Here is a 72,089-nt window from a genome sequence, read left to right as displayed (position 1 = left end):
CACACCGCCCCCATCTCTCCTTTATCAACCCCTCCAGATTCTCCCCTCCCCTCATCCTACACACACACACACACACACACACACCTTCACCCGAGGTACGACAGATGAGATAAGGAGATGAAGTGTACTCTGATTAAAACAGAAGAATCTCTATCAGGACTGGAATTAGAGAGACAGACAGAAAGGTAGAGTCGGGAGGGAATGAAAAGGGGGGGGGGGTGAAAAATAGGATGGAGAGACAGAGCGCCTGTAACCCGGGATGGAGATGAATAATGCATTCTGATCCATCTTTTATGGATGACTCTGTATTTGTGTTCTCCTATGGTGCTGCTCTGAAAAGAGGGAGGGTAAGTGGTGGAGGGGGGGGGGCTGGGACACTGACAGCAACTAGCCTGCGAATTTCACTGTCTCTCTCAATAGATGTGACAATCAATGGACAAGCTAAACAATTGCCTCATGCAAGTTTGAAAGAAACACAAGAACCATAAGATGCAATAATTTCCACAATCATACCGTGTAATTCATTCTTCTAGTCGACTAGCATACTAATTGTGTGCAAACACTGTATGGTCGGATGAAAGGTTTTGTGCCTACATTTTTACCGGTATTGTGACATTTTTGTATTGTATTTTTAGATGGCAATAATGCTTAGTATTCACTGTTTTAGTATACGGGCTAAAACAGACAACAAACAAATACAGTATCTCTGTTTCCTCTTAGTCACTAAATAAATGTTAACGTGCAATCAACCTTGTGCTCACAGCAGTGCACAAACACCGTATCTATGGACAATCCATTAATAACAGTCTATGAGGCCAGTCCAGGTCCAGACTAATTCCACATTGTCAATAGCCCCAGTTATCCCATTCATCTCCATTAGCAGTGTAGGCTATGGTCTCAAAAGGGCAGCTGTAAACGTTGTAATGATGTTATAGTAGGGTCCTGGGCCCCCGCAGGTTGAAGTTTGTCCTGAATCTTGCCCTGGAGGCAGAACTGAGCCATTTCCACTAGATGGGCCAGCTACAAAGTCAAAATTGTCAATATCATAAAGGTTAGGGTTGGCAATGTGGTTAGGGTTAAGGTTAGGTTTAAAATCCGATTTTTATGAATTTGTGCCTGTGCCAGCTAGTGACCACTTTGCAGAGCTTCCTCCAGTTTGCAGAGCTTCCTTCCTTCCTGACAATAAATGCCAACCTGCTGCCAGCTGCCCACTGTTCACACGTACCTTGGCATACTATCCCTAGCTGCAAACAAAACAAAGGTTGAGTGTCATGAATATGTTGCATAATGTGGTGCGGTACTGTAACAATCATCTCTATGTAAGCTAAGTAGGCCATGTTAAACACTTATACAAAATCAACAGAACAGTTTTGAAGTTGATAATCTAGAGTGGAGGGTCCTTGGTGATTGATTGACAGGTATTGTGCTGTCATTTGATGTCACTGATGTTCTGAAAGAGCTGCAAAATCTGGACCCCTACAAATCAGCCTGGCTAGACAATCTGGACCCTTTCTTTCTAAAATTATCTGCCGAAATTGTTGCAACCCCTATTACTAGCCTGTTCAACCTCTCTTTCGTGTCGTCTGAGATTCCCAAAGATTGGAAAGCAGCTGCGGTCATCCCCCTCTTCAAAGGGGGGACACACTCTTGACCCAAACTGCTACAGACCTATATCTATCCTACCCTGCCTTTCTACGGTCTTCGAAAGCCATGTTAACAAACAGATCACCGACCATTTTGAATCCCACCGCACCTTCTCCCCTGTGCAATCTGGTTTCAGAGCTGGTCATGGGTGCACCTCAGCCACGCTCAAGGTCCTAAACGATATCTTAACCGCCATCGATAAAAAACAATACTGTGCAGCCGTATTCATTGACCTGGCCAAGGCTTTCGACTCTGTCAATCACCACATCCTCATCGGCAGACTCGACAGCCTTGGTTTCTCAAATGATTGCCTCGCCTGGTTCACCAACTACTTTTCTGATAGAGTTCAGTGTGTCAAATCGGAGGGCCTGTTGTCCGGGCCTCTGGCAGTCTCTATGGGGGTGCCACAGGGTTCAATTCTTGGGCCGACTCTCTTCTCTGTATACATCAATGATGTCGCTCTTGCTGCTGGTGAGTCTCTGATTCACCTCTACACAGATGACACCATTCTGTATACTTTTGGCCCTTCTTTGGACACTGTGTTAACAACCCTCCAGACGAGCTTCAATGCCATACAACTCTCCTTCTGTGGCTTCCAACTGCTCTTAAATACAAGTAAAACCAAATGCATGCTCTTCAACAGATTGCTGCCTGCACCTGCCCGCCCGTCCAGCATCACTACTCTGGACGGTTCTGATATGTGGACAACTACAAATATCTTGGTGTCTGGTTAGACTGTAAACTCTCCTTCCAGACTCACATCAAACATCTCCAATCCAAAGTTTAATCTAGAATTGGCTTCCTATTTCGCAACAAAGCATCCTTCACTCATGCTGCCAAACACCCTCCTAAAACTGACCATCCTACCGATCTTCGACTTCGGCGATGTCATTTACAAAATAGCCTCCAATACTCAACTCAATAAATTGGATGCAGTCTATCACAATGCCATCTGTTTTGTCACCAAAGCCCCATATACTACCCACCACTGCGACCTGTATGCTCTCGTTGGCTGGCCCTCGCTTCATTCCTGTCGCCAAACCCACTGGCTCCAGGTCATCTACAAGACCCTGCTAGGTAAAGTTCCCCACTTATCTCAGCTCGCTGGTCACCATAGCAGCACCCACCTGTAGCATGCGCTCCAGCAGGTATCTCTCTCTGGTCACCCCCAAAACCAATTCTTCCTTTGGCCGCCTCTCCTTCCAGTTCTCTGCTGCCAATGACTGGAACGAACTACAAAAATCTTTGAAACTGGAAACACATCTCCCTCACTAGCTTTAAGCACCAGCTGTCAGAGCAGCTCACAGATTACTGCACCTGTACATAGCCCATCACGATGGCAACACCCATCCGTAGCACACGCTCCAGCAGGTGTATCTCACTGATCATCCCTAAAGCCAACACCTCATTTGGCCGCCTTTCGTTCCAGTTCTCTGCTGCCTGTGACTGGAACGAATTGCAAAAATCGCTGAAGTTGGAGACTTTTATCTCCCTCACCAACTTCAAACATCTGCTATCTGAGCAGCTAACCGATCGCTGCAGCTGTACATAGTCTATCGGTAAACAGCCCACCCATTTTTACCTACCTCATCCCCATACTGTTTTTATTTATTTAGTTTTCTGCTCTTTTGCACACCAATATCTCTACCTGTACATGACCATCTGATCATTTATCACTCCAGTGTTAATCTGCAAAATTTTAATTATTCGCCTACCTCCTCATGCCTTTTGCACACAATGTATATAGACTCCCCTTTTTTTCTACTGTGTTATTGACTTGTTAATTGTTTACTTCATGTGTAACTCTGTGTTGTCTGTTCACACTGCTATGCTTTATCTTGGCCAGGTCGCAGTTGCAAATGAGAACTTGTTCTCAACTAGCCTACCTGGTTAAATAAAGGTGAAATAAAAAATAAAAAATAAAAAAATCTATAATTTAGCCCAAACAACTACCTCTTCCCCTACTGTATTTATTTTGCTCCTTTGCACCCCATTATTTATCAGAGCAGCTCACAGATTACTGCACCTGTACATAGCCCATCTATAATTTAGCCCAAACAACTACCTCTTCCCCTACTGTATTTATTTTGCTCCTTTGCACCCCATTATTTATCAGAGCAGCTCACAGATTACTGCACCTGTACATAGCCCATCTATAATTTAGCCCAAACAACTACCTCTTCCCCTACTGTATTTATTTTGCTCATTTGCACCCCATTATTTATATTTCTACTTCGCACATTCTTCCACTGCAAATCTACCATTCCAGTGTTTTACTTGCTATATTGTACTTGCTATATTCGCCACCATGGCCTTTTTTTGCCTTTACTTCCCTTATCTCACCTCGTTTGCTCACATCGTATATAAACATATTTTTCTACTGTATGTTTGTTTTACTCCATGTGTAACTCTGTGTTGTTGTATGTGTCAAACTGCTTTGCTTTATCTTGGCCAGGTCGTAATTGTAAATGAGAACTTGTTCTCAACTTCCCTACCTGGTTAAATAAAAAAACGTTGGTAAGAGGGCTGTTCCACAGCAGGGAAATCACAATGGGGTGCCCACTGTCCAGACTTCTGGGTCTGATATAATAAACACATGGGCTATCCTCGCGACTGTAGTCTATATAACTATAATGATGTAAACAACAACAACAACACGGGGGAACCTAAGGTGAACTGCACTCCCGTATGCCAAAGAGAGGAGATGAGATTGTCATTTATACGAACTAAAGGTCAAAACAGATTGAATTCTTCATGTAGAAGGGAAAGTAAAGCCAGAAATACCTTAATCTCCATGAAATGGAACGTAAAGGTTGGCTAGCTGCTCTGCTGCGAACTCCACTGGGAATTCATATCTTGGCTTACACATATTGTGGAAACACAAAAATAGTTTTTGGCCATGCATACCCATTATCTAAGGCAGCCTGGGGAATGGGTTAATTGTAATACCTCCCTCTCCTAACTCGTTGGTATCTGAAATGACGCTGGGGAACTTAGGTGGTGAAATGTTCTCTTATCATCAAATTTATTTATATAGCCCTTCGTACATCAGCTGATATCTCAAAGTGCTGTACAGAAACCCAGCCTAAAACCCCAAACAGCAAGCAATGCAGGTGTAGAAGCATGGTGGGTAGGAAAAACTCCCTAGAAAGGCCAGAACCTAGGAAGAAACCTAGAGAGGAACCAGGCTATGTGGGGTGGCCAGTCCTCTTCTGGCTGTGCTGGGTGGAGATTATAACAGAACATGGCCAAGATGTGACAGCATGTTGGACTGAGTTTAATTGACTTCACAGCTCTGACTGTCTTGACACCTGAGATGAACTATCTGAGAGAACAAGTTATTTTTTGAGGCTCTAATTTAGCACAACTCCCTTATCTCTCAGGCTGTGTCCCAAATGGCACTGTATTCCCTTTGTAGTGCACTACTTTTGACCAGGGCCCCATTTTTGGCTTTGGTCAAAAGTAGTGCACTATGTAGGAAATAGGGTGCCATTTGGGACGCAGGCTGTGCCATCCCAAAAGTCTCTCCAGTCACTCTTCCATTTCATCCTTCTCCTACTACTCCATTTTTGAACCCTGAACCACCACCTTCTCCTTTTTTATTCCAAATGCACTCTCTCACTCTCTCCTCTTCAGGCAGTCTTGACAGGGAGAGAGGTGTTGGAGTAGGAGACTCTACAGGTCTTAAAGAAGGAGTGTGGAGGTCTGTACACCTGCTCAAGAACAACCACCAGGTCTTCAGAGGTACGTGCAGTACAAACTCAGCATCCAGACTAGTGTTGAAAAATGATGACAACTTTCCCAGGATTTTCAGTAGTCCCGGTTGGAAGACTGGAATCGTGTAGGAATACGCAGGAAATCCAGAATCCTCCCACCAAAATGTCAGGAAAACGTGAGAGTTTTAGGAATGTTACTAGAATGTTTTTACCCTAATCCAGACATTATCTCAACAAAGCTCTGAGCTCCATATTTGGATATAACCAGCGATGATATAGATCCAGTTTTAACCAGAGATGATATAGATCCAATTCTAACCAGAGATGATACAGATCCAATTCTAACCAGAGATGATACAGATCCAATTCTAACCAGAGATGATACAGATCCAATTCTAACCAGAGATGATATAGATCCAGTTTTAAGCAGAGATGATATAGATCCAGGTCTAACCAGAGATGATACAGATCCAATTCTAACAAGAGATGATATAGATCCAGTTTTAAGCAGAGATGATATAGATCCAGGTCTAACCAGAGATGATACAGATCCAATTCTAACCAGAGATGATATAGATCCAGCTGTAACCAGAGATGTATACAGTTGTGCAAAAAAGTATTTAGTCAGCCACCAATTGTGCATGTTCTCCCACTTAGAAAGATGAGAGAGGCCTGTAATTTTTTATCATAGGTACACTTCAACTATGACAGACAGAATGAGACATTTTTAATGAATTTATTTGCAAATTATGGTGGAAAATAAGTATTTGGTCACCTACAAACAAGCAAGATTTCTGGCTCTCACAGACCTGTAACTTCTTCTTTAAGAGGCTCCTCTGTCCTCCACTCGTTACCTGTATTAATGGCACCTGTTTGAACTTGTTATCAGTATAAAAGACACCTCAAACAGTCACACTCCAAACTCCACTATGGCCAAGACCAAAGAGCTGTCAAAGGACACAAGAACGGTGAGCAAAAATCCCAGAACCACACAGGGGGACCTAGTGAATGACCTGCAGAGAGCTGGGACCAAAGTAACAAAGCCTACCATCAGTAACACATTACGCCGCCAGGGACTCAAATCCTGCTTAAGCCAGTACATGTCCAGGCCCGTCTGAAGTTTGCTAGAGAGCATTTGGATGATCCAGAAGAAGATTGGGAGAATGTCATATGGTCAGATGAAACCAAAATATAACTTTTTGGTAAAAACTCAACTCGTCGTGTTTGGAGGACAAAGAATGCATCCAAAGAACACCATACCTACTGTGAAGCATGAGGGTGGAAACATCATGCTTTGGGGCTGTTTTTCTGCAAAGGGACCAGGACGACTGATCCGTGTAAAGGAAAGAATGAATGGGGCCATGTATCGTGAGATTTTGAGAAAACCTCCTTCCATCAGCAAGGGCATTGAAGATGAAACGTGGCTGGGTCTTTCAGCATGACAATGATCCCAAACACACTGCCCAGGAATCAAAGGAGTGGCTTCGTAAGAAGCATTTCAAGGTCCTGGAGTGGCCTAGCCAGTCTCCAGATCTTAGCCCCATAGAACATCTTTGGAGGGAGTTGAATGTCTGTGTTGCCCAGCAACAGCCCCAAAACATAACTGCTCTAGAGGAGATCTGCATGGAGGAATGGGCCAAAATACCAGCAACAGTGTGTGAAAACCTTGTGAAGACTGGATTTTTTTCTTCTCATTTTGTCTGTCATAGTGTACCTATGATGAAAAGTACAGGCCTCTCTCATATTTTTAAGTGGGAGAACTTGCACAATTGGTGGCTGACTAAATACTTTTTTGCCCTACTGTATGGATCCAGTTCAATGTAGTGATCTGGTAAGTATCCCATTTTGGCACCAAACATCATGTGAAAATAACATTATTATTTGCATTCTCACATGGAACGTTTGGTGTGAACATGATGACTATTTTGTTTGCTGCACTCTATATCAATGGTTCTGGTACTGTGTCTAACTGCATGAATCATACTGAAGCAATTCAGGGATTATTGGAATGTCACATATTCAGATAAGAATGCTTGAAAAAGTAGATGGAATCTTCCCCACTCTCAGCTTGAAGGAATTTTCATTTGGCAGTCTCTCAAAGCTTGCCTAAACTCTTGAAACTGGTCTAGACCTATTAGTAATATAAAAAGGTTTGTATTAAACCCCCCTCCTTTCTCTCTTCCAGTAAAGGCGGTATGTTCCATATCCAGAACTGGCGGGTACAGACCCAGAAGGCTGCAAGGTACCAGGGCTGATGCTAAGCCGAAGCCCCTACTCTCTGGTGTCCTGAAGATCCGGGCCTGCTGGTTCCATGCCCACCACCCCCACGGATTCCCCCTGCCGGCCGAGGAGTGTGACTTTGCCCGTTGCGCCGACGACCTTCCACCAGACTACTCAAGAAAATGAAGAACTCAAATTAAACGCTCGATTCAGTTTAGACCGTTGCTTTATTTTTATTTGACTTGTTTTTATTTATGCCGTGAAACGATGGTACACAAACACCTGTGACTACAAAGTAATTTGTACATACTTGGTTGTAATTTATTGGACTTTTCAGACCTAAATCTGGTTAGATACGGTACTTTTGAGTTTGTAATCGGGAAGCAAGCTTTGCTATTTGTTTTGCACATCGCAAATATAACATCTAAAATATAAACATCCTATTGTCTTTATTACCTCACAAAAACAGGTCAGAAGGAAGGACATAAAACTGTTGATGTCAGGGCCATTAATTATGTATTGGGTAGTGTTCGGGGGGTGTCCTGTGTGCTGCTCTCTGTGTTCCCGCCTGTGTTCTTCTAACCCCTGGGCTCGTAACCATGTGGCTCAAAGGTCATATGGAGGCAGTAGAGGGCTGTCGTGTCTTTGGCTATGCCGGATTAAGTGATATGACATGCTATTCTATAAAATAATTTCTCCGTAATTAATATTACATGATTGAGCTAATCATGTGAATAACTAGAGAGTCGGGCACCACGAAAGAATATTTATAGAGCTGTTATCTTCCGAATAAACTCTTAAAGACCTAGTAATATTTTACATCAATAGCAGTCAATATTAATCGTCATCTTAATTCAGTCTCATCTGAAAGTTGTAAATTCTTGGTTACCTGCACGAACCCTGGCTAACAAGTTGAACCAACAATACAAAATTGGGTTTAATTATTTATTTACTAAATACCTAACCAATCACACATACACCTAATTAAATCATAACTTGATTACAAATTACATCATAAAGGAAAACGTCCCTAGCGGGCGGAACAAATATGACTTGTTACACAAAAGAAAAGGGGCTGGGTTTGAGTGAAAGAGCGGGAAGACTGAGGAACGAAGGGCGAAGCTGTGCTATCGTAAATACAGTATCTTATGCATTCTAAATTACCGCCCATTTAGAAAAGGAAAATGCAATAAATATTTACTCTGAGCTGCACTTCGGTAGGTTGGTGGTCGATGGAAGGCCGTGTTGCCCAACCGAGTCCTTTGTTCTTGTGAAGAATGTCTCTGCCGGTAAATTGAATACGTTGTAACGTCGTTGTGTGGTAGACGGGATACTCTGTCTGTTCCTTCCTAACCCTCGTTTGCAGCGGCTGTTGCTAACTCAACGGCTAGGAGGTATCACTTCTGTAGTGAATAAGAGTTCAAAGTTCATACCATTTGCAACCAAAGCTCACGCTGATGTTGGCTTCGTTCTGTAGTTATTATCTGAACCATTCTGACATCGGACCGTCTTCCTCACGTCCTCGGAACAGGAGGTTATATTGTCGTCAAGGGCTTATATAGGAAGGGAGAGGAGGGCGTGTTTGAAAAGTTTTATACAAGAAAATGAAACGCACACCTATTAAGACGAGGTGCTGGCTAGCGGAGTAGAACATTTGAAAATAAAAGAGAGCCGCACACTCTAGGAGTTCAGATGTAAACATTTAATTACCAACGTTTCGACAGCCAAGCTGTCTTCATCAGGGTATGAAAAAGTTTGTCCCTTCACATGTCCCTTCACAGGACCGGCCACTGATTGAGCAGAGCCCTATCTTATGAAAACCCAAATCTCACATTTTAGAAGCTAAAATCACATTTCATCCCATCACAAATAATTTCATATTCAAACATTTAAATTGAACAACAATTCCATGTGAATCCGATAACTCTGATGTGTAGACTTTCCACTGTAGAGTTTGTCATCTTATCATTGATGACAATGTCTCAGATGACAACCGAACTGACATCATATTCATTAAGTACCACCGCATATGTTCCATTGGTCGGATTACCAGAATATAGTTCATTTCCCCCCACCTTCTGATGTTCCCAGAATCTCTATGTTAACCAAGGGTTTTGCAAATGTAACATCAGTAGGGTAGAGAGAGGAAAAAGGGGGGAAGAGGTATTTATGACTGTCATAAACCTACCCCTCCAGGCCAACGTCATGACAGGGCCGACCCAGGGACCACCATGGGGTCAGGAGATGTCTACTGCCATCCAGGACCTCTACACCAGGTGGTGTCAGAGGAAGGCCCTAAAAATGGTCAAAGACCCCAGCCACCCCAGTCATAGACTGTTCTCTCTACTACCGCATGGCAAGCGATACCGGAGTGCCAAGTCTAGGACAAACAGACTTATCAATATTTTTTACCCCCAAGCCATAAGACTCCTGAACAGGTAATCAAATGGCTACCCGTGTGCCCCCCCAACCCCTATTTTATGCTGCTGCTACTCTGTTTATCATATATGCATAGTCACTTGAACTATACATTCATGTAAATACTACCTCAATTGGGCCGACCAACCAGTGCTCCCACACATTGGCTAACCGGGCTATTTGCATTGTGTCCCGCCAACCCCTCTTTTACGCTACTGCTACTCTGTTCATCATGTATGCATAGTAACTTTAACCATATCTACATGTACATACTACCTCAATCAGCCTGACTAACCGGTGTCTGCATGTAGCCTCGCTACTTTTATAGCCTCGCTACTGTTTATCACTGTCTTTTTATTGTTGTTTTATTTCTTTACTTACCTATTGTTCACCTAATACCGTTTTGCACTATTGGTTAGAGCCTGTAAGTAAGCATTTCACTGTATGGTCTACACCTGTTGTATTCGGCGCACATGACAAATAAACGTAGCTTTGATTTGATCGCAGTCTCTCCACAGACCTTTATGTCAGTTGTGTTCAAAAAATCATTCTGCACATCTGTTGATTTGTAGGTCAGCCTGAGTGCTAGTCTCTTTTCTACTTAGCTATCGTTGGGTCAGCTAGCGCCTTGTACCTGTGACCGTATTACAGCCTTGCTAAAATCACATTGAAATTACATATTTGTCACATGCGCCGAATACAACAGATGTAGACCTTACTGTGCAATACTTACTTACATGCCCTTAACCAACAATGCGGTTTTAAGAAAATAGATTAAACTAAAGTAAAAAAGAAGAAGAAACACAATAACAATACTGAGGCTATATTCAGGGGGCACCAGTACCCCTTCTGCTATTATAGTTTAATAAACCATTTTTTGTGTGAATATTTCTATTGGGATTTAGCATGAATGCAAACACACAAGCACTACATCTACTTGACTTTCCAATGGAGGACACATCTATTATCAATCTATGTGAAGCCTGCCACCTTATTTTCCCAGCCATAGTTATCGATAGCGTGCAGAGCTCAGATTTGTTCTATTCACTCTCTTCCTGGTCTGAAGGTGATGTTCAAAGGGACAGCCTGCCGGATAACCTTGCTGAGGCCTGTTGCTGTGTCTGAATAGTAACAAAGATATATACGATTCTGTTTATAGGGGAATAATAGGATGAAGTTGTTCCTAGAGGGCCTATAGACACTGATGTAATGTCTGTTTTGTAGTCGCCACAGGAGACAAGATGGGACCAAACAACACTGAAAGCCAATGGTGTCTGTTGATGAAGACACCCTCTAGCTGAGCATGAAGAAACAACGGTGGACAAAACCTGATGATTGTGACCCAGTGAGCTTCTCCCTGTAGGTGAAGGAGCCCTCAGGAGAATGACCTTCCTGGAAGGACCGGGGGAGAGAATCATGCTGAATTACACTACTATAGTAGTGGCCCTGGGGGCAGATGTGTGAAAGCTTGTAGTACTCATGAATGATGACTGTTTCCAGTTGTACACTGATGGGTGGGCTTTAATGACCTGAGCAAGCTACTACACCACAGCATCTACACCTCTACCCCTTCTTATTTTCCTCACTTCCTCCATACACCTGAGAGAAATCAATTAATTAAGAGGTCTGCCAAGATCCAAACAGCCCATCAACCCGCTGCCTCACCCTGCACCCTGGCGAGGCGCGTGACGTGTCCGGGAAGTGGCACACAGACCCCCCACCCTCCCGTTTTTGCTCTCTCAGTGACCCATTGACCCCATGGCCTTCCCGACCTTATGACCGGCACAACTAAGATTGATTGGCGCTCCCTCGACCGAGTTGATGCCCCGGTGGTGTGTAAACAAACAAAGCATACAAGCCTGGCTTAAAAGAATGCATCACCACGCCAACCACAACAATAGCAACAAATAGCAGCAAATGAGCCATTGCCAAGCCTCCTTGGGTGTGTGTGTGTGTGACATGTCTGGCCACTCAGCTTTGAGGAATCCCAGAGACTCAGTCTCTGCTTCTGAGAAGAAAGAGAGAGAATGATGTAAAAAATGTTTTAAAAAATAAAAAGAACAGAGAGAGAAAAAATTGGCGCTGAGGCCTGAATGTAGGTCAGGGAGAAGTGGCCATATTCTCTCAAAGAAAGATCACAAATGACTTTCACCTTCATGTGTTATTCATTATGTTGCACACACAAATGTCTCTTGTTCGTAGGGGCATAAACTGTCAAACCGCATCAACATCTATACTTTTCCATGATTGCTATTTGGAGGATAGCAAGCAACCAGTTAGTTCATGTTGTTTTCTCAAAATGGAAGAAAGTGGTCTTGTCTGCAGTGTATATATATATTTTTTTTTCAAGTGGTACATACTAAATAATGTAGTATTTAAGACAAGTTCCCCTCAATGCAGCTGAAAGTTCCAAATTTATTTAACTCCCTACATCGATTCACTGTTCATCCCAACACGTGTACTTGTAGGCTACAGTATCGTGTGTGTTGTGTACTGTGGAGGAGGGAGTCTTAAGTTTCTCCAGCTGGAGAAGGTCTCACTCTCTGGCTGGGCCGCTCAGACAGTTGGAACGCACAGCGATCCCATGTGGTTAGACTGAGGGTCATTGGCACCAAGCGGTTCACTAAACGGTGAACATCACACTCCAAAAAGACCCCAAGATTTACGGCTGGGTTGTTGTGAGGGAATGTTTTTATGACTGAGTGGTTTGGCTCGTGAGTGAAATGAATGTCGTTCACACAAATAAACCCTCCTCAAAAAGTAACAGAAAATCCATAAATCCCAACTGTAAAAAGATCACTAAAATATTTAGTCTACTGTTGCTTGACAGGCCTTAAATTGGCCTGTCATCAGCATAAAAATAGCCACTTTTCCTAAAACAGAGCTAATTCTAATTTCTACATTTTTTTTTATTTAGAAAGAGTATAGAATTCATATTTTCATCCCTTCCTAATGAGACTAGCCACAGTTTATGCAACAGCAGTAATACACCTAGTAAATATTGAATGTGAAACATGAGTCTAATGGCTTACTGTATAGGCTAACTCCACACTGGATATCCAGGGTCAGATCCAAACCAACAAGATAACAATACAAAATGTCAATTAGTCATTATTTAATGAGGAAGTGGAGCAGTATAAACATGATTATCCATTTTGTGTGGTAAAGATACACGAGAGATAGAGGTCGAGGTCGAGAAAAGTTCAGACAACAGAAGTTGTTACACAATGACCGTTTGCATTGCAGCTGGACTGGTAATGTTTACACCCTTGTGGGTCCCAGTGAAGGGTTTGTAGGGTCTAATAGGCCCTTGAGGAAGAAAGGATGCATTTTAATAGCATTTGAACATGGCCCTGGTTCCTCCTGTTACACGTTAAATACATTAAATACAGTGCCTTGGGGAACTATTCAGACCCTTTACTTTTCCCACATTTTGTTACATTACAGCCTTATTCTAAAATGTATTAAATGAAACATATTCCTCAGCAATCTACACACCCCATAATGACAAAGCAAAAATGGTTTAGAAATTTTAGCAAATGTATTAAAAATAAAGTATTCAGACCCTTTGCTATGAGTCTCGAAATCGAGCTCAGGTTAATCCTGCTTCCATTGATCACCCTTGAGATGTTTCTACAACTTGGAGTCCACCTGTGGTATATTCAATTGATTAGACAAGTTTTGGAAAGGCACACACCTGACTATATAAAGGTCCCACAGTTGACAGTGCATGTCAGAGCAAAAACCAAGCCATGAGGTCGAAGGAATTGTCTGTCGAGCTCTGAGACAGGATTGTGTCAAGGCACAGATCTGGGAAAGGGTACCGAAAAATGGCTTCAGCACTGAATGTCCCCAAGAACAGAGTGGCCTCCATCCTTCTTAAATGGAAGCCAAACTGAGCAATTGGGGGAGAACGGCCTTGGTCAGGAAGGTGACCAAGAACCCGATGGTCACTCTGACAGAGTGGAGATGGGAGAAACTTTCAGAAGGACAACCATCTCTGCAGCACTCTACCAATTAGGCCTTTGTGGTAGATGGCCAGATGGAAGCCACTGCTCAGTAAAAGGCACATGACAGCCCTCTTGGAGTTTGCCAAAAGGCACTTTTTGCCTCATAAACCATGAGAAAGAAGATTCACTGGTCTGATGAAACCAAGATTGAACTCTTTGGCCTGAATGCCAAGCGTAATGTCTGAAGAAAACCTGGCATCATCCCTAGGGGAAGCATGGTGGTAGCAGAATCATGATGTGGGGGGATGTTTTTCAGGGACTGGGAGACAAGTCAGGATCGAGACAAAGATGTACGGAGCCAAGTACAGAGAGATCCTTGATAAAAACCCGCTCCAGAGGGCTCAGGACCTCAGACTGGGGTGAAGGTTCACCTTCCAATAGGACTACGACCCTAAGCACACGGCCAAGACAACGCAGGAGTGGCTTCGGGACAAGTATCTGAAAGTCCTTGAGTGGGCCAGCAAGAGCACGGACTTGAACCCGATTGAACATCTCTGGAGACACCTGCAAATATGTAGCTGTTTAGCAACACTCCCAATCCAACCTGACAGAGCTTAAGAGGATCTGCAGAGAAGAATGGGAGAAACTCCCCAAATAGAGGTGTGTCAAGCTTATAGCGTCATACACAAGAAGACTCGATGCTGTATTCGCTGCCAAAGGTGCTTCAACAAAGTACTGAGTAAAGGGTCTGAATACTTATGTAAATGTGATATTTCAGTTTATTTTTTGTTGTACATGCTTTTGTTTTGTCATTATGGACTATTGTGTGTAGATTGATGATGGGGAAAAAAACTATTTTATACGTTTTAGAATAAGGCTGTAATGAAACAAAATGTGGAAAAAGTCAAGAGGTCTGAATACTTTCCGAAGGCACTGTATATGCAAATGTTTTTATTCATTTGAAACGGACTGTATGTACATCCTAAAGGGATAATTAGTAATTGTGCAACAATATAAGAGCCTGTTTCTTTAATTCCTCAGTAAATGTATCACTATACCCTAACTATACTGAACAAAAATATAAAGCCAACATGTAAAGTGTTGGTCCCATGTTTCATGAACTGAAATAAAAGATCCCAGAAATGTTTCCAAATGCCTGAGGGCACCGCGTTCATCTGTACAAACAATAGTATGCAAGTATAAACACCATGGGACCACGCAGCTGTCATACTGCTCAGGAAAGAGACTTGTTTTGTCTCCTAGAGATGAACGTACTTTGGTGCGAAAAGTGCAAATCAATCCCAGAGCAACAGCAAAGAACCTTGTGAAGATGTTGGAGGAAACAGGTACAAAATATCTACATCCACAGTAAAACGAGTCCTATATTGACATAACCTGAAATGGCGCTCAGCAAGGAAGAAGCCACTGCTCCAAAACAGCCATAAAAATGCCAGACTACGGTTTGCAACTGCACATGGGGACAAAGATCGTACTCTGATGGAACAAAAATAGAACTGTTTGGCCATTGTTATGTTTGGAGGGAAACGGGGAGGCTTGCCAAAGAACACCATACCAACCGTGATGGACAATGACCCCAAGCATGCTTCCAAAGCTGTGGCAAAATGACTTAAGGACAACAAAGTCAAGGTATTGGCGTGGTCATCGCAAAGCCCTTTTAAAAACAAAGTTTCACCTTTATTTAACCAGGTAGGCTAGTTGAGAACAAGTTCTCATTTACAACTGCGACCTGGCCAAGATAAAGCAAAGCAGTGGGACACAAACAACAAAACAGAGTTACACATGGAATAAAACAACATAGTCAATAACACAATAGAGAAAACGTTTATATGTAGAGTGTGCAAATGAGGTAAGATAAGGGAGATAAGGCAATAAATAGGCCATAGTGGCGAAATAATTACAATTTAGCAATTAAACACTGGAGTGATAGATGTGCAGAAGATGAATATGCAATTAGAGATACTGGGGTGCAAAGGAACAACAACAACAAAAACCACAGTATTTTCATGAGGCAGTTGAATGGGCTATTTACAGATGGGCTATGTACAGATGGGCTATGTACAGATGGGCTATGTACAGATGGGATATTTACAGATGGGCAATGTACAGATGGGCTATGTACAGATGGGCTATGTACAGATGGGCTATTTACAGATGGGCTATGTACAGATGGGCTATGTACAGATGGGCTATGTACAGATGGGCTATTTACAGATGGGCTATGTACAGATGGGCTATGTACAGATGGGCTATGTACAGATGGGCTATGTACAGATGGGCTATGTACAGATGGGCTATTTACAGATGGGCTATGTACAGATGGGCTATGTACAGGTGCAGTGATCTGTGAGCTGCTCTGACAGCTGGAGCTTAAAGTTAGTGAGGGAGATATGGGTCTCCAGCATCAGTGATTTTTGCAATTCGTTCCAGTCATTGGCAGCAGAGAACTGGAAGGAAATGAGGCCAAAGGAGGAATTGGCTTTGGGGGTGACCAGTGAAATATACCCACTGGAGTGCGTTCTATGGGTGGATGCTGCTATGGTGACCAGTGAGCTGAGATAAGGCTGGGCTTTACCTAGCAAAGACTTATAGATGACCTGGAGCCAGTGGGTTTGGCAACAAATATGAAGCAAGGGCCAGCCAACGAGAGCATGCAGGTCGCAGTGGTGGGTAGTATATAGGGCTTTGGTGACAAAATGGACTGCACTGTGATAGGCATCCAATTTGCTGAGTAGAGTTTGAGGCTATTTTGTAAATGACATCGCCAAAGTCAAGGATCGGCAGGATAGTCAGTTTTACGAGGGTATGTTTGGCAGCAAATCAAATCAAATAAAAATCAAATGTTATTTGTCACATACACATGGTTAGCAGATGTTAATGCGAGTGTAGCGAAATGCTTGTGCTTCTAGTTCCGACAATGCAGTGATAACCAACAAGTAATCTAACTAACAATTCCAAAACTACTGTCTTATACACAGTGTAAGGGGATAAAGAATATGTACATAAGGATATATGAATGAGTGATGGTACAGAGCAGCATACAGTAGATGGTATCGAGTACAGTATATACATATGAGATGAGTATGTAGACAAAGTAAACAAAGTGGCATAGTTAAAGTGGCTAGTGATACATGTATTACATAAGGATGCACTCGATGATGTAGAGTACAGTATATACGTATGCATATGAGATGAATAATGTAGGGTAAGTAACATTATATAAGGTAGCATTGTTTAAAGTGGCTAGTGATATATTTACATCATTTCCCATCAATTCCCATTATTAAAGTGGCTGGAGTTGGGTCAGTGTCAATGACAGTGTGTTGGCAGCAGCCACTCAATGTTAGTGGTGGCTGTTTAACAGTCTGATGGCCTTGAGATAGAAGCTGTTTTCAGTCTCTCGGTCCCAGCTTTGATGCACCTGTACTGACCTCGCCTTCTGGATGATAGCGGGGTGAACAGGCAGTGGTTCGGGTGGTTGATGTCCTTGATGATCTTTATGGCCTTCCTGTAACATCGGGTGGTGTAGGTGTCCTGGAGGGCAGGTAGTTTGCCCCCGGTGATGCGTTGTGCAGACCTCACTACCCTCTGGAGAGCCTTACGGTTGAGGGCGGAGCAGTTGCCGTACCAGGCGGTGATACAGCCCGCCAGGATGCTCTCGATTGTGCATCTGTAGAAGTTTGTGAGTGCTTTTGGTGACAAGCCGAATTTCTTCAGCCTCCTGAGGTTGAAGAGGCGCTGCTGCGCCTTCTTCACGACGCTGTCAGTGTGAGTGGACCAATTCAGTTTGTCTGTGATGTGTATGCCGAGGAACTTAAAACTTGCTACCCTCTCCACTACTGTTCCATCGATGTGGATAGGGGGTGTTCCCTCTGCTGTTTCCTGAAGTCCACAATCATCTCCTTAGTTTTGTTGACGTTGAGTGTGAGGTTATTTTCCTGACACCACACTCCGAGGGCCCTCACCTCCTCCCTGTAGGCCGTCTCGTCGTTGTTGGTAATCAAGCCTACCACTGTTGTGTCGTCCGCAAACTTGATGATTGAGTTGGAGGCGTGCGTGGCCACGCAGTCGTGGGTGAACAGGGAGTACAGGAGAGGGCTCAGAACGCACCCTTGTGGGGCCCCCGTGTTGAGGATCAGCGGGGAGGAAATGTTGTTGCCTACCCTCACCACCTGGGGGCGGCCCGTCAGGAAGTCCAGTACCCAGTTGCACAGGGCGGGGTCGAGACCCAGGGTCTCGAGCTTGATGACGAGCTTGGAGGGTACTATGGTGTTGAATGCCGAGCTGTAGTCGATGAACAGCATTCTCACATAGGTATTCCTCTTGTCCAGGTGGGTTAGGGCAGTGTGCAGTGTGGTTGAGATTGCATCGTCTGTGGACCTATTTGGGCGGTAAGCAAATTGGAGTGGGTCTAGGGTGTCAGGTAGGGTGGAGGTGATATGGTCCTTGACTAGTCTCTCAAAGCACTTCATGATGACGGAAGTGAGTGCTACGGGGCGGTAGTCGTTTAGCTCAGTTACCAGCATGAGAGAAGGATGCTTTGTTGCGAAATAGGAAGCCGATTCTAGATTTAATTTTGGATTGGAGATGCTTAATGTGAGTCTGGAAGGAGAGTTTACAGTCTAACCAGAACAGTCTAATCAGACACTTAGAATACGTGGACAACTACAAATACCTAAGTCAAAACCGAGTAGTGATGCTGGATGGGCGGGCAGGTGCGGGCAGCGAACGGTTGAAGAGCATGCATTTAGTTTTACTTGCATATAAGAGATGTTGGAGGCAATGGAAGGAGAGTTGTATGGCATTGAAGCTCTTCTGGGGGTTGTACCTGGTAGGCACAAAGTGTCCAAAGAAGGGCCAGAAGTATACAGAATGGTGTCGTCTGCGTAGAGTTGGATCAGAGAATCACCAGCAGCAAGAGCGACATCATTGATGTATACAGAGAAGAGAGTCTGCCCGAGAATTTAACCCTGTGCAGTAATGCCATACCAAGCAGTAATGCAAATAGGATTTGTCGTGCCCTCTTCACAACTGTCTTGGTGTGCTTGGACTAGGGTGGCAAAGGGTCGGAAACTTCCCGGTAAATTTCCTACATTTTTCCGGAAATTTTCCATGGGAAGTTAAGCCCAGGAATTTGTGGAAGTTCATGTAAATTCATCAAAAAAAGTTAGCTTATAACAGTGAACCTTTTTTGTGGGATACACATAAGGCAATTCTAGGTCTTGTAGCATATTTTGGTTAAACTATCCCCAATTCAATGGAATTGCAACCCTCTGCATGCACAGTGCATTCTTCCATCACATGTGCAGTGCACTCTTCCATCACATGTACAGCTGATTCTCAAGATCTTGCACACTAATGAGATGCTATTGAGCCCACACTACTACCCTGTCTGAGCCAAGGACTACATGCTTTCTGGTAAATTTTGATTACAGTACTGGGTGGGGTGAATATATTTTATACGACATACATTATTTTTTTGTAACTAGTAAATAGTAGCCTACAGTAAAGTGCATTTAAATAATTTCTAACTTGTTAACAATTTCTGCTAGTTAGTTTTAGCTACCATGTGGGTTTTAGCTTGCTTGAGCCTGCTAACTGAGGAGTGTTAATTCACTTGTTTCCATACATGTTTCATTTTAAAACATGTATATTACAAAAGGAGTTGTTTAATCTAACTGCTTAACTATTTATCTGTACATGGAATTGTATGTAATTATTTTTTAACTCATTTTTTTCTAGTCTTTACAGGAAAATGCCATGGGCACTATCTGATGTGTGGAGACATTTCTCTGTAGCTAATGTAAAAGGAAAAGCTGAAAATGATGAATCAGACACCTTATCGATAGCAACAGCTCACGGTCCTCCTGGAATCAGATGGTTTTTTTGACTCAAAGAAGAAACGTAGTCAGAGAAATTCTGATGAATGTCTTGCTCGAGCTGTGTATGCAACTGGTGCACCTCTGATGCTCACAGGCAATGTGTTTTGGAAGAGATTTCTGAATGTTCTTCGCCCAGCGTACACCACTCCAACCAGACATGTTTTATCTACTAATTTGCTGGATGCAGAGTTCAACAGAGTTTAAGTGAAGGTCAAGCAAATCATAGAGAAAGCAGACTGTATTGCGATCATCTCTGATGGGTGGTCGAATGTTCGTGAGCAAGGAATAATTAACTACATCTCCACTCCTCAACCAGTATTCTACATGAGCACAAACACAAGGGACAACAGACACACCGGTCTCTACATTGCAGATGAGCTGAAGGCAGTCATCGATGAGCTTGGACCACAGAAGGTATTTGCACTGGTGACAGACAATGCTGCGAACATGAAGGCTGCTTGGTCTAAAGTGGAGAAGTCCTACCCTCACATCACACCCATTGGCTGTGCTGCTCATGCATTGAATCTGCTCCTCAAGGACATCATGGCACTGAAAATAATGGATACACTCTACAAGAGAGCCAAGGAAATGCGTAGGTATGTGAAGGGTCATCAAGTTATAGAAACAATATACCTCACCAAGCAAAGTGAGAAGAATAAGAGCACCACATTGAAGTTGCCCAGCAACACCCATTGGGGTGGTGTTGTCGTCATGTTTGACAGACTTCTGGAGGGGAAGGATTCTCGACAAGAAATGCCCATATCACAGTCTGCCGAAATGCACAGCCCCATCAAGAGGATCCTCCTGGATGATGTATTTTGGGAGAAAGTGATAAGCAGCCTGAAACCTATAGCGGTAGCCATTGCACAGTGCCCCCCCCCCCCCTCTCCCTTAGGAGAGAGAGAGGGAGGGAGAGAGAGGGAGAGAGAGAGAGACTGTACAGTTATGCTGAGAGACACTCCTCCTTTCGATCCCGTCCTTTATGTTAATTGATGTCATCAAAACATTGTGCCTCCGGCTCTGTGCTATGTTTAGAATAGAAACCGTCAAGTGGGACTGCATCATGTCATTAGTACAGTATGCTACAGACACACTTTTTCTTCTCCATCTGTTCATGTTTGTGAGAATAACACCTCAAGTTTAGCCTGGTTGACAGTCTTTTAGTGCTATCATGCCAACTGCTTTTCACTCATGATGCCAAACATGTTTGGCTTGACATTGGGCAATGGAGTTGGCAAGCGCACAAGCAGATCTGGCGCCAAGCTACCTCAAGATGGTTTGCTTCTCAAATGAGAACCAGCACCGGTAAGGAACACTGTTCAGATAGAGGAAGTAGTGTTATCTACGGAATACCTAGATGCATATATGTTGCATTATGAGGAAACACTGGACTGAAAAACACAACTAGCCCTAAAGGGTAAAGAGAAAGCTATATAGTTTCATCAAGTTCCTCCACCACATCATAATTTATAACTTTCTCCTCCCACACTAACTCAAACAAACAATTATTGTGAGCCAGACAACCACAAAACACAGAAACAATCGCAACACTTGCACACAACACGAACCCGAGTTGTTTGTTGTTCTGACACAGGTTGTGTCCCAAGTTGCATCATATTTCTGTTTAAGATGCGCTACCAGGGCTCATAGATAGTGACCTCTCTGTCGTCCATCCATTTAGCTTCACTGCTCGTGTCAACGGCTCTAGTAGGAAGTTGCGCCACTCGCAAGTTCTAATTTTCAACTTTCCAAATCGTTTTTGGGGCCAAAAATATAAGCAAATGTAATTCCATAATTGATTGTCACTTTTACTTTGTGTTTTAAAGGAGAACTCGACTCAGAAATGAAAACCTTGGCAACATTAAAAAAACATTCAGCACAAAAATATTCCCTCAGTGAATATGGGTAACTGCTTATCATCTATTCCAGCAGTCTCTCTCATCCTATTAAATTGCTCTGTTGAGATTATGTATTGACGTGTCTTTAAGGGATGAAATTGTTAAATGACTGTCTATTGTTGAGAAAGCCCTTGAGGCTCTACAAGATGTGAAAAATATTGCTTGGCTAACATTCTTCCTATTGGAGTTTCCTTCCTTCCTTCAGTAGATACAGTGCCTTAAAACTGTATTCACACCCCTTGACTTATTCCACATTTAGTTGTGTGACAGACCACATTTTTTTATTGATTAAATTGAGAATTTGTGTCCCTGGCCTACACACAATACCCCATAATGTCAAAGTGGAATTATGTTTTTTGAAATTTCTACAAATTAATAAAAAATAAAAATCTTAAATGTCTTGAGTCAATAAGTATTCAACCCCTTTGTTATGACAAGCCTAAATAAGTTCAGGAGTAAATATGTGCTTAGCAAGTCACATTAAAACTTGCATGGACTCACTCTATGTGCAATAATAGTGGTTCATAATTTTTGAATGACTACTACCTCATCTCTGTACCCCACACATACAATTATTGGTTAAAACTTCTTAAGGCTAGGGGGCAGTATTCGGAAGATCGGATGACTGACGTGCCCAAAGTAAACTGCCTGTTACTCAGGCCCAGAAGCTAGGATATGCATGTAGCATATATATATTGGTAGCATTGGATAGAAAACACTGAAGTTTCTAAAACTGTTAAAATAATGTCTGAGTATAACATAACTGATATGGCAGGCAAAAACCTGAGGAGAATCCATCCGGAATTGTTTTTGTTTTGAGGTCACAGCCCTTTCAAATGCTTGTTTATGGGATATTCAAAGGAATACCTCCCAGATTGCAGTTCCTATGGCTTCCACTAGATGTCAACAGTCTTTAGAAAGGGTCGACATAGACTGACCAGGTTAATCCAGGTGAAAGCTATGATCCCTTATTGATGTCACTTGTTAAATCCACTTGATGCAGGACGGAGAAAGGGGTTACCATAGATGCCAGACTGGGGGTGGCGTTTCCATGGCATCAGAACTGCGGCTGGTTACTACACTTTGACGTAGACAGCTCTTTTTACATCATCTCCCCCAAACATCGCAGTTCAATAACGTTGAATTGACCTTGTAACAGTGTTGCAGCTGCATTCCTTGTGGAATCACAGGCACATCAACATGGTGAGTAAGGTGAAAGTGCCGCCCACCTGTAGCCCAGGGACACATAATAATCCTAGCACAGACTGGAATATGTTCCGTGATTCATCCAATGGCTTTGAGGAGTATACCACCTCAGTCATCGGCTTCATCAATAAGTGCATTGACGATGTCGTCCCCACAGTGACCATATGAACATATTCCAACCAGAAGCCATGGATTACAGGCAACATCCACACCGAGATAAAGGCTAGAGCTTTCAAGGAGCGGGACACTAATCTGGACGCTTATGAAAAATCCCGCTATGCCCTCAGACGAACCATTAAACAGGCAGTGTCTATACAGGACTAAGATTGAATCCTATTACACTGGCTGATGCTTGTCAGATGTGGCAGGGCTTGCAAACTATTATGGACTACAAAGGGAAACCCAGCCTCGAGCTGCCCAGTGACGCAAGCCTACCAGACGAGCTATATACCTTTTATGCTTGCTTCGAGGCAACCACACTGAAGCATGCATGAGAGCATCAGCTGTTCCAGACGACTGTGTGATCACACTCTCCATAGGCAATGTTCTGGTCAACATTCACAAGGTGGAGGGGCCAGACGGATTACCAGAACATGTACTCAGAGCATGCGTGGACCAACTGGAAGGGTCTTTACTGACATTTTCAACCTAATCCCTGACCGAGTCTGTAATACACACATTTCAAGCAGACCACCATAGTCCCTGTGCCCAAGAATGCGAAGGTAACCTACCTAAATAACTACCACCCCGTAGCACTCACGTCGGTAGCCATGAAGTGCTTTGAAAGGCTGGTCATGGCTCACATTAACACCATCATTCCGGAAACACTAGATCCACTCCAATTCGCATACCGATCCAAGAAATCCACAGATGCCGCAATATCAATCACACTTCACACTACCTTTTCCTACCTAGACAAAAGAAACACCTATGTGAGAATGCTGTTCATTGACTACAGCTCAGCGTTCAACACCATAGTGCCCACAAAGCTCATCACTAAGCTAAGGACCCTGGGACTAAACACCTCCCTTTGCAACTGGATCCTGGACTTCCTGACAGGTCACCCCCAGGTGGTAAGGGTAGGCAACAACACATCTGCCACGCTGATCCTCAACACCGGGGCCCCTCGGGTGTGTGCGTAGTCCCCTCCTGTACTCCCTGTGGTAGACCTGATCACTGACAACAATGAGACAGCCTATAGGGAGGAGGTCAGAGACCTGGCAGTGTGGTGCCACGACAATAACCTCTCCCCTCAATGTGAGCAGGACAAAGGAGATTGTAGTGGACTACAGGGAAAGGAGGGCTGAAAAGGCCCACGTTAACATTGACGGGGCTGTAGTGGAGTGAGTCTAGAGTTTCAAGTTCCTTGGTGTCCACATCACCAACAAGCTATCATGATCCAAACACACCAAGAAGAGGGCACGACAACACTGTTTCCGCCTCAGGAGACTGAAAAGATTTGGTATGGGTCCCCAGATCCTCAAAAAGTTCTACAGCTGCACCATAGAGAGCATGGCTGCATCAGTGCCTGGTATGGCAACTACTCAGTATCTGACCGTAAGGTGCTACAGAGGGTAGATTGTATGGCCCAATACATCACTAGGGCCAAGCTTCCTGCCATCCAGGACCTACAGTACCAGTCAAAAGTTTGGATACACCTACTCATTCAAGGGTTTTTCTTCATTTTTTGTATTATTTTCTACATTGTAGAATAATAGTGAAGACATCAAAATTATGAAATAACACGTATGGAATCACGTAGTAACAAAAAAAAGTATTAAACAACTAAAAATATGTTATCATTAAGATTCTTCAATGTAGCCTGTCTTTGCCTCGATAACAGCTTTCACACTCTTTGCATTCTCTCAACCAGATTCACCTGGAATGCTTTTACAACAGTCTTGAAGGATTTCCCACATATGCTGAGCACTTGTTGGCTGCTTTTCCTAGACTCTGCAGTCCAACTCATCCCAAACCATCTCAATTTTGGTTGAGGTCAGGTGATTGTGGAGGCCAGGTCAACTGATGGAGTGCTGCATCACTCTCCTTCTTGGTCATATAGCCCTTACACTGCCTGGAGGTGTGTTGGGTCATTGTCCTGTTGAAAAAAAAAATGATAGTCCCACCAAGCGCAAACCAGATAGGATGGCGTATCGCTGCAGAATGTTGTGGTAGCCATGCTGGTTAAGTGTGCCTTGAATTCTAAATAAATCACAGACAGTGTCACCAGAAAAGCACCCCCACACCATCACACCACCTCCTCCAAGCTTCACTGTGAGAACCACACATGCGGAGATCATCCATTCACCTACTTTTCATCCCACAAAGATACAAATTTGGACTCATCAGACTATAGGACAGATTTCCACCGGTCTAATGTCCATTGCTTGTGTTTATTGGCCCAAGCAAGACTCTTGTTCTTATTGGTGGCCTTTAGTAGTGGTTTCTTTGCAGCAATTCAAACATGAAGGCCTGACTCACACAGTCTCCTCTGAACAGATGATGTTGAGATGTGTCTGTTACTCTGTAAAGCATTTATTTGGCCTGCAATTTCTGAGGCTGGTAATTGTAATGAACTTATCCTCTGCAGCAGAGGTAACTCTGGGTCTTTCCTGTGGCGGTCCTCATGAGAGCCAGTTTCATCATAGCTCTTGATGGTTTTTACGACTGCACTTGAAGAAACTTTAAACGTTTTTGATCTTCTCCGGATTGACTGACCTTCATGTCTTAAAATAATGATGGACTGTTGTTTCTCTTTGCTTATTTGAGCTGTTCTTGACATATGGTTTTTTACCAAATAGGGCTATCTGCTGTATACCACCCCTACTTTATCACAACACAACTGATAGGCTCAAACGCATTAAGATGGAAAGAAATTCCACAAATTTACTTTTAACAAGGCACACCTGTTAGTTAACTTCTTCGATATAGGGGGCGCTCTTTTAATTTTTGGATAAAAAAAACGTTCCCGTTTTAAACAAGATATTTTGTCACAAAAAGATGCTCGACTATGCATATAATTGACAGCTTTGGAAAGAAAACACTCTGACGTTTCCAAATCTGCAAAGATATTATCTGTGAGTGCCACAGAACTGATGCTACAGGCGAAACCAAGATGAAATTTCAAACAGGAAATGCCCCAGATTTTGAATGCGCTTTGTTCCAATGTCTCCTTATATGGCTGTGAATGCGCAAGGAATGAGCCTACACTTTCTGTCGTTTCTCCAAGGTGTCTGCAGCATTGTGATGTATTTGTAGGCATATCATTGGAAGATTGACCATAAGAGACTACATTTACCAGGTGCCCCGCTTGGTGTCCTCCGTTGCAATTATTGCGCAATCTCCAGCTGCGTGCATTTTACCAATTGCTTCAGAGGAGAAACCAAACTGCCACGAATGACTTATCATCGAATAGATACGTGAAAAACACCTTGAGGATTGATTCTAAACAACGTTTGCCATGTTTCTGTCGATATTATGGAGTTAATTTGGAAAAAAGTTTGGCGTTGTAATGACTGAATTTTCGTTTTTTTTTCTTAGCCAAACGTGATGAACAAAACGGAGCGATTTCTCCAACACAAATAATATTTTTGGAAAAACTGAACATTTGCTATCTAACTGAGAGTCTCCTCATTGAAAACATCTGAAGTTCTTCAAAGGTAAATTATTTTATTTGAATGCTTTTCTTGTTTTTGTGAAAATGTTGCCTGCTGAATGCTAGGCTTAATGCTATGCTAGCTATCAATACTCTTACACAAATGCTTGTGTAGCTATGGTTGAAAAGCATATTTTGAAAATCTGAGATGACAGTGTTGTTAACAAAAGGCTAAGCTTGTGAGCCAATATATTTATTACATTTCATTTGCGATTTTCATGAATAGTTAACGTTGCGTTATGGTAATGAGCTTGAGGCTATAATTACGCTCCCGGATACGGGATTGCTCGACGCAACAGGTTAAAATTAATTCCAGGTGACTACCTCATGAAGCTGTTTGAGAGAATGCCAAGAGTATACAAAGCTGTCATGAAGGCATAGGATGGCTACTTTGAAGAATCTCACATATAAAATACATTTAGATTTATTTAACACTTTTTTGGTTACTACATGATTCCATATGTGTTATTTCAAGATTTGATGTCTTCACTATTATTCTACAATGTAGAAAATAGTCAAAATAAAGAAAAAACCCTTGAATGAGTAGGTGTGTCCAAACTTTTGACTGGTACTGTAAATACAAGGCGGTGTAAGAGGAAGCCCCAAAAATTGTCAACGACTCCAGTCACCCAAGTTATAGACTGTTCTCTCTGCTACTACATGGCAAGCGGTACCGGTTGTGCCAAGTCTAGGTCCAAAAGGCTCCTTAACATCTTCTACCCCCAAGCTATAAGTCTGCTGAACAATTAATCAAATGGTCACCGGGAATATTTACAGAGTCCAGCCCCTTTGTTTTTACACTGCTCCTACTCGCTGTTTATTATCTATGCATAGTCACTTTAACCCAACCTACATGTACAAACTACCTCGACTAACATGTACCCCCGCACATTGACTCAGTACCGGTACCCCCTGTATAAAGCCTCGTTATTGTTATGTAATTTTATTGTTACATTTATTTTTTACTTGCTATTTAGTAAATATTTTCTTAACTATTTATTGAACTGCATTGTTGGTTAAGGGCTTGTAAGTAAGCATTTCACGTAAGGTCTACAGCTGTTGTGTTCGGCGCATGTGACAAATACAATTTGACTTGATTTGGAAAAAGTACCCAATTGTCATACATTTAGTAATAGTAAAGATACAGTGCCTTGCGAAAGTATTCGGCCCCCTTGAACTTTGCGACCTTTTGCCACATTTCAGGTTTCAAACATAAAGATATAAAACTGTATTTTTTTGTGAAGAATCAACAACAAGTGGGACACAATCATGAAGTGGAACGACATTTATTGGATATTTCAAACTTTTTTAACAAATCAAAAACTGAAAAATTGCGATGCAATTCCTGCCTCTCCCATCTCCTCATTGGCTTTTAGAAACATATACCCACGTGCCATCTCCTCATTGGTTATACCCACGTGGGTGATTGAAAGATGAACTGAGATCGGTTGTGTTAATGCACCTTACTATGAAAGTTAGTTGGCCAATCGCCATATAAAGTCCAAAGAAGTAAAAGCCTGGAAGGAGGAGCGATGACTAGAAATGATTCAGTTGACCGTTTTATGTGTGGATTAATTGTTGGAGTAAAGGACCTTGTGCATTTCAGGTAAAATAACTCAATGTTTATATCCTAGGACAAATTAGCTAGCAACAGCAAGCTAGCTAGCTAAATAGGACAAAATAGCTCAAAACTGCAAGATAGCTACCTAAATTGCCATAAATGCTTAATGTTTTTAGACCTATCCCCAAATTAATATAATTGGTTCAGAGTTTGTTTTGATATTTCAACCTGCGTGTCATGATCTCGTTTGTTGTGGGGTGACAAAATCAATTTGCGGACGCACGAAGGCGCACATTTGGGCATGGTGTCAGACATAATTTACAAAGAAAGCAGATCAGAGGCAGTAGAGATGGCCAGAACAAGCATTCAAAATGTAATGAGTACTTTTGGGTGTCAAGGAAAATGTATGGAGTAAAAAGTATCTTTTGGAGTGTAGTGAAGTAAAAGTAAAATATGTAAAAAATATAAATAGGTAAGTACAGATACGACTTAAATAGTACTTTAAAGTATTTTTTACTTAAGTACTTTGCACCACTGATCAAGCACGGCCTCTCCAAATACACTGACCCAAACCAGTGTTTTAGCTGGTCAGGCAGGCTGTTTTAGCTTGGGGGTGGACACATCTGGCAGCCAATATGGAAAGGTCAAACAGCAACATGTGGACCAGGGGTGGGCAAATAGTAACGTCAAAACAGAGAGCAATTACTGTACACTGTGCAGCAACATGTGGACCAGGGGTGGGCAAATAGTAACGTCAAAACAGAGAGCAATTACTGTACACTGTGCTGTTTGTCTTATGAGGGGGTGACTGTAACACTGGTTTGAGACAGATTTTACACAGCTAAAGGTTCAGGCCTGGTTTAACTGTAGAGACTGTACCAAGGTGATCTTAATAGGTTTTGTCATGGAGTTGATTATCTAGTTCTTAACACTGTTGAAATCAATGTCTAATTGCTGAACGTGTGCTGGTAATTGTATTAATTATTATTAATCTATATCGACCATAAAAATGTATTTACAGTGGGGCAAAAAAGTATTTAGTCAGCCACTAATTGTGCAAGTTCTCCCACTTAAAAATATGAGAGAGGCCTGTAAAGACCCAGCCACGTTTCATCTTCAATTCCCTTGCTGGTGGAAGGAGGTTTCCTCAAAATCTCATGATACATGGCCCCATTCATTCTTTCCTTTACACAGATCAGTCGTCCTGGTCCCATTTGCAGAAAAACAGCACCAAAGCATGATGTTTCCACCCCCATGCTTCACAGTAGGTATGGTGTTCTTTGGATGCAACTCAGCATTCTTTGTCCTCCAAACACGACGAGTTGAGTTTTTACCAAAAAGTTATATTTTGGTTTCATCTGACCATATGACATTCTCCCAATCTTCTTCTGGATCATCCAAATGCTCTCTAGCAAACTTCAGACGGGCCTGGACATGCACTGGCTTAAGCAGGGGGACACGTCTGGTACTGCAGGATTTGAGTCCCTGGCGGCGTAGTGTGTTACTGATGGTAGGCTTTGTTACTTTGGTCCCAGCTCTCTGCAGGTCATTCACTAGGTCCCCCCGTGTGGTTCTGGGATTTTTGCTCACCGTTCTTGTGATCATTTTGACCCCACGGGGTGAGATCTTGCGTGGAGCCCCAGATCGAGAGAGATTATCAGTGGTCTTGTATGTCTTCCATTTCCTAATAATTGCTCCCACAGTTGATTTCTTCAAACCAAGCTGCTTACCTATTGCAGATTCAGTCTTCCCAGCCTGGTGCAGGTCTACAATTTTGTTTCTGGTGTCCTTTGACAGCTCTTTGGTCTTGGCCATAGTGGAGTTTGGAATGTGACTGTTTGAGGTTGTGGACAGGTGTCTTTTATACTGATAACAAGTTCAAACAGGTGCCATTAATACAGGTAACGAGTGGAGGACAGAGGAGGCTCTTAAAGAAGAAGTTACAGGTCTGTGAGAGCCAGAAATCTTGCTTGTTTGTAGGTGACCAAATACTTATTTTCCACCATAATTTGCAAATAAATTCATTAAAAAAAAATTCTCTCATTTTGTCTGTCATAGTTGAAGTGTACCTATGATGAAAATTACAGGCCTCTCTCATCTTTTTAAGTGGGAGAACTTGCACAATTGGTGGCTGACTAAATACTTTTTTGCCCCACTGTATATTCCCTTTCCGAGATAATTATTCAACAAATGACAGCAGTTTAAAGAGATTGTACATTTTACCTTCTACCAGCACAACATTATGTTAGCTAGAGAGAATGGGTCCTTTGAGGCCACTTCATGTTGAAGTATAAAACATTTTAGGTGCATAACACACTCTTTTAACATAGCTGAGGAGATGGGCACACACTGGTTCGAATGCAACGCCCATAAATATTCAGTGCAGTTTGAGAAGAGTGGGTATATGCTGCTCTGCATTAGGCTACCGTGAGATGGTGTTGAAAATATAATGATGTTAAACTGTAGAGAAGGTGGTATTGTTCTATAGGCCAACATCCTATCCAAATGTAAATCATCAAGTTATGTTATGATGACATGTACAGTATTATATAGGTTAGGTACGAGGAATGAGTTAAGTCACCCCCACCACTTCCATAGCTTCTGTGCTGCAAAAATGTGCTCTGTTTAGCTTCAATATTTCTGCAGTCAAGATTGGATTGAATACCAGACTGGGTCATCTTCTGAAAGTCATTTCCCAACACCCTGATTTTAGGGCAAAACCTGTATTGTAGCTGGCCATCATGTCCAGAAACAAGTCCATATTTTCTGTAAGTAGCCTTGTTCAACACAATCACATTTTACCAGGATATTTTGTATAGTCCTTCCTGTTTCAACAGACTCCCCTCTTCCTTCCCTAGAGAGTGTAGGAAAGTGGGTGACGACGGCTGGAAATAGCGCCCGTCGAGAACGCTGCACCTTGTGCTTAATTAAAGATTAACGAGAAATTGGTTGGTGGTGCGGCAGAGGTTTCTAGAAGCCTTAACTTACTTCCCTGATTAGACTTGTGTAACATTGGTTAATACTGCATGGTCCTGCTGAAAAAGTAATGACATCCGAGACGGTGGCAGAACCATTCTTCTGATGACTGCCTGTGTGAAATTTAGAGCCAAAAAAGTGTCCGTATGGAAACTAAAGTTGTCCCATTGCCAATACTAAATCACGTAAGTCCGTTTTTATGAAATTGCTTTGAATAAATAATTAGGACCTCCCAAGAAGCATGGAACAGGTTCAGTTTTTCTTCTCTCAAGCAACAGTTCTAATTAGGTAGCCTAAGCTTGTGCCAGTGGAAAAGCTACAGTACACACTGGTCCTTATTGGACGCAGTCGTTCATTGATTTATATGCTGAACATGCTCATAATAACACTACAATATTAATGTTATATTAAATCACACTCCAACATTCCTCGCCATTTATAACACATCCCAAATTATTATAACAGTAGCCCTTTATAATGTGTTGCTCAGCAGTGTTGCTTAGCAGTGTTGGAGTAGGACCTCTTACTCACTCCGGGCTGAGTCCTGAAGTCTGTATAGTAGTGAATGGAAGTGTTGGTAGTGTTGAAGTCTGTATAGTAGTGAGTGGTAGTGTTGAAGTTGATGGGGTCAAATTGGGGTCATGATAAGGGCTGCACAAAATGTTTGATCTATTATAATAATTGATTATGCTTATGTTGTATTAATAGAAGGGGAGGGGCTATGGGAACACTCCTCCTCTACATTTATAGGGCCCTTGTCACGCCCTGGTCAAAGTATTTTGTGTTTATCTTCATGTATTGGGTCAGGCCAGGGTGTGGCATGGGGTTTTTGTATTGTGGTGTGTTTTGTCTTGGGGTTTTGGTGTTGGTATTGGGATTGTAGCTTAGTGGGGTATCTAGCAAAGTCTATGGCTGTCTGGAGTGGTTCTCAATCAGAGGCAGGTGTTTATCGTTGTCTCTGATTGGGAACCATATTTAGGCAGCCATATTCTTTGAGTTTGTCGTGGGTGATTGTCCTTAGTGTCCTTAGTGTCCTTAGTGTCCTTAGTGTCCTTAGTGTCCTTAGTGTCCTTAGTGTCCTTAGTGTCCTTAGTGTCCTTAGTGTCCTTAGTGTCCTTAGTGTCCTTAGTGTCCTTAGTGTCCTTAGTGTCCTTAGTGTCCTTAGTGTCCTTAGTGTCCTTAGTGTCCTTAGTGTCCTTAGTGTCCTTAGTGTCCTTAGTGTCCTTAGTGTCCTTAGTGTCAGTTTGCACCAGTTTAGGCTGTTTCGGTTTTCACATTACGTTTATTGTTTTTGTAAAGTTCGTGTTTCATTATTATTAAATAAACATGGATTGCAATAGCCACGCTACATTTTGGTCCGATTCTCCTTCACACCTAGAAAACCGTTACAGGCCTAGACTACAGATTAACAATATATATATTCATTGTAAGGTTTTAGAATTGTTCCACAGTCTAAGTCTCTGCCTCTTATTAAGAAATGTGGGGTCTGTGAGAAAGCATTTCAAAGATAAACAAAGAGCCCTGCAGGGGAGTAGAAGAGATAAGAGGCTAGTCAGACATGCCTCTATAAATCAACTTGGGGGAGTGGACATTTACTGCTGAGGTCTTAGAAAACTCTAACTATTCTCTTGCAAGTTTTGTATAGCTGTGTATTCATGGGCTTGTGTGAGGAGTAGCAGGTAATGACGTATGCCATCACATGGGGGTTGACTACGAGCATGATAAAAGCAACTTGGACTTTTCCTATGGGGCAGAACTCATGAGAGACATCAGTTGTATGGGTGATGTTTGATCTTTGACTTCTGTCTACAGCTGTATTTTGATTTAAAATTGTTATGATTTATAAGTGCACATTTTCAGTGTTCCTTATTTGTTAAGTAAATAAAACGGAGCACAGAAAAACGGAACCAACAAAGTCTGTATAGTCGTGAGTGGTAGTGTTGAAGTCTGTATTGTAGTGAGTGGAAGTGTTGAAGTCTGTATTGTAGTGAGTGGTAGTGTTGAAGTCTGTATTGTAGTGAGTGGTAGTGTTGAAGTCTGTATTCTAGTGAGTGGTAGTGTTGAAGTCTGTATTCTAGTGAGTGGTAGTGTTGAAGTCTGTATTGTAGTGAGTGGTAGTGTTGAAGTCTGTATTGTAGTGAGTGGTAGTGTTGAAGTCTGTATTGTAGTGAGTGGTAGTGTTGAAGTCTGTATTCTAGTGAGTGGTAGTGTTGAAGTCTGTATTGTAGTGAGTGGTAGTGTTGAAGTCTGTATTGTAGTGAGTGGAAGTGTTGAAGTCTGTATTGTAGTGAGTGGTAGTGTTGAAGTCTGTATTGTAGTGAGTGGAAGTGTTGAAGTCTGTATTGTAGTGAGTGGTAGTGTTGAAGTCTGTATTGTAGTGAGTGGTAGTGTTGAAGTCTGTATTCTAGTGAGTGGTAGTGTTGAAGTCTGTATTGTAGTGAGTGGTAGTGTTGGAGTCTGTATTGTAGTGAGTGGTAGTGTTGATGTCTGTAGAGTCGTGAGTGGTAGTGTTGAAGTCTTTATAGTAGGGAGTGGTAGCGTTGAAGTCTGTATTCTAGTGAGTGGTAGCGTTGAAGTCTGTATTCTAGTGAGTGGTAGTGTTGAAGTCTGTATTGTAGTGAGTGGTAGTGTTGAAGTCTGTATTGTAGTGAGTGGTAATGTTGAAGTCTGTATTGTAGTGAGTGGTAGTGTTGAAGTCTGTATTGTAGTGAGTGGTAGTGAGTGGTAGTGTTGAAGTCTGTATTGTAGTGAGTGGTAGTGTTGATGTCTGTATTGTAGTGAGTGGAAGTGTTGAAGTCTGTATTGTAGTGAGTGGAAGTGTTGAAGTCTGTATTGTAGTGAGTGGTAGTGTTGAAGTCTGTATTGTAGTGAGTGGTAGTGTTGAAGTCTGTATTGTAGTGAGTGGAAGTGTTGAAGTCTGTATTGTAGTGAGTGGAAGTGTTGAAGTCTGTATTGTAGTGAGTGGTAGTGTTGAAGTCTGTATTGTAGTGAGTGGAAGTGTTGAAGTCTGTATTGTAGTGAGTGGTAGTGTTGAAGTCTGTATTGTAGTGAGTGGAAGTGTTGAAGTCTGTATTGTAGTGAGTGGTAGTGTTGAAGTCTGTATTGTAGTGAGTGGTAGTGTTGAAGTCTGTATTCTAGTGAGTGGTAGTGTTGAAGTCTGTATTGTAGTGAGTGGTAGTGTTGAAGTCTGTATTGTAGTGAGTGGTAGTGTTGATGTCTGTATAGTCGTGAGTGGTAGTGTTGAAGTCTTTATAGTAGGGAGTGGTAGCGTTGAAGTCTGTATTCTAGTGAGTGGTAGCGTTGAAGTCTGTATTGTAGTGAGTGGTAGTGTTGAAGTCTGTATTGTAGTGAGTGGTAGTGTTGAAGTCTGTATTGTAGTGAGTGGTAGTGTTGAAGTCTGTATTGTAGTGAGTGGTAGTGTTGAAGTCTGTATTGTAGTGAGTGGTAGTGTTGAAGTCTGTATTGTAGTGAGTGGTAGTGTTGATGTCTGTATTGTAGTGAGTGGAAGTGTTGAAGTCTGTATTGTAGTGAGTGGAAGTGTTGAAGTCTGTATTGTAGTGAGTGGTAGTGTTGAAGTCTGTATTGTAGTGAGTGGTAGTGTTGAAGTCTGTATTGTAGTGAGTGGAAGTGTTGAAGTCTGTATTGTAGTGAGTGGTAGTGTTGAAGTCTGTATTGTAGTGAGTGGAAGTGTTGAAGTCTGTATTGTAGTGAGTGGTAGTGTTGAAGTCTGTATTGTAGTGAGTGGAAGTGTTGAAGTCTGTATTGTAGTGAGTGGTAGTGTTGAAGTCTGTATTGTAGTGAGTGGTAGTGTTGAAGTCTGTATTGTAGTGAGTGGAAGTGTTGAAGTCTGTATTGTAGTGAGTGGTAGTGTTGAAGTCTTTATAGTAGGGAGTGGTAGTGTTGAAGTCTGTATTCTAGTGAGTGGTAGCGTTGAAGTCTGTATTCTAGTGAGTGGTAGTGTTGAAGTCTGTATTCTAGTGAGTGGTAGTGTTGAAGTCTGTATTGTAGTGAGTGGAAGTGTTGAAGTCTGTATTGTAGTGAGTGGTAGTGTTGAAGTCTGTATTGTAGTGAGTGGAAGTGTTGAAGTCTGTATTGTAGTGAGTGGTAGTGTTGAAGTCTGTATTGTAGTGAGTGGTAGTGTTGAAGTCTGTATTGTAGTGAGTGGTAGTGTTGAAGTCTGTATTGTAGTGAGTGGTAGTGTTGAAGTCTGTATTGTAGTGAGTGGTAGTGTTGATGTCTGTATTGTAGTGAGTGGAAGTGTTGAAGTCTGTATAGTCGTGAGTGGTAGTGTTGAAGTCTTTATAGTAGGGAGTGGTAGCGTTGAAGTCTGTATTCTAGTGAGTGGAGCGTTGAAGTCTGTATTCTAGTGAGTGGTAGTGTTGAAGTCTGTATTGTAGTGAGTGGTAGTGTTGAAGTCTGTATTGTAGTGAGTGGTAGTGTTGAAGTCTGTATTGTAGTGAGTGGTAGTGTTGAAGTCTGTATTGTAGTGAGTGGTAGTGTTGAAGTCTGTATTGTAGTGAGTGGTAGTGTTGAAGTCTGTATTTAGTGAGTGGTAGTGTTGAAGTCTTTATAGTAGGGAGTGTTGAAGTCTGTATTGTAGTGAGTGGTAGTGTTGTTGAAGTCTGTATTGTAGTGAGTGGTAGTGTTGAAGTCTGTATTGTAGTGAGTGGTAGTGTTGAAGTCTGTATTGTAGTGAGTGGTAGTGTTGAAGTCTGTATTCTAGTGAGTGGTAGTGTTGAAGTCTGTATTGTAGTGAGTGGTAGTGTTGAAGTCTGTATTGTAGTGAGTGGTAGTGTTGAAGTCTTTATAGTAGGGAGTGGTAGCGTTGAAGTCTGTATTCTAGTGAGTGGTAGCGTTGAAGTCTGTATTCTAGTGAGTGGTAGTGTTGAAGTCTGTATTGTAGTGAGTGGTAGTGTTGAAGTCTGTATTCTGGTAGTGTTGAAGTCTGTATTGTAGTGAGTGGTAATGTTGAAGTCTGTATTCTAGTGAGTGGTAGTGTTGAAGTCTGTATTGTAGTGAGTGGTAGTGTTGAAGTCTGTATTGTAGTGAGTGGTAGTGTTGAAGTCTGTATTGTAGTGAGTGGTAGTGTTGAAGTCTGTATTGTAGTGAGTGGTAGTGTTGAAGTCTGTATTCTAGTGAGTGGTAGTGTTGAAGTCTGTATAGCAGTGAGTGGAAGTGTTGAAGTCTGTATTCTAGTGAGTGGTAGTGTTGAAGTCTGTATTGTAGTGAGTGGTAGTGTTGAAGTCTGTATTGTAGTGAGTGGTAGTGTTGATGTCTGTATTGTAGTGAGTGGTAGTGTTGAAGTCTGTATTGTAGTGAGTGGTAGTGTTGAAGTCTGTATTGTAGTGAGTGGTAGTGTTGAAGTCTGTATTGTAGTGAGTGGTAGTGTTGAAGTCTGTATTGTAGTGAGTGGTAGTGTTGAAGTCTGTATTGTAGTGAGTGGTAGTGTTGAAGTCTGTATTGTAGTGAGTGGTAGTGTTGAAGTCTGTATTGTAGTGAGTGGTAGTGTTGAAGTCTGTATAGCAGTGAGTGGTAGTGTTGAAGTCTGTATAGCAGTGAGTGGTGCCCAGTGGCTTTGGGATATGACTTGTGCATTGTTCCCCCGTTACGTAACAGTGGCCCAGCACTTCACAGGGGCCCCAGTCGGACCCAGGAACAGAGTGGCCATGTCTCTGTGGCGTTGATGGATATCTTGATGGATGGCTTAAGTGGCATGGCTGAGTTATTCTGTGTTAGATGCAGGCCAGTGTATAAGTGCCCGCTAGGACATCTCCTCCCCCTGGGTGGCGTTGTATACTGTACGTTGTGAAAAGGTAAAGAGGGAGATGGGGGGGAGAACGAGCAGGGCAGATGTGCAAAATGCTTATTATGGGAAGAGCTGAGGGATGTTTCTTATAATTTTTATTTTTTACTCTGCAGCCCAGTAAATATGGTGTGTGTGTGTGTGTGTGTGTGTGTGTGTGTGTGTGTGTGTGTGTGTGTGTGTGTGTGTGTGTGTGTGTGTGTTTGTGTGGGCCTGTGAATGTGGGGGTAAACAGGTGGTGAAATGATAACACTCCTACATCTCCGCTGAACAACAGAGAAGTGAGAGGAGGGCTCTTTCAAAGCACACCTGCTCTGCCTTTGTTCCCCTTGACAATTTACTGTCAGAGGTTGTAAAAGCCAAATAAAACAGAATTTCTCAGAACAACGAGCCCACAGAAAACAACGCTAGACTATCGAGGACCGTGATCAGAAACCAGTGCTCAGGTAACATCATCAAATGTCACTTGTCAGGCATTAGTACTCAATCATAATGAAATGACACTTGTCAGGCATAAGTAATCAATCACCATTAAATCTAATCTGCAGTCTTCCAATCATAGAATTATATTTCTATGCTTAAAAAAACATGACTCTATGATGTAATGCAGACAGAAGAACAACATTCATCTATGTTACATGGAGCTCCGTTCGATATAATGATATAATTACAGGCGTTGTTAGGCCATAAGTCATTAAGTCATAATATGAATGGGATCAGTATCGTGAAGAAGATAACAGCGTTGACATCCCGTACTTGCATTCCACTCCCTCTGTTGCACCCCCAGATGTAACATAGCCTACTGAACTTTTCTTCAAAGGCAATTAACATCTGCCAAATATTTCAGGTGGACAATCGGTATTTCAATCTGTATTCAAACAAACACATCAAACTTTGACGGTCACCGTGCGACCGTTAATAAAACTCTCAAAACGTTGTCACTCCCACACAAATAGCGTTAGACATACATAATCCCAAGTGCCTCATTATGTCATTACACCATCCCCTTTTTAAAGCTGTTTAGTGGTGTTTTCTCCATCACTGGTCTAGTTTTGTTATTTTAATGAGGCCCTTTTCATTGCCTTCTGCAGAAGCTGTTTGCGCTGCCTGCCTGCATGCCACTCCTGTCTGCTAGTTGGTGCCTGGGCTGGCTTCAAAGAGCTCCTGTCTCCTGGTGATAATGAATGCAGCGTGTCTGCCTCTCTGTGCTATGGCCCACTGTCAATCTGTTCCCACAATCTCCATTTACACACTGTTACTGTAAACTCACTGAGCTCTGAGCTCAGCCCTCATAGTCCTCTTTCACCGTGTAGCTGCTACTGGGTTTTCCAGTTACCTTCGGAGTTGTGTTAATTGTGTTTTGAACGTCTTTTGTTGTCCATTTTCCTGTCAAGTGTATGAGGATGTTCAAGCCTGTAATCATATAAATGTTTTAATGCTCTTTGAATATAGTTTGATTTGTTCACTTCCATGTTGGCTGTTAATGGTCAGTCGCTGAATGTACTCACTTCAACGTCTATCATGGCATGAACTTATATCAACTCAATGCCCCACAGAGAACCAAGAGGACACAGTAAATATGGTGAGTCAGAAATGTGACCTAATTCTATCCAATTAAAATGACTGTCTGTATGATGACTCAACTGTTATGACCAGTCAAGGCAGAGAGTAGGCTAATGCAGACGTATGGTATTAGCCAGAGTTGACTGAAGAATGCAACACATAGACAGATGGAGAAATAAATGAATAACGTAGGTAAACCGAGTCATCAACAACAACAAAAAGGATCCCTTTCAAAAGTGGCCACACTGTGTTATTGTCGGGTCGAAGGGATCCAACTGAAAAGGCATTATTTATGCCTCCCGCCCACCCCTACCTGCTAGCTCTCTCTCCACTCTGTTTGGTCTCCACATAAAAGAGGGTTGCCAGGTGTACAAAGCAATGGTTTGACAGGGCTTTGGCCACCTGTGGTTGACCAAACCTTTCAATCAGCAAGGAGTTGAGTGAGGCTGTAGTCATGCATGTAACTTACAAAAAACGAATTGGGTTATTAGAGAGAATCGTATCTTATTAGAGGCTAGTGATGCTACCGTTCAAATAGAGAACTGTTATGAACGCAGTATGCAAATATGATTCAAATATGATGTGAAATGTTTCGATATTGGCTTGGTTATAGGCCTTCAGGCTTGTGGCATACAAACAAACTTCTCTACCTGCGCCACTTGTCATACATACAGTATATTCTTCGTGCCACAGAATACTGTCAAAAAAGTTCCCCTGTTGCTTAGATACAGTAAAGATTAACACACATTGCTTCAATTTCACCATCTCAAGATTATGAGGGGTGAGCTGGTGACATAGGAATTTGAGACAACAGAGATACCTAAGAGAGGTCTCAAAATCTGTCTCAGTGGGAATAACAAGACCATAAAAGATATTTAGATCGACATCAAAACACAAATTCTTCTCTGACTCCCGTGTTGCCATGGGAACATGACTCATCAAAACAACTCACACAGCTTACCTGTAGCAGCTGGAGGCGACTCATGAGAGCTATTTTCACACTGCTTTGTCTGCCAGCACACTGTTAGGCAGTACTAAGCTTTGATTTTCAATAACATTTCACACCAGATGTCTCATAAAACACTCACTCCAAAACTACTGGCTGGAGTGAAGGTTATATGGCTATTAAGACTATTATTCTGTGAGCTGAGGTACTGTGCTGTTCTATGATTGTTTAGGCTAGTTGGGACAGTTTGGGGTAAAATAATGATATGAAGTACTCTCAAAAGGTGAGAAGCAACAGTCAAAGGAGGGAGAACATGTAATGAACATGACAGGATTTCTCACGCCACATATCAGAGAACCAATGCTGTTACACAAAATATCTATCCGTCTGAACATTCCAAATCAAATCAAATCAAATGTATTTATATAGCCCTTCGTACATCAGCTGATATCTCAAAGTGCTGTACAGAAACCCAGCCTAAAACCCCAAACAGCAAGCAATGCAGGTGTAGAAGCACGGTGGGTAGGAAAAACTCCCTAGAAAGGCCAAAACCTAGGAAGAAACCTAGAGAGGAACCAGGCTATGAGGGCTGGCCAGTCCTCTTCTGGCTGTGCCGGGTGGAGATTATAACAGAACATGGCCAAGATGTTCAAATGTTCATAAATGACCAGCATGGTCGAATAATAATAAGGCAGAACAGTTGAAACTGGAGCAGCAGCACGGCCAGGTGGACTGGGGACAGCAAGGAGTCATCATGTCAGGTAGTCCTGGGGCATGGTCCTAGGGCTCAGGTCCTCCGAGAGAGAGAAAGAAAGGGAGAAAGAGAGAATTAGAGAGAGCACATGTGGGGTGGCCAGTCCTCTTCTGGCTATGCCGGTGGAGATTATAACAGAACATGGCCAAGATGTTCAAATGTTCATAAATGACCAGCATGGTCGAATAATAATAAGGCAGAACAGTTGAAACTGGAGCAGCAGCACGGCCAGGTGGACTGGGGACAGCAAGGAGTCATCATGTCAGGTAGTCCTGGGGCATGGTCCTAGGGCTCAGGTCCTCCGAGAGAGAGAAAGAAAGGGAGAAAGAGAGAATTAGAGAGAGCACATGTGGGGTGGCCAGTCCTCTTCTGGCTGTGCCGGGTGGAGATTATAACAGAACATGGCCAAGATGTTCAAATGTTCATAAATGACCAGCATGGTCGAATAATAATAAGGCAGAACAGTTGAAACTGGAGCAGCAGCATGGCCAGGTGGACTGGGGACAGCAAGGAGTCATCATGTCAGGTAGTCCTGGGATATGGTCCTAGGGCTCAGGTCCTCCGAGAGAGAGAAAGAAAGAGAGAAAGAGAGATTTAGAGAAAGCACACTTAAATTCACACAGGACACCGAATAGGACAGGAGAAGTACTCCAGATATAACAAACTGACCATAGCCCCCCGACACATAAACTACTGCAGCATAAATACTGGAGGCTGAGACAGGAGGGGTCAGGAGACACTGTGGCCCCATCCGAGGACACCCCCGGACAGGGCCAAACAGGAAGGATATAACCCCACCCACTTTGCCAAAGCACAGCCCCCACACCACTAGAGGGATATCTTCAACCACCAACTTACCATCCTGAGACAAGGCTGAGTATAGCCCACAAAGATCTCCGCCATGGCACAACCCAAGGGGGGGTGCCAACCCAGACAGGATGACCACATCAGTGAATCAACCCACTCAGGTGACGCACCCCTTCCAGGGACGGCATGAGAGAGCCCCAGTAAGCCAGTAACTCAGCCCCTGTAATAGGGTTAGAGGCAGAGAATCCCATTGGAAAGAGGGGAACCGGCCAGGCAGAGACAGCAAGGGCGGTTCGTTGCTCCAGAGCCTTTCCGTTCACCTTTCCACTCCTGGGCCAGACTACACTCAATCATATGACCCACTGAAGAGATGAGTCTTCAGTAAAGAATTAAAGGTTGAGACCGAGTTTGGGTCTCTGACATGGGTAGGCAGACCGTTCCATAAAAATGGAGCTCTATAGGAGAAAGCCCTGCCTCGAGCTGTTTGCTTAGAAATTCTAGGGACAATTAGGAGGCCTGCGTCTTGTGACCATAGCGTACGTGTAGGTATGTACGGCAGGACCAAATCAGAGAGATAGGTAGGAGCAAGCCCATGTAATGCTTTGTAGGTTAGCAGTAAAACCTTGAAATCAGCCCTTGCTTTGACAGGAAGCCAGTGTAGGGAGGCTAGCACTGGAGTAATATGATCAAATTATTATTATTTTGGTTCTAGTAAGGATTCTAGCAGCCGTATTTAGCACTAACTGAAGTTTATTTAGTGCTTTATCCGGGTAGCCAGAAAGTAAAGCATTGCAGTAGTCTAACCTAGAAGTGACAAAAGCATGGATAAATTTTTCTACATAATTTTTGGACAGAAAGTTTCTGATTTTTGCAATGTTACGGAGATGGAAAAAAGCTGTCCTTGAAACAGTCTTGATATGTTCTTCAAAAGAGAGATCAGGGTCCAGAGTAACGCCGAGGTTCTTCACAGTTTTATTTGAGACGACTGTACAACCATTAAGATTAATTGTCAGATTCAACAGAAGATCTCTTTGTTTCTTGGGACCAAATGGTTGTGCCCTGTTGAATGTGGCCCAGATCAAAGTCCAATTTTGGGGTGGAGTTCCCCTTTAAATATAGAATGCAAGGACCTCATTATTTTTAATGGATTGTTATTTTCCAGTCTTTCTTCAAGTCTTTGTTATGCCATTTGCCTCTTTCAAGGTAGCTATTAAAAATGACAACCCGGTGTCTTGTTCACAGTCAACTGACAAATATACAAAAGGTTAAATGAAGTGTCACACATCTATGTATAGGCAGTTAAATGTCAGTATGCTAGACTTGGAAGCTGTTATGAGTTTATTGTCCTAGTGTCTGGGGTTTCAGGTATGGTGTCATACACTGCTCTGTAAGGTAGATATGCTATAGGCAGGCCATCTGTCCCTGGCTGCTATTTCCTGTAAACAATACACAGAGCTGCCAATAAACATTAGCCTACCCCAGAGCCATATATTTATATGCTAAATATATACATATACAGCCAAGAGTGTGCAAAGCTGTCACCAAGGCAAAGGGTGGCTACTTTGAAGAATCTAAAATATATTTTGATTTGTTTAACACTTTTTTGTTTACTACATGATTCCGTATGTGTTATTTCATAGTGTTGATGTCTTCACTATTATTCTACAATGTGGAAAATAATTAAAAATAAAGAAAAACCCTGGAATGAGTAGGTGTGACAACTTTTGACTAATATTTACATAAAATGTACAGTACATGGCTCTGGCCTAGCCTATGTCTATAGCTGCACTCCCATTGGCTACGTTTCTATTACTTTCCATTCAGGTTCGAATGGCATAAGATACACTGTATGTCAAATTACTGCCTTAGGATGGTGTTGATTGTATGTCAAAACCCTTTTTGGTTCCAAGTAGAACTCTTTTGGGGTTCCATGTAGAACCCTTTAAACAAAGGGTTCTACATGGAACCCAAAAGAGTTCTACTTGGAACCAAAAAGGGTTCTACCTGGAACCACAAAGGGTTCTTCAGAGGGTTATCCTATGGGACAGTTGAATAACCCTTTTGGAACCCTTTTTTTTTTACAAGAGTGTACTTTCATGTACTTCACAAAAGGCTTCTATGTTAAGGTTGCTACAGTATAGGTACACACCAACTGACATCCCAGTTACATTGTCAGCCTTCGGGGAATAACAGGGAAATAACGCCACTTCTTTTGGTCATCTGAAGCACTTTAGTTACTCTACTACGGTGCCATGTCTGTTGGTTTGTGTGAAGCTCAACCATGGTTACAAAACAGCTAAAGTACATTGTCTCACACCTGAATGGAAAGAAAGCCTGGACACCGTGATGCACATTGCAAGCAATATAGAAGTGCAAACTCAATGCATTGAATTGACTGACAGACACCTCTTCATTTCCGGGATCCATTTTTAGTTGGTGCCAACTGTGTGAATCCACCTGCTTGCTTAGGGGACATTACACATCCACTATTGATAAGTGGGGTGATGTCAACCCACTGGACACAGACGTCAATTCCACGTCTATTCCACATTGGTTCAGCGTAATTTCATTGAAATGGGATGGAAACAACGTTGATTCAACCAGTGTGTGCCCAGTGGGAAGTGTGCAATCCCCATTAGACTAGCCTGTCAAACATGTACCGTCTTTTATGGATGTATGCACTTTCACTCTTCAGTAAGTCCTCATAGATCCTGTGAACGAAGAAAGACCACCAATCAAATAGCAGAGCCCTCCTTTAACGAGGTCACCGTCAGTGTAAACTCAGAGCTGTTATTACTTCAGACCTGTTGTCTTTAAATAGCTGGGCTAACAAATCCAACTACGTGAACTGTGCAATACCACACACACTACCCCAGGACCCTTCAAATGGTGTCTCATTACTGCTATTGAGGAGTTATACATTTAACATTTACATTTAAGTCATTTAGCAGACGCTCTTATCCAGAGCGACTTACAAATTAGTTATGTGAACTATAGTACCTTAACCTCATCGGGGCTGGTGATATTACTAGTCTACAGTAACTAGCAGACTGGTTCAGAACTGGAAATGTTCAAGATTCAAGATTGAATAGTTCATTGCCATACCAACTGAAGTGGTAGGGAATTTGGCTTAGTGCAGCTCATAAAAACCGGTACAAAAGATTCATATTAATTTGCAGAGCCTATACATACAATAGCGGCAGTACATGGTAATGCATAGTGTATTTTATATTGTAACACTACATGGTATTGCATACTGTATTTGATATTTTAACAGTACATGGTATTGCATACTGTATTTTATATTGTAACACTACATGGTATTGCATAGTGTATTTTATATTTTAACAGTACATGGTATTGCATACTGTATTTTATATTTTAACAGTACATGGTATTGCATACTGTATTTTATATTTCAACAGTACATGGTATTGCATAGTGTATTTTATATTGTAACACTACATGGTATTGCATAGTGTATTTTATATTGTAACACTACATGGTATTGCATACTGTATTTTATATTTCAACAGTACATGGTATTGCATACTGAATTTTATATTTTAACAGTACATGGTATTGCATACTGTATTTTATATTGTAACACTACATGGTATTGCATAGTGTATTTGATATTTTAACAGTACATGGTATTGCATACTGTATTTTATATTTTAACAGTACATGGTATTGTATACTGTATTTCATATTTTAACAGTACATGATATTGCATACTGTATTTTATATTTTAACAGTACAATGGTATTGCATAGTGTATTTTATATTTTAACAGTACATGGTATTGCATACTGTATTTTATATTGTAACACTACATGGTATTGCATACTGTATTTTATATTTTAACAGTACATGGTATTGCATACTGTATTTTATATTTTAACAGTACATGGTATTGCATACTGTATTTTATATTTTAACAGTACATGGTATTGCATACTGTATTTTATATTTTAACAGTACATGGTATTGCATAGTGTATTTTATATTGTAACACTACATGGTACTGCACAGTGTATTTTATATTGTAACACTACATGGTATTGCATAGTGTATTTTATATTTTAACAGTACATTTACCATATTATTGATTGTAATGATAAGAGCCAGATGGACTCTGTGGGGGCTGGATTTGATTACGCCTTGTGGAATAATAACAAAAATTAAAAAATACAATTGGACTAGCAAAACCCATAGCTATAAGAGACTGACCTTTATTGGACCCCATTGGCTGATCAGTCTGTTGTCCATTATAGTGCTGTTATTCTGGATTTTGGAGTTCGGTAATAACAAAGCTGTTAAAACTTCACTTTATGTTTGATAAAATATCCTGTACTTACATCATTGAGGCTGCCGATGAGGCTTATAGTAGTAAGGTGGCACATCATCATCATCAGGATGGGTTTTTCAGATCCCCATTTAACATTTACTTCATTAGCATCAGTGATTAGTTAATTAGTCTCTGGCATGTAAATGATGCTAGTAGGCTGCTAGGGATGTGCTCTACTTTCCCTCCAGATGAGGTAAAAGTCATCATTTTTATGGTATGCCTCTCTTTGACATGCCCATCTCCAGTGAAATACTACATCATATTATAATGAAGGAATCTAACTATTGTGGCCGCATGGTTTTAAGCAAGGAAGTTATGTCCCTTCTCTTCCACCCATTAATTCCTTATAGGCCATTATTGGTGATACGCATTTTTGTTTTTACTACTAAACACGTGAGACATATTTCAGCTGTAACAACCTTACACAATTGCTCAGGGTTAATGAATAATTCATAAGAGTGAAACAGATATATTAGCCTGTTTCCTTACTCGCCCCTCCAATGTGCACAGGGTGCCCTTTGGCCACGGGAGACGCACCAAATTATTGGATATCCCTCATGTAGGCCTATCATTGCGTCATGTGTCGCTTCGCCACTATCGACTTGGGAAAGTGTCATCAAGAGATACGGATGAAGGGAAGTTGTTTCTGTGAATGAAAAAGAATCATAACTGTGTTCTGATGTGTATGACCTCACAAACACACTCGTAAAAGACTAAAATAACGAATGAATCAATGGAGGAACCAAAATAACTTCCTAATGTTGTAAACATTCAAACGAATTTGCACTAGACAGCGCAGGCTCCAAACAGTCATCAGGTTTAGTACGCATGTTCTGCGCACAAAGGCAGTGGCGTGCGTCGCAGTCTCACTGTTTTCATGCTGAGGTAGTCGTAGAAGGGAGCGGAGATACGAAACATTTGCCCATGTGTTACCCAAACGCTCAGTTACACATGCCATCAAATTCTGTTACAAATACTTGAGTGGTGTGGGAGTAGAAAACTCCATACGGTTAAAGAAACGAAATGGTCTGGCGCTCGTGGGGCGCGCGCGGTCTCCCACTTCAGCACTCTGGACAGCGCTCCACCAACTTGGAGACGGCGAAACTTGTTGGAGTTCAATTCTGGAATGACGACCTTGGAGATAAACGAAGGTGCAATCATGGTGGATATTAAGTGTATATTATCTACAGGTGCATGCAAAACGCAAGTGGACCTTTTCAAGTGAGACATGGACTTTGCGGAAATTATCTTCACGTTGTTCATTGTTGTGGTCGCAATTGTCTCGTTGTTGTCGAACTTGCTGGTGCTGCTATGTTTTGTCCAGAGCACCGAGATCCGCCGACAGGTACCGGGTATATTCATCATGAACCTGTCTTTTTGCAACATACTTATCACCCTTTTAAACATGCCATCGACATTGGTAGGGATTGTCAGAAACCACCAGCCTTTTGGGGATTGCCTTTGCCATACAGTGAGCTTTCTGGAGACCTTTTTGACTGCGAACACTATGTTGAGTATGGCAGCACTCAGTATAGACCGCTGGATAGCAGTGGTGTTCCCCTTGAGTTACTCCAGTAAAATGCGCTACAAGGACGCAGTGATCATGATGTGCTACTCGTGGCTCCACTCCCTCACGTTTTCCCTCATCGCCCTCCTGTTCTCCTGGGTTGACTATAGCCACATTTACGCCTCGTGCACATTGCATTTGAGCGAAGAGAGCGACAGGATCAAGTTTACCATTTTCACCGTCGTTTTCCACGCCAGTAGTTTCATGCTCTCCCTGCTGATCCTGTGCTTCACATATTTGAAGGTGCTAAAAGTTGCACGCTTCCACTGCAAGAGGATTGACGTTATAACCATGCAGACGCTGTTCTTGCTGGTGGATATTCACCCATCGTACGTATGCTCCTTTACTTAAGAGGTGTGCGATCAATTGCCGTTACAATGTGCAATGGTAGCTTTACAGTAAGCTATAGATTCAATCCTGGGGAAACATGCTTACTGTAGGTGTTCATTTAAAAAAATTCAAATGTAGAATGTTTCGTCATTTATTCTGCTGGACTAATATCAGTTCATTCCTATTTTCAGTGTGAAACAAAGGTGTCTGGTAGAACAAAAGAGAAGGAAACAGAGAGCCACCAAGAAAATCAGCATTTTCATTGGGTCATTCATCATCTGTTTTGCTCCCTATGTTATTACGAGGTAAGTGGGTTTCCAGTCAAGGGGAGACAGGCAGCTGAACAAACAGGAGTGTCATTCACCTACCTTAAACACATCATTAAAGGGGTTATTATAGAGGTTATGAGATTAACACATCCCCAGGTGAACACACTTTGATAATACAACTGGGTTTATGAACAGTAAAGGTAAAGGCTATCATCGCAGGGTTTACTTTGTTAAATAACTTTGCCACCCCAGCAAAATCACAGAAAAATGATCAGCAACATTCAGTTGAAAGATGAGGCAGGTCTCATGTAAGGTTGAGCAATGCACAAATTAAGGTTTAATTCAATTTCACCCGATTCGTTTTTGTTGTTGCGCGTTTATGATCTCCATCTGTATCTGATACATCCTTCATTAAACCATCAATTATCTGTCGTCATGTCATTTCACTGGACCACCGTGAGACGACAGTTAGCACACAGAGGCATTCATTTCCACCAACACACAGCATGACATAGAGCAGCTGATTCAAATAACCAATTCGTCATGAAGCTTTGATTATTTGAATCAGCTGTGTAGTCATGGAGCAAAAAACGAGTTTGGAAAAGCTTGGCCTAGAGGGAATATAGCATTGTAGTTTACATTTGACATTTTAGTTATTTAGCAGACTCTCTTATGCAGAGTGACTTACAATTAGGGTTAAGTGCCTTGCTCAAGGGCACATCGGCAGATTTATCCTAGTCAGCTCGGGGATTCAAATAAGCACCCCCCCTCCCCCACACACATATTGCAAGCAAAACAGTTTAGTGGCCTCCCTCTTGATAATGGAGAGAATTTTGTTTAGTTTAGAGTTAATTTTGTGCAATTCTACACATTTTGCCATGGGCTGTAGAGAAAATGTTGCTATTTTAAAGCTAATTTCCTGGAATTCTACACATTTTGCCATGGGGTGGAAATAAATGTTTGCAGTTTTAATATGAGACTGGCTAACAAAATCAACGGGGGTCCCCCGGCCGGTAATTCGAGAAAACGTTTAGATAGCTGGCCACTAAAGTAACTTAGCAATCAAACAAATGTTAGCTGACATGGGCTAATTGACTGACTATCAGTGACTGACATAACAAGAGTAAAACAGCTGATGCACAACCAAATTTAGAAATTGCACCTTGTGTATTCTACTATTCTCACTCAACTGCTTCATTGGCATTCCTGCATATAATTTGGGGCAAAAAAGTATTTAGTCAGCCACCGATTGGGCAAGTTTTCCCACTTAAAAAGATGGGAGAGGCCTGTAATTTTCATCATAGGTACACTTCAACTATGACAGACACAATCAGGGAAAAAAATCCAGAAAATCACATTGTAGGATTTTTTATGAATTTATTTGCAAATTATGGTGGAAAATAAGTATTTGGTCACCTACAAACAAGCAAGATTTCTGGCTCTCACAGACCTGTAACTTCTTCTTTAAGAGGCTCCTCTGTCCTCCACTCGTTACCTGTGTTAATGGCACCTGTTTGAACTTGTTATAAAGTATAAAAGACACCTGTCCACAACCTCAAACAGTCACACTCCAAACTCCACTATGGCCAAGACCAAAGAGCTGTCAAAGGACACCAGAAACAAAATTGTAGACCTGCACCAGGCTGGGAAGACTGAATCTGCAATAGGTAAGCAGCTTGTTTTGAAGAAATCAACTGTGGGAGCACTTATTAGGAAATGGAAGACATACAAGACCACTGATAATCTCCCTCTATCTGGGGCTCCACGCAAGATCTCACCCCATGGGGTCAAAATGATCACAAGAACGGTGAGCAAAAATCCCAGAACCACACGGGGGGACCTAGTGAATGACCCGCAGAGAGCTGGGACCAAAGTAACAAAGCCTACCATCAGTAACACCCTACGCCGCCAGGGACTCAAATCCTGCAGTGCCAGACGTGTCCCCTTGCTTAAGCCAGTACATGTCCAGGCCCGTCTGAAATTTGCTAGAGAGCATTTGGATGATCCAGAAGAAGATTGGGAGAATGTCATATGGTCAGATGAAACCAAAATATAACTTTTTGGTAAAAACTCAACTCGTCGTGTTTGGGGGACAAAGAATGCTGAGTTGCATCCAAAGAACACCATACCTACTGTGAAGCATGGGGGTGGAAACATCATGCTTTGGTGCTGTTTTTCTGCAAAGGGACCAGGACGACTGATCCGTGTAAAGGAAAGAATGAATGGGGCCATGTATCATGAGATTTTGAGTGAAAACCTCCTTCCATCAGCAACGGCATTGAAGATGAAACGTGGCTGGGTCTTTCAGCATGACAAGGATCCCAAACACACCGCCCGGGCAATGAAGGAGTGGCTTCGTAAGAAGCATTTCAAGGTCCTGGAGTGGCCTAGCCAGTCTCCAGATCTCAACCCCATAGAAAATCTTTGGAGGGAGTTGAAAGTCCGTGTTGCCCAGCAACAGCCCCAAGACATCACTGCTCTAGAGGAGATTTGCATGGAGGAATGGGCCAAAATACCAGCAACAGTGTGTGAAAACCTTGTGAAGACCTACAATGTGATTTTCTGTATTTTTCTTCTCATTTTGTATGTCATAGTTGAAGTGTACCTATGATGAAAATTACAGGCCTCTCTCATCTATTTAAGTGGGAGAACTTGCACAATTGGTGGCTGAATAAATACTTTTTTGCCCCACTGTACCTATGCGCAAGAATATTGTAGCAATGTTCAGTTTATACATATTTATTTTGAAGAAATACTTTCATACATTATTTTTTCCTAACGTATAAGGCTTGTTGCCAAAGCTGGTTTTCTGGCCCATCCGTATATCCTAATTTATTCTATTCTACCTTGTAACCTTAGAGCCTCATGGCATTTCATAGAATACCAACTGAATTATCACCAAACACTCTCAAAAGCAAACAGAACAACTGCCTGCAAGATAAATACCATGCTTTGAATATTGGATAACTTTTGCCCTTTCTAAAAGGCTATTTGCGAACTCTAACTTGACCTCTGCCTTCTCCTCAGGTTGACCGAGCTGCTTCCCTTCGTGGGAATCAACCGCCACTGGGGAATTGTCAGTAAGTGCCTGACATACAGCAAGGCGGCGTCCGACCCCTTTGCCTACTCCCTCCTGCGTCTACAGTACAAGAAGGTCCTGGTTAGCGTTGTCAACCGGTTGCTGCGTCGTGACCTGTACCCCTCATCTGGCCACAACAGCTCTCTGGACACAGAGAACGACTACTCTCTCCAGAGGATCAGTTAATGTCACCATTATGGACATAACAAATATACCACAGACAGACAGACCCAAAATAAAGGTTTCCTCATGGAAAGAGGGGAGGTGAGCGAGAGAAGGAAGAGAGCAAGAGAGAGAGATTGGAGAAAAGGGGATTGTAGGAAATAGGAGAGAGCGAGAGAGAGAGAGAGGGAGGTTGTGGGAAGGGAAGAGGTGGATGAGGTGGATAGAAGGAGACAGCAGAAAAACAGGTGGGGTAGACAGTGGAAGAGAGGGCAAGACGGATAGACTGCACAGAGAATGATCGCGTTCAGGGACATTTGCTCCAGACGATACTGCTAAACAAGGGAGTCTGATGATCCATGATTCACTGGCAGAGCCACACACACACACACACACACACACACACACACACACACACACACACACACACACACACACACACACACACACACACGCCCAGAGCCAGAATCAAATGAATCAATGTTATTGAATCAGCCAGGGGTTCGGTCGATTCATAAACTCCACAAGAGTCTGAATGCTAGTGGGCTTTTATAACATAATAACCTCTTTATAAAGGAGATGTCATAGCCACATTTACAGACCTGTTGACACCCGTATAGAATATAGGAACGTGCTATTAAGGTTATTAATCTCTCGTGGACAGATGCACGTAACATAAATGGTAGTAGAAGCTGTTGACAGACTGTGGGATGCCATGACTAACGAGGAGCTTTGTTCCGGTACGCTGATTTTTCATCACTGACCACTTGGACAAATCACGATTTTGCAGGTGCTCGCATCGTTCGAATTTCGGAAGGGGAGGGGACATTTTGGGCCACAGACTTGCCCGTAAACTGGCTGAGAGTTTTCATATAGAGGGGTGGAGACTTTGCTGGTCTCATTAATATATTTTATAACACGTCTCCCCCAGAACGTAATGGAGGATCTGGCAAATTTCGCAAGATGTCTTTTCTGGGTGTCCGAGGTTATGTACTGTCAACTGGACAGAGTGGAAGATGGGAAAGCTTTGCTAGCGGCTGACCAGTAGCCATTCGGGCACTGGTGCAATTTCAAGGGGCACCAATTCATTTCTTGAAGTTAAAATGTGAACTTTTCAATGAATGGTACTTGCTGTGGCAAATGCTGCCAACTAGATAGCCATGTTATGTAGCCTATGGACTGTGTTTTAGACTACTACTGCAGTTGCTCACAATTTCACATCAATCACTGGATATTGATGCACTTTTGTATTTCTCTCAGAGCTACTAGTTATAACAGCCAAAGGCAAATGCCATCATGTTTACTATGGTAGCGTGTTGTAACTGAATGTACTGCAGGTATTATGGTAATTTTGACTGAAATGGATTTGTACTATTGTGTATATTGTAATACTTTATTCTGCCAGGTGATTGCTGGAAATGTTTATATGGATATTTATAAATAACGGATGTTATCTTTATCAAACTAATTTTGCACTGTATGAGAAACCATAATATGTATTTGTTTAAATGATCTTCAAATAAATGAGACGATCTATAGCAGAAGAATGTTATGTTATGTTCAAGTAAGTGCTTTAAAACACGTTATTGTGTTCGTGCCAGAATTCAATATATGACTGTTTGGCTTTTCAATAGTTGCTTCATCAGAACCTGATTCTTTTTAGATGCACCATGCACACGTGTATTTCATTATGCAGGCCTATGCCACTTGCTATACTTTGGCAGTGTGTGAGTAAAGCTGTTGGTGAAAAATGTGCAATAAAGCTGTCAAATAACAAGCATCCTTTGATATATTTATGGCCATATGACAAGACATGTAGAAGCATATCTAATATCTAATGCCAATCTGGGGATTTCATGTTGACAGATTCATCAGCAACTGTTTTGCAGGTGCCAGAGGCTGTTCAATGTTTGTGCCACCACACCTCAAATAATCCAATAGGAATGTCAAGCAGTAGGATATGTAGGGGAGAGTGAGGTAAATTGGGCCATTTATTTGTATTTTTTTACATTCAGCATCACTCCTTCAAGGGCGATATAGTGTTCTAACAAAGATATATGTACACACAGTGGGGAGAACAAGTATTTGATACACTGCTGATTTTGCAGGTTTTCCAACTTACAAAGCATGTAGAGGTCTGTAATTTTTATCATAGGTACACTTCAACTGTGAGAGACGGAATCTAAAACAAAAATCCTCAAAATCACATTGTATGATTTTTAAGTAATTCATTTGCATTTTATTGCATGACATAAATATTTGATACATCAGAAAAGCAGAACTTAATATTCGGTACAGAAACCTTTGTTTGTAATTACAGAGATCATATGTTTCCTGTAGTTCTTGACCAGGTTTGCACACACTGCACCAGGGATTTTGGCCCACTCCTCCATACAGACCTTCTCCAGATCCTTCAGGTTTCGGGGCTGTCGCTGTGCAATACGGACTTTCAGCTCCCTCCAAAGATTTTCTATTGGGTTCAGGTCTGGAGACTGGCTAGGCCACTCCAGGACCTTGAGATGCTTCTTACGGAGCCACTCCTTAGTTGCCCTGGCTGTGTGTTTCGGGTCGTTGTCATGCTGGAAGACCCAGCCACGACCCATCTTCAATGCTCTTACTGAGGGAAGGAGGTTGTTGGCCAAGATCTCGCAATACATGGCCCCATCCATCCTCCCCTCAATACGGTGCAGTCGTCCTGTCCCCTTTGCAGAAAAGCATCCCCAAAGAATGATGTTTCCACATCCATGCTTCACGGTTGGGATGGTGTTCTTGGGGTTGTACTCATCCTTCTTCCTCCTCCAAACACGGCGAGTGGAGTTTAGACCAAAAAGCTCTATTTTTGTCTCATCAGACCACATGACCTTCTCCCATTCCTCCTCTGGATCATCCAGATGGTCATTGGCAAACTTCAGACGGGCCTGGACATGCGCTGGCTTGAGCAGGGGGACCTTGCGTGCGCTGCAGGATTTTAATCCATGACGGCGTAGTGTGTTACTAATGGTTGTCTTTGAGACTGTGGTCCCAGCTCTCTTCAGGTCATTGACCATGTCCTGCCGTGTAGTTCTGGGTTGATCCCTCACCTTCCTCATGATCATTGATGCCCCACGAGGTGAGATAATAACTGCACCAACAGTTGTTGCCTTCTCACCAAGCTGCTTGCCTATTGTCCTGTAGCCCATCCCAGCCTTGTGCAGGTCTACAATTTTATCCCTGATGTCCTTACACAGCTGTCTGGTCTTGGCCATTGTGGAGAGGTTGGAGCCTGTTTGATTGAGTGTGTGGATGGGTGTCTTTTATACAGGTAACGAGTTCAAACAGGTGCAGTTAATAAAGGTAATGAATGGAGAACAGGAGGGATTCTTAAAGAAAAACTAACAGGTCTTGAAATCAAACAATGACTATGAGGTTAAAGGTCAGACTGAGCTTTTCATCCATTTTGTGTGATCCGTTTACAAATGACACTTTTTGTACTTTTTACGGGAGCAATATCATTGGGACAAATGAACTTATATGTGTATTAAAGTAGTCAAAAGTCAAGTATTTAGTACCATATTCATACCACACAACGACTCCATCAAGCTTGTGACTCTACACAAGCTTGATGGAGTCATTGATGGGGGTGGCAGGTAGCCTAGTGGTTAGAGCGTTGGGCCATTAACCGAAAGGTTGCTAGATCGAATCCCCGAGCTGAAAATCTGTCTTTCTGCCCCTGAACAAGGCAGTTAACCCACTGTTCCTAGGCCGTCATTGTAAATAAGAATCAGTTCTTAACTGACTTGGCTAGTTAAATAAATATGCATTTGCTCTATGCTTTGGTTGAGTTTCAGATTATATTGTGTCCAATAGAAACGAATAGTAAATCATGTATTGTGCCATTTTGGAGTCACTTTTATTTTAAATAATATAGTATGTTTCTAAACACTTCTACATTAATGTGGATGCTACCATGATTACGGATAGTCCTGAATGACCGGCTGCTGTGCCGTGACCTGTACCCCTCGTCTGGCCACAACACCTCTCTGGAAACGGAGAACGATTATACTCTCCAGAGGATCAGTTAATGGCAACATTTTGTCCCAATACTTTTCCTCCCCTAAAATGGGGGGATTATTTACAACAAGTTCTGTAATTTCTACACGGTTCACCCGATATGGATGAACTTCAACCTCATAGTCATTGTTTGTTTTCAAATCCAAACTTTTTAAGAAAAATGTTTCACTGTCACAAAATATTACAGAGGGCACTGTTTTTCAGGATGTTGTGTATCCCTGGAAATCAGAATGAATGTAAACATTACAGATTTGAAAACATAGCTTGTCCAAAAAAAAAAGTGGTCTCTTGGCACAACATATGGGGTAAGTTGAGCAGCACGACAGGGTAAGTTGAGCAGCACGACAGGGTAAGTTGAGCAGCGGGACAGGGTAAGTTGAGCAGCGGGACAGGGTAAGTTGAGCACGGGACAGGGTAAGTTGAGCAGCGGGACAGGGTAAGTTGAGCACGGGACAGGGTAAGTTGAGCACGGGACAGGGTAAGTTGAGCACGGGACAGGGTAAGTTGAGCACGGGACAGGGTAAGTTGAGCAGCACGACAGGGTAAGTTGAGCAGCACGACAGGGTAAGTTGAGCAGCGGGACAGGGTAGGTTGAGCAGCACGACAGGGTAAGTTGAGCAGCACGACAGGGTAAGTTGAGCAGCACGACAGGGTAAGTTGAGCAGCACGACAGGGTAAGTTGAGCAGCGGGACAGGGTAGGTTGAGCACGGGACAGGGTAAGTTGAGCACGGGACAGGGTAAGTTGAGCACGGGACAGGGTAAGTTGAGCAGCACGACAGGGTAAGTTGAGCAGCGGTACAGGGTAGGTTGAGCAGCGGGACAGGGTAAGTTGAGCAGCGGGACAGGGTAAGTTGAGCACGGGACAGGGTAAGTTGAGCACGGGACAGGGTAAATTGAGCAGCGGGACAGGGTAAGTTGAGCACGGGACAGGGTAAATTGAGCACGGGACAGGGTAAGTTGAGCAGCACGACAGGGTAAGTTGAGCAGCACGACAGGGTAAGTTGAGCAGCACGACAGGGTAAGTTGAGCAGCACGACAGGGTAAGTTGAGCAGCACGACAGGGTAAGTTGAGCACGGGACAGGGTAAATTGAGCACGGGACAGGGTAAGTTGAGCACGGGACAGAGTAAGTTGAGCACGGGACAGGGTAAGTTGAGCACGGGACAGGGTAAGTTGAGCACGGGACAAGGTAAGTTGAGCACGGGACAGGGTAAGTTGAGCACGGGACAGGGTAAGTTGAGCACGGGACAGGGTAAGTTGAGCACGGGACAGGGTAAGTTGAGCAGTGGGACAGGGTAAGTTGAGCACGGGACAGGGTAAGTTGAGCAGTGGGACAGGGTAAGTTGAGCACGGGACAGGGTTGAGCAGTGGGACAGGGTAAGTTGAGCACGGGACAGGGTAAGTTGAGCGGGACAGGGTAAGTTGAGCACGGGACAGGGTAAGTTGAGCAGTGGGACAGGGTAAGTTGAGCAGTGGGACAGGGTAAGTTGAGCAGTGGGACAGGGTAAGTTGAGCCACGGGACAGGGTAAGTTGAGCAGCGGGACAGGGTAGGTTGAGCACGGGACAGGGTAAGTTGAGCAGTGGGACAGGGTAAGTTGAGCACGGGACAGGGTAAGTTGAGCAGCGGGACAGGGTAGGTTGAGCACGGGACAGGGTAAGTTGAGCACGGGACAGGGTAAGTTGAGCACGGGACAGGGTAAGTTGAGCAGCGGGACAGGGTAGGTTGAGCACGGGACAGGGTAAGTTGAGCACGGGACAGGGTAAGTTGAGCACGGGACAGGGTAAGTTGAGCACGGGACAGGGTAAGTTGAGCACGGGACAGGGTAAGTTGAGCACGGGACAGGGTAAGTTGAGCAGCGGGACAGGGTAAGTTGAGCACGGGACAGGGTAAGTTCAGCACGGGACAGGGTAAGTTGAGCACGGGACAGGGTAAGTTGAGCAGCGGGACAGGGTAGGTTGAGCACGGGACAGGGTAAGTTGAGCACGGGACAGGGTAAGTTGAGCACGGGACAGGGTAAGTTGAGCAGTGGGACAGGGTAAGTTGAGCAGTGGGACAGGGTAAGTTGAGCACGGGACAGGGTAAGTTGAGCAGTGGGACAGGGTAAGTTGAGCACGGGACAGGGTAAGTTGAGCAGCGGGACAGGGTAGGTTGAGCACGGGACAGGGTAAGTTGAGCAGTGGGACAGGGTAAGTTGAGCACGGGACAGGGTAAGTTGAGCAGCGGGACAGGGTAGGTTGAGCACGGGACAGGGTAAGTTGAGCACGGGACAGGGTAAGTTGAGCACGGGACAGGGTAAGTTGAGCACGGGACAGGGTAAGTTGAGCACGGGACAGGGTAAGTTGAGCACGGGACAGGGTAAATTGAGCACGGGACAGGGTAAGTTGAGCAGCGGGACAGGGTAAGTTGGGCACGGGACAGGGTAAGTTGAGCACGGGACAGGGTAAGTTGAGCACGGGACAGGGTAAGTTGAGCACGGGACAGGGTAAGTTGAGCAGCGGGACAGGGTTGGTTGAGCACGGGACAGGGTAAGTTGAGCACGGGACAGGGTAAGTTGAGCAGTGGGACAGGGTAAGTTGAGCACGGGACAGGGTAAGTTGAGCAGCACGACAGGGTAAGTTGAGCACGGGACAGGGTAAATTGAGCACGGGACAGGGTAAGTTGAGCACGGGACAGAGTAAGTTGAGCACGGGACAGGGTAAGTTGAGCACGGGACAGGGTAAGTTGAGCACGGGACAAGGTAAGTTGAGCACGGGACAGGGTAAGTTGAGCACGGGACAGGGTAAGTTGAGCACGGGACAGGGTAAGTTGAGCACGGGACAGGGTAAGTTGAGCAGTGGGACAGGGTAAGTTGAGCACGGGACAGGGTAAGTTGAGCAGTGGGACAGGGTAAGTTGAGCACGGGACAGGGTAAGTTGAGCAGTGGGACAGGGTAAGTTGAGCACGGGACAGGGTAAGTTGAGCACGGGACAGGGTAAGTTGAGCACGGGACAGGGTAAGTTGAGCAGTGGGACAGGGTAAGTTGAGCAGTGGGACAGGGTAAGTTGAGCAGTGGGACAGGGTAAGTTGAGCCACGGGACAGGGTAAGTTGAGCAGCGGGACAGGGTAGGTTGAGCACGGGACAGGGTAAGTTGAGCAGTGGGACAGGGTAAGTTGAGCACGGGACAGGGTAAGTTGAGCAGCGGGACAGGGTAGGTTGAGCACGGGACAGGGTAAGTTGAGCACGGGACAGGGTAAGTTGAGCACGGGACAGGGTAAGTTGAGCAGCGGGACAGGGTAGGTTGAGCACGGGACAGGGTAAGTTGAGCACGGGACAGGGTAAGTTGAGCACGGGACAGGGTAAGTTGAGCACGGGACAGGGTAAGTTGAGCAGTGGGACAGGGTAAGTTGAGCACGGGACAGGGTAAGTTGAGCAGCGGGACAGGGTAAGTTGAGCACGGGACAGGGTAAGTTCAGCAGTGGGACAGGGTAAGTTGAGCACGGGACAGGGTAAGTTGAGCAGCGGGACAGGGTAGGTTGAGCACGGGACAGGGTAAGTTGAGCACGGGACAGGGTAAGTTGAGCACGGGACAGGGTAAGTTGAGCAGTGGGACAGGGTAAGTTGAGCAGTGGGACAGGGTAAGTTGAGCACGGGACAGGGTAAGTTGAGCAGTGGGACAGGGTAAGTTGAGCACGGGACAGGGTAAGTTGAGCAGCGGGACAGGGTAGGTTGAGCACGGGACAGGGTAAGTTGAGCAGTGGGACAGGGTAAGTTGAGCACGGGACAGGGTAAGTTGAGCAGCGGGACAGGGTAGGTTGAGCACGGGACAGGGTAAGTTGAGCACGGGACAGGGTAAGTTGAGCACGGGACAGGGTAAGTTGAGCACGGGACAGGGTAAGTTGAGCACGGGACAGGGTAAGTTGAGCACGGACAGGGTAAGTTGAGCACGGGACAGGGTAAATTGAGCACGGGACAGGGTAAGTTGAGCAGCGGGACAGGGTAAGTTGGGCACGGGACAGGGTAAGTTGAGCACGGGACAGGGTAAGTTGAGCACGGGACAGGGTAAGTTGAGCACGGGACAGGGTAAGTTGAGCAGCGGGACAGGGTAGGTTGAGCACGGGACAGGGTAAGTTGAGCACGGGACAGGGTAAGTTGAGCACGGGACAGGGTAAGTTGAGCACGGGACAGGGTAAGTTGAGCACGGGACAGGGTAGGTTGAGCAGCGGGACAGGGTAGGTTGAGCAGCCTACACATTTCTTATAATTATGTCTATCAGAATCGTCTTTTAATAATTACACATTTTTATTCCGTTCCACTGTTCCGACCTGCAAAATAAAGTTCTGAACCGGTTCGACTTCGACCACGAAAACAGAACCGGTTTATATTGTTCCAACTGTTCCTTTTTATTAATTGTTTTGTAATTTTACCCCATTTTTCTCATGATATCCAGTTACAATCTTGTCTCATCGCTGCAACTCCAACGGGCTCGGGAGAGGCGAAGGTAGAGTCCTGCGTCTCCCTAAACAGGCCCACCAAGCTGCGCTGCTTCTTAACACCTGCTCATTTAACCCGGAAGCCAGCTGCACTAATGTGTCAGAGGAAACACTGTTCAAATGATGACCAAAGTCAGGTTGCAGGCGCCCGGCCCGCCACAAGGAGTGCCTAGAGCGTGATGGGCCAAGTACAGCCTGCTGGCCAAACTTTCCTTTAACACGGACGATGTTGGGCCAATTGTGCACCATCCTATGGGACTCCCAGTCACAACCTGTTGTGACACAGCCTGGGATCAAACGCCAGGCTGTATTGACACCGCCGCACTGCGATGCAGTGCCTTAGACCGCTGCGCCACTCGGGAGGCCCCTAACTGTTCCTTTTTAAACCTCTGAAATATATATATTTTTACATTAGCTCGACATCAAATTACTTCACCAATCAGTTCGAACAGAGCAGCTTGCTATGGAGTGGGCAAGCTATTGTTTACATACGAGATGCGACTGAAATTTTGAAGGTGGGGAGAGAGTGGATGGAGTTGGCTTGGCCCACATAATTATACCTACGGATGAGTGGCTTCTACGGAGGAACTTCGAATATCTTTGAACATCCAAGAGTTGGCTTATTTTTGGACCAGAGCTAGCTAGCTAACAAGCTTGTGTGTGTAGCGCAGCACCAGAATGAAAAACACGTCTTACCTGTTTGTTGTTAACAAATTCAATGTGAAACGTGATAACTACAGTATCCATAACTAACATTGAAACAGTTCATCCATTCCTCTCTAATTAAACATCTATCCCTAATTTCTGAATCATGCTTGTAACATCAATAGGCTACATTAGCCTAAGCTTCTGAGGGGAGGGGCAGGTTGCATACACACATACTGGCAAAGATTTTCAGCTGGCAGGCAGACACTGGAATAAGTTTAAGTGACTGTGAGGGCTTTGCATAGGTGCCTTGTGGGACTGAAAAAAATGCCCTGAATGCAAAATAACATTTGTTTTTTTTGTTCCAAAACAATATAGATCACTTTTATTCCCAGTTCTGATTCTGTTCTTCCAAAAAAAAACATTTGTTTTTTCTCCCTGAACCGGCTCCAACCCCTGATTAGCCCACACAGCTACAAGGATGAACTTTCATTCTAGGTTTAGGACCTCATATTAAAGCTCAAAGAGACCCCAACTGATGTATGCAATCTAAGCATAATTTACTTTGGTTTAAATACAAGCATCATGAAACCTATAACACAATAAATTAATTTGACTTGGTGAAAATTTGTTCTTTGGACCTAACTTTTTCCATGTGGTTTCTTTCTTCACAGACTTCACAGACTAAATATTTGATCAAATTATTAATTTTGTGTATGTTTTCCATTGAAACAAGTTGACTCTATTTACGACATTGGTCCAATTTACCACACTCTCACATATCCTGACATTCTTCAAAGCATATGGCTGATTGGTTGAAAGGGATCAGAGGATTGTCTTGAGTAAGGACTAAAGGACTGGGCAAATGGGCCGAGAAAACAATAAATCGGTTCTATTCGAAATCATTGGGAAGTTCCTACCGCATTGAAGGGGGTTATGTAAGGGTTAAGGTGAGGGTTATGGTTAGGGTAAGGGTTAAGGTTAGGGGTCACCCCAATGGTCCCGGATAGCACTGACGGAAAGAAATAGTGGCCTATTATTTTACAGTTAATGTCCACTGTTCACATAATCCAATACATACATTTAGAGGTAAGAAATTATAAGGTTAACATTGAATAAAAAAGTGGTGGAAATGGTTGAGCAGGACGGTTTAGAGTATAGGAATTGTTAACAGGTGTATTTCAGAAAGTTTACTTGCGCAAAGTTTACTTGCGCAAATGATTCCACCTCCACCCAGTCTTCCATTTCCGTCCGAAACATTTTCCTTTGTAATTTGATAGTCGACCGTAATTCGTGTAATAAACTCACTTTTTAGGGAAGCCCAAAAAGTTTTCGTGCAATTAAGCACAGTAGCCTTGAGGTGCCACATCACAAAATATGGAATTTATACGGAGGAAAATGAAGACTATTGTTTTTCTGAATGCACTGGCGACAGTTGTTTGGTGTGCCCCTTCGCTCTGCGACCCTGAAGACGAATTTCTAGGTAAAGTAGGCCAACTCTTTGTTGTTTATGATAACGCACATGGTGTGTTTTAAGCTTTGGAAGGAAGTGATGGTGTTAGGGCTAGTTCTGAAATAAAAGTGCATGGTTCAGAAATATTTCATTATATCTCAGACAAGACATGCAAACTGTGATGCTTCTATTCACAATGTTTATTCACAAGCCAACCGTAACAACAATAAAAAAAAATAACCTCGTGTCACAAATTAGTGCGAAATAAAGTGCTTATTTTTCTTCAGAGAATTATTATAGAATTGTGGGCTATAACGATTGAGGTAGATATTCATCACTAGTGAGAGGTGACCTGATCCAAAGAATGACAATTCTCAGCATTAATACGTTTTTACTGAAAGATAGACATTTGGGAGGAGAGATCGTGAAGCAAGATGAGAGGGTTAATAAAAAGCAGATTTTATAGTGTCACAATAACGCTGGTGATAAATGCGATTCTGCCATCTAGTGTTAAATGCATGACAGCAACTAACAATAGATGTGTCTTTCAGGTATCTTTTGCAAAGAACCAGAACCAGAACAACGTATGTACATTTTATTTTCTTCAATAAATCCTTCAACTCATGTAAATGTGATGTTTGTAAAGCCTTGGTGACCAACATATGCTAAGGTTATGATTTTAGGACCGACTCTGACTATTCTAAACCAATTGAAAGCATACTAACATGTTGTGTGCATTGCACCACAGTTAGATCGCTTAGAACGTACTGTTCATACAGAAAGAAGGCCTAAAGGACTGTACATTTATACAATTTTATCAAACCACAGGTTGAACAACCTATCACACTTTTGAAGATGAAGTTTTACTAAGTGATTAGGCTAAATGGGATATTATGGCCTTAAGGCCTCTCCGAGCTCTCAAGTGTATTTTTGGATGATAAATGGCTGTATGAAATATTCACATTTTAATCTCCACTGATAATAGAAATATTTGAACTTGATCATTTTCAGTACTGCAGAGAGGTAGCTAGCTATATGAGACAATAAAGATGTTTTAGTCCAAGGGGTGGATTCTTCATGCATATCCATATGACTTCTTAATATCAGGTTATGCTCATTTTCCATGCCAAGGATATGAGTAATGAGCCTTATTGTGTACTGAGCATCTTAGCTAGGTTTCTTAAACAAATTAACTTAGAACAAATGTAAAAGTACAAGAGAAAGAACAACCTGGCCAATACCCCTAAACATACTGATTTACAAGGGAGAGAACATATGGTCTCAAAGCAGCATCTTACAAGCAGGTTAACACTACGCCTACCTGAAAATGTTTTATAACCAACGTATTGTTCTATGAAAATGTTGCCACCCACCTTACAAAAGCACCCGAAGGTCTCACCGATGTTAATTGCAAAGATTTCATGAAATTATGGGACAATAAATGGTATTATAACACATTACATAATGATGAACCTATTGATATAACAGTATGTATTCTATACTTTGATGATTCAACACAGTAAGCCACATTCAGATCAGTCACTCACCATTATAATACTGAATTTGTCCTGCTCCTCGGTTGGCTCTTTCCTCTACTCAGCCAAGTGCATGGACATCATGATGAACTATTGCGACGACATGTCCTATACCCACACCGTGTTCCCCAACATCCTGGGCCACAGGACCCGCGAGGAGGCCGAGCTGGGCCCCGAGTACCTCCTCGTCAGTGTGGTCCACAACTTGCTCAATGGAGAGTGCACTCCGGATATCCGCATGCTAGGCTGTTCAGTGCTGGTGCCTCGCTGCGAGAAGGAGAAGGTTTGATGCTAACAAAGGATAATGTAATAATACAAATAAATCCAAGAAAATTGCACTCTATATATATGTTCCCAACAATTTAATGGGTAAATCTAATAACCAACATTTTGGTAATGCAGCGCCTTCTTCAGTAAAAAAAAATATATATATCCCACTTTCAATAATTGATTGACGTTTTTCTTTTATAATGTAAGGTGCTGAAGCCGTGCAGGAGTACCTGCGAGGCTGTGAGGAAGAACTGTTACCACGCCTTCGAGGGCATCGAGATGGCCTGGCCATACTTCCTGGACTGTGACCGCTTCTTTGTCAGTGACCAGGAGGGCTGTTACGACCCACTGGAGGGCTTACGAGGTAACGGCCACAGTTTAACTGGTGTGTCATAAAAATGACTATCAATATATGATAGTGACAACAGTATGACACTAACTGTGCAGTATGATGTTGACTCAAATAATATTTTCATGCATAAAACAAACCCCTGAGCAAAATGTAAAACTAGAGAGAACCATGTGTGTCAATATTATTACAAGATTATGTCATTATAAAGAAAAATAACACCCAAACCCCTTTTAATAACATAAGCATATTGAGTGGTAACTGAGAATGCCGTTTCTATCCAGATTAATGACAGTCACCTGGTTGCCACATTGCTCCTTGCGGCACACCTCAAGAATGTACTTAAACTATTTATAGGTCAATTCAAATGCCTTTTTACATTAACATTCACAGTTTTTTGATGATTGTATTATGCCACAAAAACACATTTTTTAAATGAACCTTTATTTAACTAGGCAAGTCAGTTAACAACAAATTCTTATTTACAATGATGTTAACATATCTGCCATTAATATCTTGCCTCCTACAAGATATATGCGTTTTAACAAGTCTATGAGTTCACACTGATAGGTGACAGAGAACTGTAGTATATGTTCACCAGAGCAGTGATCAGTCTAACGTGAGTTCAGTACAGTTTGTTTCTCCCTGTTCACCAGATCAATGATCAGTCTAACGTGAGTTCAGTACAGTTTGTTTCTCCCTGTTCACCAGATCAGTGATCAGTCTAACGTGAGTTCAGTACAGTTTGTTTCTCCCTGTTCACCAGATCAGTGATCAGTCTAACGTGAGTTCAGTACAGTTTGTTTCTCCCTGTTCACCAGATCAGTGATCAGTCTAACGTGAGTTCAGTACAGTTTGTTTTTCCCTGTTCACCAGAGCAGTGATCAGTCTAACGTGAGTTCAGTACAGTTTGTTTCTCCCTGAAGCTGCAAACAACCAACCATTCCAGCTCTGTGATTGCTTTGAGTGTTCATGAGTCCTCTCTTCCTGTGTACTCTCTCTCTCTCTTCCTGTGTACTCTCTCTCTCTCTTCCTGTGTACTCTCTCTCTCTCTTCCTGTGTACTCTCTCTCTCTCTTCCTGTGTACTCTCTCTCTCTCTCTCTCTTTCTGTTTATCTCTGCAGCTGCTCTATGCCACCATAAACAAGTCCTACAAGGAGCCTATACTGACACAATAACAGTTAATGTAGCCATTTAGCTGAAATAAATCATAGATATGCATATTACATATATGATATGAGTGTAGATATTCACACAGATGGTGGTACCACATTTTGCACAACAGCTTTTTAGTGTAGTATAAAATCTGTTTCCAAAAATATCTTTGATTCTAACTGAAATACAAGATGTCTGGCAAGCCTATGTAATTAATTCCATGCTGATATTTATTTTGAACAGCTGTCTCTGGTCTTATGTTTCAACTTCATTCAGTTTCTTACCTTTTGGGTCTTGCACATTTCCCTAAAAGAGCACATTTATACAGGGGAGACGAGGGCCTTTTCCACTTTATGTAATTTCTCTGTCTCCTGACATTTTACAGGGCTCTACTCGACATGAGATGAAAGACTAAGGCCTCATTTAGTAATGAGGTATCTCGATATACACCCGATGAGGCGGTTTATTGACGCATGGTTACACTTTCGATGTTAACTTTTCTAGGACACTGAGTCAAAAGTCACACTTGCTAGTTAATACAAAGTGTCATGAACTGGCTTGGAACACTATTGACCTCTATATCTTTGGTTACACTTCATAATAACTTCCACAAATAAGACATTACACTTAACTGTTCATAGGTGGTTATAAATGCTTTTCAAATCATTATCATACAGTGTCACCATCTCTTGTTTATCCTAGCGATACAGGAAGAAGGTAATACCCCTGAGAAGCCTCATACTGTCATCCAGTTTAGCTATCAGTCTAACGCCCAGATGAACAGCATCCTGAAGAAGACTGCAGCACGATGCCCCGAAATCGCCACAACTTACAGCATCGGCCGCAGTGTGGAGGGCAAAGACCTGCTAGTGATCGAGTTCTCAAACAACCCTGGAGTACATGAATTGCGTAAGTACTAATGGTCCTCGGTGCACTACAGTGTGAGTCCTGGGAATGCTATTTCTTAAACGCCGTCATATGTCTCTCAATGCTATTCAATTAGGGGCTGTTTCCGACTTAGGAATTTACGCCATTCCTACGCACTTCAGTATTTGGTATTCAGATTGACCTTATTCAGCCGCGTAATGCACCATGCCGGTGCTACCTTGCACGCTCTGAAAACATTTAATTAAACTGCTGAAAACACAGATTTATAAATACTTATTTAGGTTTAGGAAATTATTTATGAATCATGAATTGGTTTGGAGAGCCTTTACGCACAAAAGAAAGCAGTGGTTTGATTCGTTCTGAAAATGGCCACTTTCAGTTCAACCCATGGTAATGTGGGAACATTAGCGTACATAGAATTATAATAGGGAGAATAGTGTACGATAGTAGACTATACCCTCTGTTGGTTTAACTAACCATGGAACTGTGTACTGACACTGCCATACAATGAAATTAAATGGAATTATAATGTAGGCTAAACTAACTGGGAACTAACAGTAAATTGGCAGTTGAATATGTGTTGTTATTAGGCCTACTGATGGTCGATACTGATAGTGGATAATTATTAACATGATAGAAATAGGAGACAGAGAAAGCCGGAGTAGGCTATAATTAAGACATTTGGGATTGCCCATCCCTGCAAGTTAAAAGACTACAATTGAAACTCTGCATAATGGCACAGCATTTCATAAACTTTACTGTGGTAAAGTTAATATGTTGATATGCTTCAGTTTGCTGCCATATGACTGGTTTCACATTTATCTCCAGCGATTATAAGGTAAAGTAGACCTAAAACAAGTGTCATTTAGCCTATATTTACAATTCCTTTATCCAAACGTATTGATCTTATCAAGTTGTAAATGACAGTGCCTGGAGAATGGTGTTATTTAAATCAAAAATATTCAATAGATGCTTCTTCCACTTGAAACAGGTAGGTTCGCTGGACTTTAGTCATGGTTTCCTCACACGTAAAGATAGTGGAATTATTCTTTTTTTGTGTTTATTTTTTCAGTTAAATTGACTGAGAACACATTTTAATTTACAGCAACAACCTGGGGAATAGTTACAGGGGAGAGGAATGAACCAATAGGAAGCTGGGGATGATTAGGTGACCATGATGGTATGAGGGCCAGATTGGGAATTTAGGACACCAGGGTTAACACCCCTACTCTTACGATGTGTCATGGGATCTTTAGTGACCACAGAGAGTCAGGACACCCGTTTAATGTCCCATCTGAAAGACAGCACCCTACACAGGGAAATGTCCTCAATCACTGCCCTGGGGCATTGGGATCTTTTTCTAGACCAGACAAAAGAGTGCCTCCTACTGGCCCACCAACACCACTTCCAGCAGCATCTGGTCTCCCATCCAGGGGCCAATCAGGACCAACGCTGCTTAGTTTCAGAAGGAAACCAGCAGTGGGATGCAGGGTCAGAACATGGCGTTTCTGTACACACCTCCGCCACACCGTCAATTATTCGAGCTCCATCCTAAACAAATAGCGGGTGAATACCATGCTATTCTAATGCTTAAGTTCAAGGTCAGAATGCACAGAGAGAAAAGTGCATCAAAAGGGGATTATGTTCCATTCCCACACACTTAACACGGGTCACAATCGGGCCCTTAATTATTATCTCGCCTATGTCCACAGTTCAACCAGGGACAATGTAACTTTTCTAAATGTTGCACATGACTGTAAGCTTCTGTCTTGGACTCTTTGGTTGAATACATTTAAAAGAAGTCAATATCCGGTCACCTTATATCAACAGTTGAACCAGAGATGAAGTACATAGGAAACATGCATGGGAACGAGGTGCTGGGTCGTCAGCTGTTGATCTACCTGGCCCAGTACCTGTGTTCAGAGTACCTGCTGGGGAACCGGCGCATCCAGAGCCTGATCAACACCACGCGTATCCACATCCTGCCCTCCATGAACCCAGACGGGTACGAGCTAGCTGCCGCCGAGCTCCAGGACACCACCGACCCTGAGAACGAGGAGGTAGGTTGAATCAACGTTGTTTGACACGTCATTTTAATATTTTGTTGTTTTATCACTGTGTAAAACGAATTGCATTTGCCAGAAAGGTATTAATGTACCGTATGTAATCAGTTTCCCAGCTTTAAAAAAAATTCAACAACAGGCCTCAATATTTGGTTTAAACTATCGCTGATTTTATATTACTTGACGGCGAAGATCCTACAGTATGCTTTGACATGTCTGCTTTGACTCACATACCAACCTGACTACCACTGTATGAACCCAACAGGCTCAGAACTACAACAGCTGGACCCTGGGTCGAGGCAACGCCCAGAACATTGACCTGAACAGGAACTTCCCTGACCTGACTACGATCGTTTACAGCCGGCGCAGACACAGACGTTTCCGTAGCAACCACATCCCAATCCCAGACGCTTACTGGTTTGGTAAGGTACAGTATGAATTCCTAGCCATCCATGCTTGCATTTCGTGTGGGATTTTATACTTGCGGATAATAATACATGCATCAAATATTGTGCAATGATGACTGCTTTCAATGTCATTTGGATATACATTTACATTTTTTTAACCTTTATTTAACTAGGCAAGTCAGTTAAGAACAAATTATGATTTACAATGACGGCCTACCAAAAGGCAAAAGGCCTCCTGCGGACAATATAGGACAAAGCACACATCACAACGAGAGACAACACCACATAAAGAGAGACCTAAGACAACAACATAGCATGGCAGCAACACATGAAAACACAGCATGGTAGCAACACAACATGACAACAACATGGTAGCAACACAACATGGCAGCAGCACAACATGGTAGCAGCACAAAACATGGTACAAACATTATTGGGCACAGACAACAGTACAAAGGGCAAGGTAGAGACAACAATACATCACGCAAAGCAGCCACAACAGTCAGTAAGAGTTTCCATGATTGAGTCTTTGAATGAAGAGATTGAGATAAAACTGTCCAGTTTGAGGTTTTGTTGCATCTCGTTCCAGTCTCTAGCTGCAGCGAACTGAAATGAGGAGCGACCCAGGGATGTGTGTGCTTTGGGGACCTTTAACAGAATGTGACTGGCAGAACAGGTGTTGTATGTGTAGGATGAGGGCTGCAGTAGATATCTCAGATAAGGGGGAGTGAGGCCTAAGAGGGTTTTATAAATAAGCATCAACCAGTGGGTATTGCGATGGGTATACAGAGATGATCAGTTTACAGAGGAGTATAGAGTGCAGTGATGTGTCCTATAAGGAGCATTGGTGGCAAATCTGATGTCCAAATGGTAAAGAACATCTAGCCGCTCGAGAGCACCTTTACCTGCCGATCTATAAATCATGTCTCCGTAATCTAGCACGGGTAGGATGGTCATCTGAATCAGGGTTAGTTTGGCAGCTGGGGTGAAAGAGGAGCGATTACAATAGAGGAAGCCAAGTCTAGATTTAACTTTAGCCTGCAGCTTTGATATGTGCTGAGAGAAGGACAGTGTACCGTCCAGCCATACTCCCAAGTACTTGTATGAAGTGACTACCTCAATCTCTGTTTGATTCATCTTCAATGTTAAATATCAAAGTTCGAATTGAGTTTTGATTACCAATCATCAAGTTTTAATTGAGAAGTTGACGATTGGTAATTGTTGTTAACCGGCACCTGATTGCACCCTGTTATGCCATCATTTCCAAAACCCTGTGTTTTATTGATGTGCCCAATAAAACAGTTGACTGTAATTGATATGCTTGTCTTTATGTGTGTCATAATGCAGGTAGCTCCAGAGACATACGCAGTCATGAAGTGGATCAGATCCTTTCCCTTTGTGCTCTCAGCTAACTTCCACGGAGGGGAGTTGTTGGTGTCCTACCCCTACGACCTCTCCAAACACCCACTAGAGCAGAAGATGTTCTCCCCCACGCCAGATGAACAGGTAAGCGGGACTGACAGCAACATGTACAGTCAATAGGACAACAGAACTCTCCACAATGGATTGCACTCTATGATCTGAAGTGTGTCTGTTGCAGAGAGAAGGCCCATTGATTGTTCAGGCTCTACATATATAAAGATAAATTGTATTTTTATTTCCTCGACAGTCGTCATGTAACATACATGTAAAGAAAGAAGAAAATGTATCTCAGCTGCTACCAAATCAAACTAATGTAACATATCAAATTTAAAGGTAAACGAAACTACCCATTATATTTTTTATGAATACGACAAAGATAATATATTGTATTTTTGGCTACAGGTATTCAAGCAGATAGCGAGAACATATGCAGATGCCCATGCCACCATGTCCGAAGGAAACTCTGGAAGGTGTGAGAACTTTGGCAGCATCGGCCAGGACGGCATCATAAATGGAGCATGGTGGTACAGCTTTGCAGGTGGTAAGTTTAAAATAAATAAAAAACGGTCCAATTAAAAACAGTCCAGGACTGTTGAAGTGACGATATAGCGAGCGGGTGGCTGGTGGCACCTTCGTTTGGGAGGACGGACTCATATTAATGGCTGTAATAGAATGGTATCGATCCATTCATTCCATCACAGCTATCATTATCAAATCAAAGTTTCCTGGTCACGTACACAGTTTAGCAGGTCTTACAGCGGTGCAGCGAAATGCTGATGTCACTAGCTCCCATCTATGCGGTCAAATGTCAAACAGCTAGAATGTAAAGTAAAGCAAGAAATCAAGAATGGCGGGAAACAACTGTTCTTATGAACCTTCCTCCTGTGAAATAGCTGATGCAGGCTCAATGAACATAATAGGCAAGTTATATTATGAACTATGATCGCCACCTGGTGGCGCTCTTAGTTATTGTCACTAGTTCAATTATGAAGATGGTGGTTTGTAGTTTCTATCACTGGTACGTTGTTCTTCCTGTCATGTGATCAGGTATGCAGGACTTCAACTACCTCCACACTAACTGTTTTGAGGTGACGGTGGAGTTGGGCTGTGATAAGTTCCCAGCTGAGGAGGAGTTATACACTGGCTGGAAGGACAACAAAGAGGCTCTGCTCACATTCATGGAGTCGGTGAGAGACTTTAAAGCCAGCATTTCATTCCAAAACATCACTCCCTTTCACAAATCTGAGACGAGTTCTCCACTAACCCTGCGTCTCAATGTTTACCAGGTCCACCGTGGAATAAAGGGAATAGTAAAGGATGAGGACGGGAATGGAATCAAAGGGGCAAGGATATCTGTCAGAGGAATAAGGCATGACATCACCACAGGTAAAGTCAGCCTCTTCGATTGGTCATTTTTACTTGAAAATGTCAGTATGATTCTGGGTGGTAAGCATGAAAAAAAAACGTCCTCACACTCTCTCTAGCTGAAAACGGAGACTACTGGCGCTTGCTAACCGCCGGCATCCACATCCTGACTGCGTCTGCACCAGGCTACACCAGAGCCATGAAAAAGATCCACCTCCCGGCACGCATGCAGAAAGCAGGCCGGGTGGACTTTGTCCTGCAGAAGGCTGTGGTGGAGCCTGACATGGAGGAGGACTATAGAATCCCGTCCATGGGGACCTATGAGCACTTCGACCCCTACAACCAGTTTGAGCGCTACACCATTAGCGAACAGAACCAGAACGGAGAGGAGGGGCAGGAGAAACCGTGGTGGTGGAGCTACTTTAGCAACGCCCATGGCTCCACCCCCACCTGGCTTCTCAGAAACTAGCTCCTCCCCTGAATATACATAGAATCCTCTATGGATCCCACTATAGCCTCCTTTCTCAACTCTGGTCGCCGATTACCATCAAGGGTTGCACATACCTCCTACAGGTCAATACTAGCACACCTAATTCAATTAATCAAGGGCTTGATGATTAGTTCAATCACGTGTGCTTATATAAGGGTGGAACAAAAATGTGCAACCGGGGGTACTCCAGGACACTGCCCTACATGATCAAAGACGGGTTACTATTTAAGTTGAATATGATTTACATAATGCTATCATACAAGTGTCACATTTTAGCATTACCATTATTATCCATTGCTGCAAACCTGTCGTAACTGAAGCATGATAGCAATATGTAATCTTAATACGTCATAGTTCATGTAAAGTGTTTTCTCCTAAAGCTAGCCTCCATTTTACAAGCGTTTGCCTTGTTAAACTGCTTCACTTTATGACCATAATGCAACACAGGAAGGTTGAAAAGCTTCGACGATTTGTCTCTCCACCCGCACATATCTGTACTTGTTTACAATAAAACATTATTAAAGAACATTCATTTGTTAATATTACTGCTGTTTATGGAGCCCCACCCTACTGCAACTTTGTTAAAGAGACGCGTTCTTAATGAGTGTGGTGCTTTCTGGTTCAATTTGAGCTCACTTGCGGAGTTCCACTTTACTTCATGATAATACGGTCAAGTATCTTCTTCTCAGATGGTGACCGTTATACTTTACAATACTTGTCCCTGAAATGTATTCACATGGTAGTAAATGG

The 72,089-nt window shown here is 42.9% G+C and overlaps 2 protein-coding genes and 1 pseudogene across 3 annotated transcripts; all 3 read left to right on the top strand.

The window, feature by feature from the left end:
• The window catches only part of LOC115133863 (probable tRNA (uracil-O(2)-)-methyltransferase), a 17,073-nt pseudogene extending 9,307 nt beyond the window's left edge, over nucleotides 1-7,766 (top strand).
• Nucleotides 7,767-46,196: 38,430 nt separating this feature from the next.
• LOC115133782 (G-protein coupled receptor 26-like) lies at nucleotides 46,197-52,553 on the top strand. The gene is made up of 3 exons (XM_029667269.2): nucleotides 46,197-47,264; nucleotides 47,457-47,570; nucleotides 50,562-52,553. Exons 1-3 carry the CDS (start codon nucleotides 46,597-46,599, stop codon nucleotides 50,797-50,799), a joined length of 1,020 nt encoding a protein of 339 aa, XP_029523129.1. The 5' UTR covers nucleotides 46,197-46,596; the 3' UTR covers nucleotides 50,800-52,553.
• An 8,634-nt stretch (nucleotides 52,554-61,187) lies between these two features.
• LOC115133599 (carboxypeptidase Z-like) lies at nucleotides 61,188-71,867 on the top strand. Of its 2 annotated transcripts, XM_029667010.2 has the most exons (12): nucleotides 61,193-61,425; nucleotides 61,947-61,979; nucleotides 62,996-63,213; nucleotides 63,408-63,564; nucleotides 65,407-65,613; nucleotides 67,423-67,652; nucleotides 67,921-68,082; nucleotides 69,410-69,568; nucleotides 69,887-70,025; nucleotides 70,532-70,671; nucleotides 70,771-70,870; nucleotides 70,969-71,867. In XM_029667010.2, the coding sequence occupies exons 1-12, from the start codon at nucleotides 61,320-61,322 to the stop codon at nucleotides 71,316-71,318; spliced, it is 2,001 nt and encodes a 666-aa protein (XP_029522870.1). In that variant the 5' UTR covers nucleotides 61,193-61,319; the 3' UTR covers nucleotides 71,319-71,867. The 2 variants fall into 2 exon arrangements, with proteins under 2 accessions (XP_064877995.1, XP_029522870.1); XM_065021923.1 differs by having other exon boundaries at nucleotides 61,188-61,425; nucleotides 70,532-70,870.
• The last annotated feature ends 222 nt before the right edge of the window (nucleotides 71,868-72,089 follow it).

This window comes from Oncorhynchus nerka, linkage group LG8 (genome assembly GCF_034236695.1).
Source record: "Oncorhynchus nerka isolate Pitt River linkage group LG8, Oner_Uvic_2.0, whole genome shotgun sequence".
Taxonomy (NCBI): domain Eukaryota; kingdom Metazoa; phylum Chordata; class Actinopteri; order Salmoniformes; family Salmonidae; genus Oncorhynchus; species Oncorhynchus nerka.
The sequence above is the reverse complement of the archived record's forward strand: the minus strand, read 5'-3'. Positions and strand labels throughout refer to the sequence as shown.

Excerpts from the sequence above, each read along its gene's own strand:
- LOC115133782 (XM_029667269.2), top strand. The coding sequence starts at position 46,597 with ATGGACTTTGCGGAAATTATCTTCACGTTGTTCATTGTTGTGGTCGCA. Across the intron at positions 47,265-47,456 it reads CTGGTGGATATTCACCCATC|TGTGAAACAAAGGTGTCTGG; the intron begins GTACGTATGCTC and ends TCCTATTTTCAG. Across the intron at positions 47,571-50,561 it reads GCTCCCTATGTTATTACGAG|GTTGACCGAGCTGCTTCCCT; the intron begins GTAAGTGGGTTT and ends CCTTCTCCTCAG.
- LOC115133599 (XM_065021923.1), top strand. The coding sequence starts at position 61,320 with ATGGAATTTATACGGAGGAAAATGAAGACTATTGTTTTTCTGAATGCA. Across the intron at positions 69,569-69,886 it reads CCCCCACGCCAGATGAACAG|GTATTCAAGCAGATAGCGAG; the intron begins GTAAGCGGGACT and ends TTTTGGCTACAG. Across the intron at positions 70,871-70,968 it reads AAGGCATGACATCACCACAG|CTGAAAACGGAGACTACTGG; the intron begins GTAAAGTCAGCC and ends CACTCTCTCTAG.